This window comes from Coffea arabica, chromosome 10e (assembly GCF_036785885.1).
Source record: "Coffea arabica cultivar ET-39 chromosome 10e, Coffea Arabica ET-39 HiFi, whole genome shotgun sequence".
Taxonomy (NCBI): Eukaryota; Viridiplantae; Streptophyta; class Magnoliopsida; order Gentianales; family Rubiaceae; genus Coffea; species Coffea arabica.
In genome coordinates, this window is record NC_092328.1 from 12,131,503 (window position 1) to 12,203,017 (window position 71,515).

Consider the following 71,515-nt stretch of genomic DNA (forward strand, 5'->3'; position numbering starts at 1 on the left):
GATCGACCCGATATATACCCTAAACTACTAGTTGACTTGTAAACTTGCAGTGAAACTAGTGTATTTCAGATTTTTTAACTTGTACGTATATCAAAAAGCCCGTCAGAAATCTTCAAACTCTTCACTTGCATCTTCAATGTGAATACAACTCCAAATAAGTCAATAATTTTGGCTCCAAGTTATATCACATCATTGTGGAAGAAATGAGTCAACAATTGTAGCTAGAATATTCCTTTTTACAGCTGCAAATCTTGTACAATTTGTACTTCAAAAGGTGAGAAAGAATGGAGGTGAAAACAAGATGCGCAAGTTGGAGCTGCAAAGTTTGACCAGAATCCCTCCAAACAATCCCTCTAAGTTTCGACCGGATTGCTAGGAGGGATTCGTCCCCTGCTTCACCAAAAATTCTCTGCCTCGAATCCCTCCAAGCAATTCCTCCAAAAACTAGCCAGAGTGTCCAGAGGGATTCAAGTCGACTTCCGTTTCGACAAGTTTCTTTGTTTTCTTCTTCTAGCGACTCGAACCACTTTTGAAACTCATCATCCTTGCAAACTTTAGGACTTTAATCATCATATTGTAAGCCTATTTCTTGTCCAAAATGAAGTCCATTTTCAACTTCTACAAAAATAACCAAAAATATGCAAGTAAAAGGGACAAATTCTCATTTAAGCTTTGGATTGCACTTAGAACCAATTCTAACCAATATTGACCATTTTTAGGAAGGGCTCAAGGCTGTGCAAACTGCACATACTCAAGTTGTTCAAGTACCAAGTGGTTCAATCATGAGGTCTCACGCAAGAAAGCTTAGAGATTTGTTACAAACACTTGTTTGTGCTATTCAAGATTGCATTGGTGAAGATATGTGAACCATCGAAGGCTTTCAACTTGAAGAGTTTCAATGTGTTACTTTGCTCTAGCTTGTTGTCTTAAATGAAGAGTAGTTTAGTTAGTTATTTTTCTTAATTAGTTGAGTCATTTGAGCAAGGGTTTAAATGTCAATTCTCTTGCTAATTTTAGTCATTTATTTAGAGCTTAAATTCGGCCAAAATTTGTCTTGTTTTAGCCAAATTAATTAGTCATTAGTTTAGTGAATAAGTGAATCCAATTCACATTAGGGTTTCTGATCATATTAGTGAATAAGTGAACCCATTGTATGGAAAATACTTCAGGAAGTTATGCAGGGGCGAACGAGAATTTTTCAGAATTATTGTGAGCTTTATTCACTTTCTCTTGTCCAAGAGAACCTTTCTTGAATACTTGAGAGTTCCTTGAGAGTATTCAATTTGAACTTATCAATCAATTAATTACCCTTGGTTGTGGTGTTCTTCTACAAACAACTTTGGTTCGCTAAGTTATTAAGTTGTGGGTTAAGAATTTTTCTTAGTTCATAGCTTCGTGGCTTAGAAGGGTCAAGAATTTTCGTAACCTAACTTGATTCTTCATCTAGGTCCAGGTCTTTGTGGGATACAAATTCATACCATTGGGCAGGTTCGTATTATCTTGGTAATCAGAGCTAGATTGACAATATCAAGTATATCTTGTTTGTGTCTTCTTAAGTTTTCGCTGTTTCAATTCTATCCATCTTTAATCCTTATAGAATTCTAGGGTTTCTTGTTCTTCGTTGTTGTTTGCGTGATTTATTCGCTGTTCAAACTTCCATTCTTGTTTGCATCGTGTTTCTCATCTTGTTGGAGTCTTGTTGTCTTGTTTCTTGAAGTCGCTTAGAGTAAAAAAAAAAAATACTGATCATTAGCACTATTCATTGATACTGTTCATCGACTATAGCATACTGTTCACCGTTACTGTTCATCAGAAAAAAAAAAATTTTCTGGTCAGTGGTTGTTCTTGTTGAATCCGTGACTGATTTATTGAAGTTAATTCATGGCTGCCTTTGTATTTTAGTGTCAAACGATGGCTGATCAATCTTGTTCTTAAAAGTGCTTGAAGTTCTTTAAATTTCTTAATAAGAATCTTGAATTTCTAGAATTATTTTGGGTACTTTATTGACAAATCTTGAAGTTCTTGGGGAAAATATTAGGGTTTCTTGAATTCTTGAATCAAAAGTGCACAAATCTTGAACTTTGAAAAAACCCTAGTTCATACTTCTTATACCAAGTTGCGGCTGTTGGAAATTCTTGTTCTTGTTGCGGCTGTTAATCTTGTTCCTCAAGCATTGATCCAAATTGAAAAGCAAGGAAAGAAAAGAGCTGTTTGGTGAAAAAAACACAGAGAGAGAGAGAGAGAAGAAAAGAAAGCAAGAATCGGATCACTCTTGGATTGAAACAAGAAAGCAAATCTGATTTGGAAACCAAGTTGACTTGGGATTGTTAACAACCCTAGTCACAACATACTAGCCAATTCGGACTTGCTAGCTGCTTGCACACATGAAAACCCTCAAAATCAGTAGCTTTTCTCTTCCAAAATAAATCCAAGAACCAATTGGATTGAGCTTCTAAAGTTCCAGCCCAAGGGACAATCAAGTAGAGTGAAATTTTCTAGGGTTTAAAATTTCTGCCAAGTTGTTTCTTGTCTAGCTCTATATACTTGTGTTTTTGTGTCTTTTTTCCAGCTTATACTCGAGTCTTGAAGTCAAGAAAGAACCCAAATATGTTTAGGTTTTTACATGGTCCATAGTTTCCTAAATTGAGTCTTGAGTCGAAGTGACAAACTTCGAAAATCTGGTGTAGTATTTCAGCCATAAATCTAGAAATTTTCAGCGTGCCTTTAGTGTCCTTTTGAGTCATTATAGCGGACCATCCCACTCTAAATTTCCAGCATTTTAACCGCACATACTTGCTAATTTCTTGGTGATAGTTTGATTGAATCTCATTGAGAAAATTCTGATTTCTTCAAGAGAGGTAATCAAATAACTTGAGAAGTAATTGGTGAGATCATTAGAGTGTTAAAACACTTGAGTGATACACGAGTACGAGTGCATACGTGTGAGGGTGTGTTGTGAGGAAACTTTCCTTTATTTTATTTATTTTTTTTTGCTAACCTTTTTGTAGATTAAGGATGTCTACCAAAGGGAGTTCACACCACTTTGATCCTACATGTATGATGGAATCCATATTGAGGGAAGTTGAAAGGGAGTTTAACAAGTCAATCGAACTCATGTATAAGGGACTTGATAGAATTGAGAATGAATCACTCAAAAGGAGTGGCTCCATACAATCTACCTCTTTAAAGCTGATTTATACAATAACTGATAAGAACGCTCAATCAACATTGTAGACACCAAATTTTTGTCAAATTTTAATGTTTTCTTGAAATTTTTTCTATTTAATGAGTTATTTATTTTCTTGCAATTTACTGTGCATTTTTCTTATATTTGCATGTTTGTTTTAAAAAAAATAAACAAAAGAAAAAAATTAGTTTTGTATTTAAAAAAAAAAAAAGGAAGTCATCATGAGCCATTATGAGCCTTCATGATGACTCATGATGGCCATCACCTCTTTGACCAAAGCACACGAGAGAAAGGAAGGAAGCAACGGAAAGAAAAAAGAGGCGACGGATCCAAGAGAAAAAATTGCAAAGAAGGGCTCCTAAGATTGCCTTTAAGACCTCTCTCTCGGCCTTTTCTTTCGGGACCCTCGACAGACAAGCAAAAAGGAAGCAAGAAAAAAAAAAGACTCCACCCTTGCTCCAGCATATACCAAGCTCTCGGCTCTCTCCCTAAAAAGATGAGACAGGACACCGAACAAAAAAAAAAAAAAAAAAAAAAACCTCTCCCCTTCGGCTTTCCTTGAGATTTCAACGGACAGAAAAAGCCAGACAAAAGAAATTTTGGGTGCCCGAGGCTCCTGACTCTCCATTTTTCTCCGGCTACCAACACATTCTCTCCTTCATTGAGGTACTTATTTATTTTTTATTTTTTTTTCTTTTTCCAGCTTTCCTTTCCTCAATTAATCAGATTAAATTCATGCTGCCGTTTATTTGTCCCTTGCTTTCGTTTGTTGTTGTTGCTACTGATGTTGTTGAAGTTTTGGGGTAAAGCCATGAATAAACATTAAGAAAAAGATGATTTATGTGAATGCATGTTAGGTGTTTGTAAAAATGCAAAAATGGAAAACGAATTAAAAGCTGAATATTGTGCATGTTTTTCTTGTCAAAATAGATAACCGTTTGCTAGTGTAGGTCTGAAAATGTTGGAATTATCTAAATATTTTGGAGTTTTTGAGCTTTAAAGGCATTGAAGTAGTTTTCTTCATTTAAGGGCTGGTTTTGCTTTAATTTAGCCATTTTATGTTGTTTTCTTGTCAAATTAAAATCATAATTGTATTATAGAAGTTGTAAGAGTGTTGTAGTATAATTTTTATGATTTTTGGTGAAAGATAGGGTGATTTGAAAAATAAAAACCGCGGCTGTTTATTGGCATTTTGGCCACCTTCAGGTCATCTTTTGTAAAAATTAACTCCAGAAATGGAATCTACGCGAAAAATGGAGTGAGGGAGTGTATTTTGACAATTTTTTGCGACCGGAAAATTCGCCGGTGGCCAGCGGCGGCACCGCCGGCAATTGCCATGGCCGCCAGCTGAAGAAGGCCTTCTTCAACTGGCCGAAGAAGAAGAGAAAGAAACGGCTGTGAAGTGGAGAAAGAAGGAAGAAAAGAAAAGAAGGAAAGATAAGAAAGAAAAAGGATGGGTTGGGCTAATTTTTATTTGTTTTGTGGGCTTGTTTCTTATTTTCGGTTGGGCTAGAAGGTCAGACCCATATTTTATTTTGGTTGGATTTGAGTGATAAAAGACGGGCTGGCCTGTGTGTTTTGGCTTGGACTTTTGGCTGGGCTTAGGTAGTATCTGGCCCAAGCGCCTGTTGGGTTAGGAAGACCAGAAATGAATATGCTCTTTCGTCCCTTACTTTTACTTTATTGTATTGTGATCATAAATACTTTAAGTTTCTTTCAATTAGGTCCTTAATTAATTACAAATAGGTCCCTAAACTTTATTTTCCTTTAATTGGACCCCAAATTTTTTTAGTAATTATAATTTAACCCTAAAACTTTATTAATCTTTGCAATTAGGTCCCTGACAGATTTGATTTCTTAAATAGAAGTTGCTTTTCTTCTTAGATTATTAATTATATTCCATTTGAATGATTCAATTGATTGATTTCATATTTATTTTCATTTTTTATGATTTATTTGTTAATTAAATTGGTGTCTTGATGATTCTGTTAATTTTGGAGTTAAATAGGGCAAATCTCATTCCCCATTAGCTACTATGTCAAGGGAGGTATCTTTTTGTGTCATTTTAAATTCTCCTATGTGCTCCTATGTGATTTTATGTGTGTAATTGCATGTTTTTGAATGTTTTATTTTATCTTATTTTATTTTATTTAGTTAGTCATTTTATTTGTTTTTTTAATTTTGTATATTTACTTTAATTTAATTTTTTATTATTTGAGAGGCATTTAAATGCCAAATTGTAATAGTTAGGTTATTATTTTATTCTTCGCCCTTTTAGATTGTAGTTAGAACCCCCGAATGTAATAGTTAGGTCTCTATTTGTCTTTATTTGTTTGTGTGCTTGCATGCTTGTGTGATTACGTGTTTACTCGCTCCTTTAGGATATTTGCATCTAGATATTATGCTCACGTGTTATGTGCTACGTGCTCTTATATGTTTATTTGTTTTAATTTATGTATTATTTATTTTACTATGTATTATTAATGCATGGCGTCACCACACTAGTCCAACGCTAGTTGTGGCTTCTCCCTCCGTATGCTTGCTAGTCCAACGCTAGTAAGGTTCTTTAGAAGTGGGTTAGTCCAACGCTAGACCCTTATATTGTTCATGTATTAGATTCATTTGTGTGATATTCATTACATTTTCATGCATATTTTTATTCTAGAATCTTTTCTCATTTGCATGATATTTTCTATTATATTACCATCTATCCCCTACCCTCTACATGTGTTAATCATATCATTTAGAATTGCATTTCATTTAAGAAATTGTGGAATAAGTTAGTTCATTTGCTTGTTCATATTAGGAGAATTATTCTTTGAACATGGATATGGGTGATTATAACTCTTTAATTTAAATACCCCATTAATCTTTGTATAAGAAAATTATGTCACGAGTTTTCGCCTCCCGTACCCATTATGTTGCATTCCCTATTCTTTGATCACTTATATCTATGTATACAATTTAATTTTCTTTTCTTTTTCATTAAATTTCATCATTCGCATATTCGTGATCCCTTCAAGGAATTATTTTGACCTTCGCAATTAATACGATTGGTATCAATTAAACCCTTGAATGGACATTTTGTCCCTCTCGATATTTTTATTTGCATCCATGTAGGAAACATCCAAATGTGATAAATTTAAGGGTTAGATTAAGAAAATTTTGACTAAACCACGCAACTAGCTTAGACTAGGTTGAAAGGGTGCCTTAGATTTGAGATAATCGAACCTTTGCCTTCCCTTTCTTCAACCGTGACTCCCGAACTCATTTTCTCTGTTTTCAAAGACCTGGAGTTGTCGAAAAGGGTTTTATTTTATTTTATTTAAAAATATTTTTAGGTAACTTGGTACACCAAAACTAAATACCAATTGGCGACTCCTATTTTTTCTTAAAAACCCTTTTTAGACTAAATTTTGGACCCAAACTGTCGCATTCTTTAAAGTCTCATTTTAGGTCCTTTTTCACTTATTTTTAAATAAAATTACATTTTTATAAACACCACCTCTTATTTTCCCATCGCGAAAAATGGGACGCAACAGTTTGGCGACTCCACTGGGGAAGCTAGAGAGTCCAAGCACTTGGTTTAGTTGTCTTTTCTCTTTTTAACCCTTTTATTTATCATATTTGGATGTTTTAGGTTGCATTTTTCTTTTTTTGGGATATTTTGCATATCACACTCGTATTCGTACATCGTTCCTCGTGTATGTGATGAATAATTATTTATTTACTTTTGTTTATTTACTTATTCATTTCGCGCTTTGCATTTGGTGTGGGGAATATTACCTTAGAGCCTTCACGTGCATTTAATGTTAATCCCTCCCCTCAGAGGAGCACTTCATACGTGCATATGTTATTACTTTTAACCCTTTATCTTATTTTCTTTTAGTGGTTGTCACACCACTCCTCCCTATTAGAATTAGAATCGATCCAGTTAAACATGTGACCGTGGCACGACATGCACGTAGCAATGTCTGGAGGATCACTCGAGCCACCGACCAAAGGCCTTGGGATTGATGACCCTTCGCCTCTTGGTCTGAAGGCTTGGGAGCCTGAAGTTTATCGAGTCTAGATGCATTAGTAAGCCAAACCTCATGCATCCATATTAGAAATTACCTAAAATAGAGTCATCCTTACCAAATTAGTAACACTAGACACGAGGGGAGGGATTTCACCCTTATTTCTTTGTTGTTCCATTCTTGTATCATCTATTGTCCCAACGTGTTATGTGTTATATATTGAACTAACCACTTCTTATTTTTTCTTTTTCTGCATACACGAACCTTAGAAATAAGGGTCCTAACATGGTAATCGTTAAGGACAGACCACCTTTTGTAAATAGCACGTTTAAATTTCAATCCATCGCATGTATACATATATGCATGTCATTTTAGGCTTATCCCGACATCTAAATGGGGCACCCTTAGATCATGTTTCAATTATCGTATTGCATATGTATTCGTTTAATAAATTGTCATCATGCATTAACCCTAGAAGAAATGCCATTTAGGAAATCCTATTTTAGGAATGTACCAATCTTGTTTTCCCTGGGTAACTAACTCTCTATGGGATATTCATGTTTAAATTTTTGTAAAACTAAAGAAGTGAGGCCTATAGGTAAGGTATTTAATCAAGGCTACGTGCTTCAGATGGACAAACTTCAATGAACCAGTCAGCTGTTAGCGGTTCCAATGGGAGTTCGAAGATGGCCAGGGCTTCTCTCATTTAGCAAGATCAATCAGGTTGCCTCTCACCTCGGGCCAATTGGAGATTTCAAAGACATTGAATCAATGGGTATTTGGTAGAATCTTTAATTCAACTGTGGGATCCAAACAGTTCAACATTTAGGATAGGAAACAAGGAGCTGACTCTGACAATTGAAGAGGTAGCCGGCCTTCTGAATTTGCCAGTAAAGGGTACAACAGTGATATTTCCGATTGCTTCTGGCAAGATCAAATTCTGTCATTTTACTGGATTAAAAGAGTTTGTAGTACGAGGATCAGATCAAAGCATAGATGTAAAATTTTTGTTTGATAGATTTTCAATAAAAGACGGATTTGATAAGCATTCGAAGGATTTTTCATTTACATCTAAGGCAACATGGGAATGTAAGAGGCCACTGGTGTATGGACTTGTAATGGCAATGATTTATTTGTTTCCTAGAAAAGATAAGAAAATTGGTTTCAAAATCACTAAGCTCCTATCTGACTTATTTTTTGGGATTAAGGATCGACAAGCCTCTATAATACCGACTGTGTTGGCTGATATTCTTGTTGCATGTACTAATTGTCAAAAAAGGTCAAAGTTCTTTTATGGGTCAAATCGAATTTTACATATATGGGCCATGGAACACTTTCGGAGGCAGTTACCTGCTCCTGATGGTTTACCATTGATTGGGTATAATTGGATAGTTACCCATCATAAGAGGGTTGACAAAAGCAATTTGCCCAGAAATGCATCGAAATGGTTAGATTTTCTGAGGATATTGTCAGATCAAAAGATTAGATGGGTACTAGATTGGACCGACTGTTACAAACCCGCTCTGTGTGCCAAGTCAACAGATTTTATACCGCTATTGGGAACTCAAGGCATCATAGCATACACTCCAAAAAGATTTCTCAAACAGTTAGGACGCGTTCAAGGAATACCACTTACACCTGATTTGATCGATTTCATCATCAGTTTTGACAAAGGGATCTGTTCGAATAAAATTCCGATGAAAATGTCAATTGTCGAAGCCTGGGGAACATTGTCCAATGATGAGGAGATCGCTTATACTCCACAACTTAAGCAGATGGCCTTAGTTACTCCTCAATACGAGGAGTGGCTCAGAGAATCTAATGCCGAGCGACCACTGATGGAACAATCCGAGGAAGTCAAGAAATTAATGGCTATCATTGAGGCGAAAGACAGAGAAAATGCGCAATTAAGGCAATCTGTGGAAGTGAATAAATGGCTGGCAGAGAAGAATAAGAGACTGTGTGAAGAAATGCAAGAAAGACATCAAGAGTTGAAAAGAAAGTGTGGTAAGTTGTATGATCAAGCTGAACACATGCAGAATCCCTATTCCAGAGAGTCAAAAGACACTGTGATAAATAGATTGAAAAAGTTTAATGATCTTGCACGAAATCAACTTCGAGAAATGATGTAGATGATGTATGAGATTTTGAAGTTCATCAATGAAACGATCCTTATCTTCTGCAAGGTTATTTTCGAAACACAGGTTTGGTGAACAGGCCTCACTTCAAAGGTGTTGCATCATATTAGACCTACCCTTGGCAGAAAAGGGCTTTCCCATAGGACATGCATCCGAATTATTTAAATATCTACTAATTCATGTTTTTTTTTCTTTTTTTTCTTGAATAAATTACAGCAATTTGACAGAAAATCCACTCCTAAATCAATTTCTTTTCTCCACTATCAGATATTTCTCACAATAGCTACCCGAAGAAGCCCCATCATCACCAGATCTCGAAGTAGAGCCTTGAGACAGCCTGTAAACATGAGTTTAGTACCAGAAACTTCGGAAAGATCTGCTATGGTTACATCACCGGACTTCACAGCATTGGGAGCTCAGTTAAGTGAGGTACTTGGCAAGTTTAATGAGTTAAGTACTGAAATAGCCGCACAAAGGCGTGTAATTGATCAGTTGATCGCAAGCAGTAGTGGTGGTGTCCTGAACGACCAAAAATCTGTCGATAATCATCCATCTGCACAAGACCATCAACCACCCCACACATCCAATGCCCAAACAACTTTCCTTCCTCCCTTCGCTAATCCTCTTGAAAATACCTTTACCCGACTAAACTCAGACCTTTACTATATGCATTTGAATTATATATTGATTAACTCAACCAATAACCAAATCCCTCAAACTCATCCACAAACCAATCTGAACGTTCCCCCTAACCCTCAGGAACCCCACCACCACATTGCAGAACCTTTTGTGTTGGATACTGCATCTCAAGGGAAGGCGGCGATAGAAGAACAACCCGCACCTATTGACAAGGATCTGTTGAGAAAGTTGGATCGATTCGATGATTTTATGAAGAAGAATCAAGGATTGAGCAGACATGGTGGGTTGGACTACTATGAATTGTGTCTTTTCCCAAATATTCAGCTACCATTGAGATTCAAAACTCCCAAATTCAGTAAGTATGATGGAACTGGAATTCCTAAGACGCATCTCAAGATGTTTGCCAACAAGTTGGGTAAGCCCATGGATGATGAAAATCTGCCTATGCGTCTATTTTCGGAAAGTTTAGAGGGAGATGCTCTAGATTAGTATTCAAATTTGAAGTTTGGAGAGGTCAAAATCTGGTTGGATTTGTCAATAGCTTTTGTGAAGCAATATGAGTTTAACTGTGAGTTAGCACCGACACGAATAACACTGGAGGGTACAAAAAGAAAGCCATTGGAAGATCATAAGACCTACGCAAAGCGGTGGAGAAAGTTAGCTGCCAAAGTGGAACCTCCTATTACTGAGGACGAGATTGTTCGTACTTTCATCAAGACTCATGATCCACCCTACTTTGAAGAGATCTTTTGCATGACTGAAAGTTCATTTACTGCTATTATTAACAAGCTGGAGGAATACGATGAGTTTGTCAAAACAAGGAAGATTGTTAATGTATCGGCATTAAAGTTGCAATTGGACGCTCTACAGAATCAAAGTAACATTGGAAAAAAGCCCCAATTCAAGAAGAAAGAAGGAGACACTACTTTTATATGGGATCAATGCCCGTCTTTTAGACCCAAAATCCGAAACCCTCCCACATATTCGGTTCCTTATCCATATTATCCTAACCCTCAACCAGTCTACCAAACTACTACCCAATTTCATCATTCCCGACCAAGTCACTTGAATACTTCACCGTTTCCTCCAACCCCACAACCTATCTTTCAAAATCACTCCCATCCCGTTTACCATTCTAGACCAACCCTGCAAAACAATAACCCCACTCAAAATTCTTTTCAAACCAGTGGAGTTCAAATTCAAAGGCAATTTTGAACATTTACCACCTTGGGCCGACCTATTGATCAATTGTATGAGCAGTTAAAAGCAACTGGAAAAATTGGCACCGTTCCTCCTAAACTTTATCCCAAAGGCATTCCTCCAAGTTATAATGCGCAAGCAATTTGTGCTAATCACTCTGGAAGTCCAGGTCATACCACTGGCAATTATTGGGCTCTAAAACATAAGATCCAGAATATGATTGTTTCTGGAGACATTCTTCTTAGAAGAAAGGGAGAACAAAGACCCAATGTCAGTAAGAATCTTTTACCTGAGCATGGAAGCACTGTAGGAGTTATCATCACTGATGAAAATTTTATCGATCCCACTCAGTACATTGTAGATGAAACTGAGGTGTTTGGTGTAATAGAAACTGACCACACGAGAATGAGAAAATCGCTGTCTGCTGAGAAGTTCATGACTAATGATGATGTTGAGGAAAATTTGAAATCTCTTGTATTTGAAAAAGAGGAACCATTTATAGTGGAAAGAGGAGTTTCTGAGGTTGACAAATCTCTTTTTATTCTGGATCTACCATCTTTTGAATGGGATATATCAGAGCCTGTCATTCTTGAATTTTCGGAACAAATGCCTATCAATAACTTGCAAGAGGTGCCATGGAACTACAAAGAGTCTATTCTATTGGTTGGAGATAAAAAATGCTTAAAGGAAGAGGTATCTACTATTGCCACGTCAGGGAGAATTGTGAAAAACTCCGATATTGATGTTCAGTCCAGGGCCAAGGTTAAATCTCCGACGCCCAAGCCTCGTGTGTCTGAAAATGAAGCTGTAGATTTTCTGAAGATGTTGAAGAGAAGTGAATACAAAATAGTGGAGCAGTTGGATAGGATGCCTAGTCAGATTTCTTTTCTGAATCTTCTCTTGACCTCCGAGCTACACAAAGAAGCATTGCTCAAAATTCTGAACGAAACTCAAATCCCTAAAGATATTCCGGTGGATAAATTATCTAACATTGTGGGGAATATACTTGCTGCTAATCATATTACCTTCTTCGATGATGATCTGACTGTAGAAGGGATCGGGCATAACAGAGTCTTGTATATATCAGTCCGCTGCAATGAAAAGCTGTTGCCGAGGGTTTTAGTGGATAATGGGTCAGCGTTGAATATCTGTTCATGGAACACTCTCACCAAACTTGGATTTCTTGACATTAAACTCCGTCCATCTGTAACTGTAGTTCGAGGATTTGATGGCTCAAGGAGGGAATCTATGGGTGAAGCAGATCTGGTATTGGAGATAGGTCCTGCTCAATTCCAAGTTACTTGCCAAGTCATGGATTTCTCCAGCGTTTACAATATTTTGTTTGGAAGACCTTGGATACTTGTTTCCAATTCAGTGTCATCTTCTTTGCATCAAATGTTGAGGTTTATTGTGAATTATCAGCTCATTACTGTGTTTGCTGAGAATGACTGTACCATGATTGTTGATGCAAAATTCAAAAGTGAAAACAGAAAAAGGACTCCAATTTCATCTCATCACATTGCTGACATCGTCTCTGTGGGATGGGTATCCAGAGATAAGTCGCTAACTAAATCAGACTTACCAGAGGCCAGTATCATGATGGCTAAGGAGATGGTCAGAGGCGGATATGAAATAGGAAAAGGTCTTGGGCGGGAATTGCAAGGAATTTTGGAACCAATAGAGATCCCGATGCAAATTGATACATTTGGACTGAGATTTCATCCAACTGCTAAGGATAGAAAGGAAATGCAAGCTCGAAAACAAGCTGAAAAAAAGGGTAAGCAAATTGTCTTAAATGTCCCACCGCTATATCACACTTTTTCTCGGCCATCAGAAGTGATCATGCCAGAAATAAAAAATCCTGTGGAGGAGATTGAAGTGGACCTATCTCAATTATTTGTCGGGGCAACTTGTGAGGAGGAGCCATCAGAGAATTCAGAATTTTTGCCAATTACCGAAGGAGCCATTCAAAATTGGACTGTTGATTATCTTCCCTCTCGAAGAGAATTTCGGTAAATTTAAGGGGATTGTCTTTTGTCTAGATTCATATCTATATTGGACGGTAGTCTGGATCTTTTGTTAAAATAAATTATTTTTACTTTCTGAAGCTTTATTCTCATTTCAGTTAATATAGCCTGTTTTGTTCAAAAAAAATTGTTGAAACGGAAGTAAAGGTTTAAGTTAGATATGTCTTTAAATGGCAATCGTGTCTGTGTATTTGTCTTTTTGTGAAGTCTCGATGCATTTTAAATTTAATAAAATGGAAGATCTCTCATGAATTTTCTATTTATTTTTTACGTATGTTCTATTTTATTTACAGATGGCCACAAATAAAATCTTTTGACCATTTGGATGTCACCATTTTGGAATTCAATGGCTGCAACCTCGATATCTCTCATGAACTTGAAATTATGCAATCTGAAATTCAAAACGAAAGCGATATCGAGGAAGAATTTGAGTCTATTTCAAGGAATTTAAAACAGTATGAAGAGAAACCCAAACCGAATTTAGAAGAAACAGAAATCATCAATATTGACACTAAGACGGAGGATAAAAAAGTTAAAGTCAGCATTTATTTGAATAAGAAACAGAAGGAAGAAATGATTGAATTCTTAATGTTATTTCAAGATGTGTTTGCATGGTCATACGATGATATGCCAGGGATCTCTACAGATATAGTGGTTCACAGGTTGCCAACTGATCCAAATTTTTTATCTGTAAGCAGAAGCCCCGTAAATTCAAACCAGAAATGAGCCTTAAGATAAAAGAACAAATTGTGAAACAGCTCAATGCCAAGATAATCGTGGTATCTCATTACCCCATCTGGCTCTCGAATCCTGTGCCAGTGCTTAAGAAATCTGGGGAGGTGCGAGTATGTGTTGATTATAGAGATCTGAATAAGGCCAGTCCGAAAGATGATTTTTCTTTGCCAAATATTCATATTCTTTTGGACAAAACTGCTGGACACGAAATTGAATCTTTTGGTGATTGTTTTGCTGAGTATCATCAAATCTTAATGGTAGAAGAAGACAGAGAGAAGACTTCTTTTATCACCCCATAGGGAACATTTTGTTATTGAGTGATGCCTTTCGGGTTGAAAAATGCTGGAGCCACTTATCAGAGGACCATGACTACCCTGTTCCATGACATGATTCACAAAGAGATGGAGGTTTATGTGGATGATATCATAATTAAATCCAAGAAGGTCGAGGACCATTTGGTTGATTTAAAGAAGCTGTTTGAAAGATTGAGAAGATATAATTTGAAGTTGAATCCTGCGAAATGTGCTTTTGGAGCCCCAGCTGGCAAATTATTGGGTTTTATTGTCAGCAAACAGGGTATAGAAATAGATCCTGCGAAAATAAAAGTAATTCGAGATATGCTGCCCATTCCAAAAACTCAAAAAGATGTGAAGAATTTTCTTGAAAAAATCAATTTTTTTAGCCGATTCATTGCACAGTTAACCTCTACCTGTGAGTCTTTGTTAAAATTGTTGAAAAAGAATGCGCCAATGGATTGGAATGAAGATTGTCAGCAAGCTTTTAATAAGATCAAAAATTGCTTGTTAAATCCTCGGTCTTAGTGCCACCTCAGCCAGGAAGACCTCTGATTATGTATTTGTCTGTTCTTGATGAGGCTGTCAGATGCATTCTGGGACAGCATGACGAATCTGGGAGAAAGGAACAAGCATCTACTATCTGAGTAAGAAATTTACAACATATGAGGCTAACTATTCTTTCCTTGAAAAGAGTTGTTGTGCTTTAGTATGGGCAGCTCAGAAGTTGAGACATTATTTGCTCGGTTATACCACTTACTTGATTTCTCATTCTGATTTTCTAAAATACCTGTTGGAAAAGTCTATGCCCAAGGGACGTATGGCTAAGTGGCAAATGATCCTTTCCGAGTTCGACATTATCTTCACAACACAAAAGGCAGTCAAGGGTCAAGCCATAGCAGATCATTTGGCAGAAAATCCAAGAGATGATGATTACCAGTCATTGCATACCTACTTTCCTGATAAAGAAATTCTGTTCATTGAAGCAGTTGAGAACATGAGTGAGCAGTATCTTGGGTGGAGGTTATTTTTCGACGGTGCGTCAAATTCTTTTGGAGCTGGAATTGGAGCAATTTTAGTGTCGCCTGAGAGGAAACACTATCCTGCTACTGCCAAATTACGATTTTCTTGTACCAACAACATGGCCGAGTATGAAACTTATATTTTTGGATTAAAAATGGCATTGGACATGGAGATTAAGGACCTGATAGCATTCAGTGATTCCGATCTACTTGTGCACCAGACGCTTAAACTATGGGTAACTCGGAATTCAAAAATTATGTTGTATCATTATAATTTGCTGAGTTTGGCCAACAAATTTAGGATTTTGGAACTCAGACATATTCCCCGCACTCGTAACGCCTTTGCTGATGCTTTAGCTATTTTGTTTTCGATGATCCAACATCCAGATGAGCTGGTGGTTGAACCCATACAGATTCAACTTCAAGATAGACCAGCGCATTGTCTAGTTACAGAAAGGGTCTCTGATACAGCGCATTGTCTTGGTATAATGACATTAAGGAATTCATAAAAATGAGATCCTACCCTCCTGATGCTGATTCTGTTGCAAAAAGTTTTTACGCAGAATGTCCTCGAGATTCTTCTTAAACGCGGAAGTGTTATACAAGAAAACATCTGATTTGGGCCTTCTGAGATGTATTGATGTAGAGGAAGCTGATTATATGATGAAGGAAGTGCATAGTGGGGTTTACGGGCCATACATGAATAGGCATCTACTGGCTAAGAAAATCATGAGATCAGGGTATTTTTTGGTTTACTATGGAGCATGATTGTACAGATTTTGTCAGAAAGTGTGTCAAGTGTCAAATGCATGGTGATGTCATACGTGCTCCCCCTACAGAATTGCATAGCATGACTGCTCCATGGCCATGTTCGATCTGGGGAATGGATGTGATCGGAACTATTGATCCTCCTGCTTTGAATGGGCATCGATTCATTTTAGTGGCGATTGAATATTTCACCAAATGGATTGAGGCCGCATCCTATAAGCATGTGACTAAGAAAGTGGTGTCGGATTTCTTGAGAAATAATATTATCTGTCGTTTTGGAGTACCAGAGACATTGATCACCGACAATGCCAAGAACATCAATAATGATATGGTGGATGGATTGTGTGAACAACTCAAGATTAGGCATCGAAATTCGGCTATTTACAGGCCTCAGATGAATGGAGCCGTTGAAGCCACAAATAAGAATTTGAAAAAGATCATCCGCAAGATGACTGAAACACACAGGGATTAGCATGAGAAACTACCTTTTACACTGATGGCATACAGAACTGCGATCAGGACTTCTACTGGTGCAACTCCTTACTCTCTTATGTATGGAATGGAAACAGTATTGCCTGCAGAAGTTGAAATCCCTTCCTTACGCATTCTGATGGAAGCTCAGATAGAAGAAACTGAATGGGTCAGAGAACGTCAGGAGCAGTTGTCTTTAATTGATGAAAAGATGTTGAATGCTGTCTGTCATGAACAGTGTTATCAGCAACGAATGGCTCGGGCTTACAACCAAAAAAGTCAAGCCCCGTTTGTTTGAAGTTGGAGATAAGGTCTTGAAACGGATTCTTCCAATGCAAGATGAGGCTAAAGGGAAATTTGCTCCCAATTGACAAGGACCATTCATTGTTAAGAAAGTGCTATCCGGAGGAGTGTTTATCCTTATGAAAATTGACGGTCAAGTTTTTCTCCAATCAATCAATGCAGATAAGTGCAAAAAGTTTTTCATTTGATTATAAAAAATTTTCTTTAAAAATACAGCAAGAAACGGATTTAAGGCATACTTCCTCTTATTTTTTTTCATTTCGATATTCTATCCCTAATTTTTTTTTCTTCTTCCTTTTGACTTTTCATAACCACCTTCCTTTTTTTTCGCTTGGCAGTCCCTTAAGATCACTAACCCCATACTGGGGCAATTTTGTATCTTAAAAAAAATAAAAAAAAAGATAAAAAAAAAAGAGAAGAAAAAGAAAAAAAATAGAAAAAGAAAAAAAATAGAGGAAAAAAAATAGAGAAATTCGGTGAGAATTAAATTGGGGCAAATTTTATCTCTTTCTCACCCTAGATCGGAGCAAGTTTTGAAAGAATGCTATCTTAAATGATTGCAAACCCATCATATGATCCACTGTCAAGCCTTTCAAGCCTTAACCTTTCCTTTATTACTCTATCCGATCCTAATCACAAGAGCCAAAATTGCCGACTTTCATTTTTTGAAGTATTTTGGAAAGAAATTTTTCTTAATCAACTAGCAAATGATGTAAATACAAACTTTTATAAAACATGTCAGAGAAGATTGTCTCACTGATGCTACTCATTATCAGAGTATGACTGAATTGATACAGTTTGGGTTAAAATTGTCTTGTCTATGTCTCTAGGTGAAAATCTGAAATGGTACCTTCTAAAAAAAAAGAAAATAGAAAAAAAAAGAGAGAAAAATAAAAAATAGAAAAAAATAAAAAACAAAGAAAGAAAAAAAAAGAAGAAAAACAAAAACAAAAACAAACAAAAAAAAGAGAAAAGAGGTGAGGATAACCTTAGTGAAAACCCGAAAGGGCGTTGAGGTAGGATTTTAAAATACAAGAGGATCAACAACAAAGAAGAAGATGCTGAGATCTGAAAGCTGGTGACTATGTTGATTTGGGTCTCTTTCATACTGTTGTTCTTTTGCCGATAATGAATTCCAAAATGGATGACATCGAAGGGGTCAAATGGAGCATTTTTCCTCATCAAAGGCCGTCCTCTAAATATGAATCCAACTTTTGATCCTTGGACCAATATTCAAAAAATTCAACAATTTTGTTTTATTGTTCTATTTACTATTTTATTTATTTATTCTGTATCATTATTTATTTCATATTAGCATTATTGCATGATGAATAATATTTTTTTTTTGTTTATGTTTCTCATTTATTGGGTCTCATTCAAAAGACAATCCCCTATAATTTATCCCAAAGGAGTCATGAAATTGAAAGTCCTATGATAATAAAGTATGGTCAATTGACATTGTGCAGTTGCAAAGATTCTGAAAGGGTTGTCGACTGAACGTAAGGGAGCGATTTGTCGATATTGAAACTCATGTTTACACGGCTCTCAAGGCAAAGGGATCACATGGTGGTGGCAGTGTTTCTGTCACGGTTGTTTCTTTTCCTTTTTCTTTTTTGCAGAAAAATTATGTGACACAATACTAGGTTAGTTGAGCATGATTTACACTGGGGCAAACGGTAGAAGGATTGAGCTCCAAGTTTCGTTGTACATTTCCGAAGAAAAAAAAGCAAATCATTATTCTCTTTCTTTTAAAGTTCGAAAAATCAAAAGAGTTGTAAGTCCAACAGGTAAGTTTTCTTGATTTATTACCTTTTGAGCAACATGCATTCTGATCTTGTAGTTCGATAGCATAGAACTTGTGTTTTTCATTTCTTTCGTTTTTATATTCGTTGGACTTGGATTTTATCCCACCAACCTCAGCAGGCTCGGGTTTCATCCCACTGACTGTTTTTATTTTCGTTGGGTTTGGATTTTATCCCATCAACCTCGACAGGTTTGGGTTTTATCCCACTGACCGTTTTTATTTTCGTTGGGTTTGGGTTGTATCCCACCAACATCGGCAGGCTCGGGTTTTATCCCACTGATCGCTTTTATTCCGTTGGGCTTGGGTTTTATCCCACCAATCTCGGCAGGCTCAGGTTTTATCCCACTGACCATTTTTATTCCGTTGGGTTTGGGTTTTATCCTACTAACATCGGCAAACTTGAGTTTTATCCCACTGATCGCTTTATTTCGTTGGATTTGGGTTGTATCCCACCAATTTCGGCAGGTTCGGGTTTTATCCCACTGACCATTTTTATATTCATTGGGTTTAGATTTTATCCCACCAACCTCGGCAGGCTTGGGTTTTATCCCACTGACTGTTTTTATTTTCGTTGAGCTTGGCTTTTATCCCACCAACCTCGGCAGGCTCGAGTTTTATCCCACTGACCGTTTTATTTTATTGGGCTCGGGTCTTATCCTACCAATTTGTTATTTCCTGACAATCAAATTTAATTTCTTGTTGGCGAATCTCAGCGACCGCCGTGCACTCTTCTAACTCCCTTCTTGGAGTGTAACTGCATCTCTCCGTACATCTTTTTCTAGTTATGACAATTTACTTCTTTTGACTGTTTTAATTAACAATTGTGTTTTTTCATTCATTTTGTGTTTCATGTTTAGAAGTTCTGAGAGCTCAGACTTCTTATACTTTGCAAAGATCATATATGGTCAATGCACTTGTTTCATTTGTGGTTCACTGGTATTCGAACTACGTTTGACCTGATTCCCATGGTGGGATACGTAGGCAACTCTATACGAGTTCGGTCACGTCTTTTGCAACCTTATTGCATCATTTTTTATCCAATAATTTTAACCAAATGTTGGCTTGTTATTTCAGCCCCGATGCAGTTAGAAGAAACATGTAAGTAATTTGGTGTCTACGTCTTTGTCTTGAATTTCTTCGAAATTTTAGACAAAGAGGGGCAAGTTGTAGACATCAAATTTTTGTCAAATTTTAATGTTTTTTTGAATTTTTTTCTATTTAACGAGCTATTTATTTTCTTGCAATTTACTATGCATTTTTCTTATATTTGCAGGTTTGTTTTAAAAAAAATAAAAAATAAAAAAATAAACAACAGAAAAAAAATTAGTTTTTGTATTTTTTTTTAAAAAAAAGGAAGTCATCATGAGCCATCATGAGCCTTCATGATGACTCATGATGGCCATCACCTCTTTGACCAAAGCACACGAGAGAAAGGAAGGAAGCAACGGAAAGAAAAAAGAGGCAACGGATCCAAGAGAAAAAATTGCAAAGAAGGGCTCCTAAGATTGCCTTTAAGACCTCTCTCTCGGCCTTTTCTTTCTGGACTCTCGATAGACAAGCAAAAAGGAAGCAAGAAAAAAAAAGACTCCACCCTTGCTCCAGCATATACCAAGCTCTCAGCTCTCTCCCTAAAAAGAGGAGACAAGACACAGAACAAAAAAAAAAAAAAAAAAGGTCTCCCTTTCGGCTTTCCTTGAGCTTTCAACGGACAGAAAAAGCCAGACAAAAGAAATTTTGGGTGCCCGAGGCTCCTGACTCTCCATTTTTCTTCGGCTACCAACACATTCTCTCCTTCATTAAGGTACTTATTTATTTTTTATTTTTTTTTTCTTTTTCCAGCTTTCCTTTCCTCAATTAATCAGATTAAATTCATGCTGCCGTTTATTTATCCCTTGCTTTCGTTTGTTGTTGTTACTACTGATATTGTTGAAGTTTTGGGGTAAAGCCATGAATAAACATTAAGAAAAAGATGATTTCTGTGAATGCATGTTAGATGTTTGTAAAAATGCAAAAAATGGAAAACGAATTAAAAGCTGAATATTGTGCATGTTTTTCTTGTCAAAATAGATAACCGTTTGATAGTGTAGGTCTGAAAATATTGGAATTATCTAAAAATTTTGGAGTTTTTGAGCTTTAAAGGCATTGAAGTAGTTTTCTTCGTTTAGGGGCTGCTTTTGCTTTAATTTAGCCATTTTATGTTGTTTTCTTGTCAAATTAAAATCATAATTATATTATAGAAGTTGTAAGAGTCTGTAGTATAATTTTTATGATTTTTGGTGAAAGATAAGGTGATTTGAAAAATAAAAACCGCGGCTGTTTTTTGGCATTTTGGCCACATTCAGGTCATCTTTTGTAAAAATTAACTCCAGAAATGGAATCTACGCGAAAAATGAAGTGAGGGGGTGTATTTTAGCAATTTTTGGCGACCGGAAAATTCGCCGGTGGCCAGCGGCGGCACCGTCGGCAGCTACCATGGCCACCAGCTGAAGAAGGCTTCCGAAGAAGAAGAGAAAGAAATGGTTGTGAAGTGGAGGAAGAAGGAAGAAAAGAAAAAAAGGAAAGAAAAGAAAGAAAAATGATAGGTTGGGCTAATTTTTATTTATTTTGTGGGCTTGTTTCTTATTTTCGGTTGGGCTAGAAGGTCAAACCCAAGTTTTATTTTGGTTGGATTTGAGTGATAAAAGACGGGTTGGCCTGTGTGTTTTGGCTTGGACTTTTGGCTGGGCTTAGGTAGTATCTGGCCCAAGCGCCTGTTGGGTTAGGAAAACCAGAAATGAATATGCTCTTTCGTCCCTGTACTTTTACTTTATTGTATTGTGACCCTAAATACTTTAAATTTCTTTCAATTAGGTCCTTAATTAATTACAAATAGGTCCTTAAACTTTATTTTCCTTTAATTTGGACCCCTAATTTTTGTAGTAATTATAATTTAACCCTGAAACTTTATTAATCTTTGTAATTAGGTCCCTGATAGATTTGATTTCTTAAATAGAAGTTGCTTTTCTTCTTAGATTATTAATTATATTCCATTTGAATGATTTAATTGATTGATTTCATATTTATTTTCATTTTTTATGATTTATTTGTTAATTAAATTGGTGCCTTAATGATTCTGTTAATTTTGGAGTTAAATAGGGCAAATCCCATTCCTCATTAGCTACTACGTCAAGGGAGGTTTCTTCTTGTGTCATTTTAAATTCTCCTATGTGCTCCTATGTGATTTTATGTGTGTAATTGCATGTTTTTGAATGTTTTTATTTTATTTTATTTAGTTATTCATTTTATTTGTTTTTTTAATTTTGTATATTTATTTTAATTTAATTTTTTATTATTTGAGAGGCATTTAAATGCCAAATTGTAATCGTTAGATTATTATTTTATTTTTCGCCCTTTTAGATTGTAGTTAGGACCCCCGAATATAATAGTTAGGTTTCTATTTACTTTTATTTATTTGTGTGCTTGCATGCTTGTGTGATTACGTGTTTACTCGCTCCTTTAGGATATTTGCATCTAGATATTATGCTCACGTGTTATGTGCTACGTGCTCTTATATGTTTATTTGTTTTAATTTATGTATTATTTATTTTACTATATATTATTAATGCATGGCGTCACCACACTAGTCCAACGCTAGTTGTAGTTTCTCCCTCCGTATGCTTGCTAGTTCAACGCTAGTAAGGTTCTTTAGAAATGGGTTAGTCCAACGCTAGACCCTTATATTGTTCATGTATTAGATTCATTTGTGTGATATTCATTACATTTTCATGCATATTTTTATTCTAGGATCTTTTCTCATTTGCATGATATTTTCTATTATATTATCCTCTATCCCCTACCCTCTACATGTGTTAATCATATCATTTAGAATTGCATTTCATTTAAGAAATTGTGGAATAAGTTAGTTCATTTGCTTGTTCATATTAGGAGAATTATTCTTTAAATATGGATATGGGTGATTATAACTATTTAGTTTAAATACCCCATTAATCTTTGTATAAGAAAATTATGTCACGAGTTTTCGCCTCCCGTACCCATTATGTTGCATTCCCTATTCTTTGATCACTTATATCTATGTATACAATTTAATTTTCTTTTCTTTTTCATTAAATTTCATCATTCGTATATTCGTGACCCCTTCAAGGAATTATTTTTGACATTCGCAATTAATACGATTGGTATCAATTAAACCCTTGAATGGACATTTTGTCCCTCTCGATATTTTTATTTGCATCCATGTAGGAAACATCCAAATGTGATAAATTTAAGGGTTAGATTAAGAAAATTTTGACTAAACCACGCAACTAGCTTAGACTAGGTTGAAAGGGTGCCTTAGATTTGAGATAATCAAACCTTTGCATTCCCTTTTTTCAACTGACTCCCGAACTCATTTTCTCTGTTTTCAAAGACCTGGAGTTGTCGAAAAGAGTTTTATTTTATTTTATTTAAAAATATTTTTGGGTGACTTGGTACACCAAAACTCAATACCAAGTGGCGACTCCTATTTTTTCTTAAAAACACTTTTTAGACTAAATTTTGGACCCAAACTGTCGCATTCTTTAAAGTCCCATTTTAGGTCCTTTTTCACTTATTTTTGAATAAAATCACATTTTTATAAACACCACCTCTTATTTTCTCATCGCGAAAAATGGGATGCGACAAACATCTCCTAGGCCTAAACCTAGAGTTGAACCATCTCATGAGTCATTTTGAGAAGTATATCAACGTCTATTATGCCAAAAACAAATGGAATCAAATAAATGCCATCAAAGTGAGTCTTCTAAGGAGGAAGTAATTGAATCCATTCCTAACGAAGGAGTATCTCATTCCATTGGACCATTTGTTGAGGAGGTTGACAAAGAGTTGAAGCCGAGCAACGAACAAGCGCTTGAAAATCTTGGAGTTACATCGACATTAGAGTCTAGTCATGAACTCGTTGGGAAAGTTTGTGAGAAAATTGTTGTAACCCATGAGAGTGAGAATAGTGTTGTAGAGCTTGAATATGAGGTAACAACCGAGGGCATTAAGCTAGAAAACAAGATGGGAGAATCTGATGAGAGGATGAAAATAGCTCTTATGTGTTCGGCCAAGGGAATAAGCAAAGCTAGGAAACATGGCTTGTTTACTAACTTATTTGCTCCTAATTTCCTTCCTTTTTCTCAGGTTAAGCAAGGCCAAATGGAGATAACCATACAATGTTCTATCCCAAAGTCGCTTGTACAATTTACTGGGTTCCATGGAGTTTGTCTTCTAGGAGTTAAATCAATATGGTATCCTTTCATGGAATTGGTTAAGTTCAAATCTGTTAGTACCTTCGGTGAGTCAATCTATGTTCATCATGACGGGAAGACTCCAAATTCTAGTTCTAGTTTTTTAACTATGGTTCATTCATCATCTTTACCTTGTTTTGAGCATGTTTCTAGTCATAATTTTTGCTTTTCTTTTGCCAATTTTCAAGGGAAGTTTGATGAGCCAGCTATGAATAATCTAGTGGAATTTGATGCCTATGTTTTTGCACCTTGTCTTTGTGACAAAGTGTAGCTGAATTTTGTGATCATTCAAGTCGTTTCTAAGGGTTTATTTGCAGTTGAAATTCATGAGTTTTCGTGTTTGTTTCAGCCTATTGAATCTCATTTTTAGGAATATACATTCCATCGCTATGAAGATCCCTATCTAATGGGTGCTAATGGTAAGTATTCAGGTGGTTTTATATCTAAGCTTGCTGATAAAAAATTTTCTTGTGTAGGTTCTTCCTTGGTAGCTAATTTTGAGCCAAGGAGTATGCTGTCAATTAGATCATGCTTCGCGTTGTTGCTCGTATGGATTTTGCAGTTATCTGAGAGACACATTGCTTGGATCTTTTTCGTGAAGATTGACATTGTGTTGTCTCTTTCTTCCCATACCTTCGATTTGAGACAAATCACCTTCAAAAGGAGGAGAATGATAAAGGGCTCAAGGTTGTGCAAACTCCACATGCTCAAGTTGTTCAAGTTCCAAGTGGTCCGATCATGAGGTCTCGTGCAAGAAAGCTTAGAGATTCATTACAAGCACTTGTTTGTTCTATTAAAGATTGCATTGGTGAAGATATGCGAACCATCGAAGACTTTCAACTTAAAGAGTTTCTATGTGTTACTTTGCTCCAGTTTGTTGTCTCAAATGAAGAGTAGTTTAGTTAGTTATTTTTTTTACTTAGTTGAGTCATTTGAGCAAGGGTTTAAATGTCAATTCCGTTGATGATTTTAGTCATTTATTTAGAGCTCAAATTCAGCCAGAATTTGTCTTCTTTTAGCCGAATTAATTAGTCATTAGTTTAGTGAATTAGTGAATCCAATTCACATTAGGGTTTATAGTCATGTATGGCAATAAATAGCCTATTTTTTTCCAAGGGTGAATGAGAATTTTCCAGAATTATTGTGAGCTTTATTCACTTTCTCGTCCAAGAGAACCTTTCTTGAATATTTGAGAGTTCCGTGAGAGTATTCAATTCGAACTTATCAATCGAGTAATCGCCCTTGGTTGTTGCGTTCTTCTACAAACAACATTGGTTCACTAAGTTATTAAGTTGTGGGTTAAGAATTTTTCCTAGTTCATAGCTTCGTGGCTTTAGAAGGGTCAAAAGTTTCCGCAATCCAACTTGATTCTTCGTTTAGGTCCAGGGCTTTGTGGGATACGAGTTCATGCCATTCGTTGTGGGTTCGTGCCAATTTTCTTCCTATAATATTGCCAAATTGACTAAAAGTGGAAAAATATCATCCAAATATAGCACAAAATAGTCACTTATCAACTTCCATACACTTAAAATCATTGCTTGTCTTCAAACAATTAAACACACAATCAATTACAATGATTCAAGAGGTGAAACACTATATGCACTTTTTCAAATTTAGTTCCTCATGACTTGACAAACACTCATTATACAATCATTCAAATTACACTAAATACTCATAATATCAAGTAAAGGAAGGATAATTAGCCTCTAATTTTAACAAGTTAAACTTAACCTCTCATCCTAACCTAATTTCACAAGTAAGCAAATCACATAGCCAATTCATGGCTATCATTCTCCTTCAATCATCTTTTTCTTAAATTTCACAACTAAGAGGGATTATTCATAAATTTTTTTACTCAAATAGTGAAAATGCCTTTTGATGTGAAGATCGATACTTTTAGGTGAAAATTTCCGGTTACTCAACATTTCACTTATTCAATTTGTTATGCATACTCTTAATTCAAGCACTTTTTTACGTAAGTGTCAACATTTGTAGATGCCAACCCCAGGTTACTTGATACAAGAATCATTGGAGTAGAACAAAAACTCTTATTCTCTCTCTCTCTCTCTCTTAAGTAAAAGATAATAAATAGACATTCCCTCTTAGCAAATACATAAGAATAATCAAAGGAAGACTATAACTTTTATTGACTATATCAATTACTTACTTGTAAAATTAAATAGAAAGGAGAAATCTCATTAAACATGCAAAATTATAGGCATAATTCTCCCTACTTTACAGGATATACTTTCTAAAATGCAAAAATCTCAATTGCATAATAACCATTTCCAAGTCAAATGAGAATTAAATCTTCCAAAATACATATAAAGTTTCAACAAATAGGAGAATGGCAATACTTCCAGTTGGAACAATTTGGCCCGCTTTGTTTAAAACGAAATTGCAAGACTTGGAAGAATTTTTGGGTCATAGTGAAATTTTGAAAAGATTTTTAAAAAATTTTGACAGAGTTTCCCCTAGATGAAACTCCTGCCAACAAACCCAAATTTAAGTTCCACATGGCAAGTTTTTCAAATACAATTCGAACATTTCTAATGAATTTAAATCCATAAAATATCATCACATGGCATAAAATAGCAAGCCATTTATTCTCCTCCCCCACACTTAAATTTCACATTGTCCTCAATGTGAGAAAAAGTAATTAACTAAAGAGTAAGAGATAATATTCCTCTCATTAACTTGTGCTATCCAAGTGCAATACCTTGTGATGTTGTTCCAATCCCAATAAGTCTTCAGCACTATGACATAAGTGAAGAAAACTTGGATGAGTTCATACAAAAAGAATTAATAAAACACTAAAACCACTAAAAAGGAAAACTAGAGGCAATGATAAAGTAAATACGCAAATTTGAGAAAATGAATGGAGGTGATGGTGATGAGCACTCCCTCAAGTAGCCACTTGGTCAGGTGAGAAAGATAGAGTCAGTGGAGTCTTAATGCCAAGGGTAGCCTCAATGCGACGAGGACGCTCGGAGTTTCATTTATGCTCTTTTTCACTCTTCTTCACTTTGACCTCAATATAAAACAGCTTATCCATCATCTTTTGGAGAAAATATCGATTGTCTTGAGGTGACGAAGGAGGACGTGAAAAGAAGGGATCGGTTGAGACTGGTTGGGCAGTTGTCTCAACACTTTGACCTTCTTCAAGACATGCAATTTCAGCTTCTTCCTCTTGCCGAACATCACCTTGAGCATCTTCTTGAGTTGAAAGATCACCCATATTTTTTATTTTCAAAAGAAACTTGCAAAAATTCAATGTAAAGATATTCTTCTTCTTGAGACGTGTAGGAGTAGCATTAGAGAAATCAACTCCAGGCCTTTGAAATATCAAGGTTGAAAAGCAAGCATATGGGAAAACGTGTTTGACAGCGTTACTACGAACCACAGTCCACATGTAGTTGGTGATAATGCTTCCCATTGGAATACTTGGAGGTTGCCTAATCTATGCTCTATTTTGTTTAAGAAATAAATGTCACTTGTGCGCGCCTCATTAGTACCACTTGCTCTTGGAATTACATTGGAGGCAAGCAGGTAGATGAGAAGACGATGAGACTCTAGAAATGAGGAAGTTAACACGGAATATCGCCCACTTTTACGAGTGGCCTTGTACTCAACTCCCAAGCGTACAAGTGCCTCTAGCATGTTCCATGAGTCTAAATCATGAGGTTTAAATGCTTTCTTCAAATCAACCTTATATCCAAAGTCGGAAACTTGAAGAAAGATTTGCAAATAAGGTCTAAGGATTCGGACGCTGGTTCCTCATACTGTACTTGTAATTTCTTCTGTGTCAAAGTGAAAAGACTGCTTGCCCTTTACATTTGCATAAAATCCATGGACAAACTCTTCATAATAAAAGTTTAGGAGGTTAAAAAAAATTTTCCATCCCAATTTGGTAAAGTAGGCCTTGTGATGGTAAACTTACTCGGCATCAGAAGTGACATCCTTCTCCACCAATACCTTAGCTCCCCTACGAGAATTATACCAAGTTTTATTTTCAGCGGAGGTGAAGCGCGACTTATCATATGAAATTTTCTCCTCTTATTCCCCTTGTGTTTCTTCTTCTTCTACTTGTTGTTGAATCTCCTCTTCTAATAATGGTTCATCTTCAAGCACAAGTCATCTATTTGCTTTTCTTTTCATTCGTGGTGGTCTAGAAGTAGACATTGAAACTCCTCTTTTTCTCTTGGAAGGTGGAGATTTTACCCCAACTTTCTTAGAGTGAGCCATTGTACCTAAATAAAATTGTACCTAAATAAAATTACTGGTTAGTATCGATCAACACCATAAGTAAGTACCAAGTTTCACTATCGACAACAAATGCTCTTGTAATTTCCCAAATGACACATATGAATGCAATGAGAAATAATGTCCAAATAATTAGAGAAAATAAATAGGTGAACACACTACTCACTCACTTTTTAATGACCTAAGTAAGCATAATTAAATTCTAAATAGCAGTTAAAACATGAGATTTAGGCTTAAAAGGTCATCAATTTATTATTCACCAAAAATCCTAGAATAAACATGCAAAAATCAAGAGATAAGCAAATGAAGCCTAAATTTAGCATGTTAGTATCCTAGGGCAAATCACCTATCTTACAAAATTTTCTCCAATCTAATTAACTCAAGAAATTAGATAATAATTATCAAGTCACATTAACCCTCAAAATCAGCTAAAATTTGCTAAATTCACCAAATAATCACAAACCCATGAGTTGATCATCACCAATAATCATCAATAACCTCAACAAGTACAATGGAAAATACCAAACATCACAAAATTAAGAAATTCGAAATTGCCGAAAAATTAGAAAAAAAAAGTGAAAAATGGCAAAATTCAAAAGACAAAATTTGGTGAAATTTTTTTATCTCAAACTTGTTTGTTGATAATTATGGATGCAAATGGTGAAGAAACCCCCTAAAATCTCACTCCAATTCGGCCTCAAATAGAGAGTTCAAGAAATTGAAACCCTTATTCTTGTGATACTAGAATCTGAATTAAAACTTGTTTTTGAAGAAGTTCTTGTTATGAAATCTTCTCTAGAGGTGAGGGGAATGTTTTGGTGAAATTAATTGGAAGATTTGATGGTGAAAAGAGAGATTTAGTAAGTAGTGTGTGTTTTAGGTGTGAGTGCATGCGTGGGGTTGAAGAAGAAGGGAAGAAAAAAATGAGGAATTTGTGAATCCGGTCGCTTGCTAGTGATCCGCCAGAATTCCTTTCTTTTGCTAGTGATCTGCCAGAATCCAGTCACTTTCTAGCTGGATATCTGGCCAGATTTTTTGTCGGATACGAATTAGAGAGCCAAAAAAAATTTTCAGCCTCCCCTGTTAATCCGACCGGAAATCTAGCCGAATCTTGGCCTAATTTCTGGCCGGATTTACTGTAAAAATTTTCTTATTTCTGCAGTTTTTCCTCTAGTTTTTTATGTAGCCAAATTTTCGCACTCACCCGATTTTCAACTGTTTTCATGTTCCTAAAGAAAATCAACCTTTAACCTTAAAAATGCACTTTTCTCAATGAAATACACCAAGAAACTCAAGATCATGCATCACTATATCACAAACATGAATCACACTAAATGCACGAATTGAACATGATAACTCCCTTTTTGCCTCCTTATCAGCTTTTTTGCACTTGAAACAATTTGCATCAACCCTTGCCATTGCTACCTACAAAACAGACAAAAATATTAATCAAACCACTAAAACCTACTAAAAACAAGAAATCATTGGGTTGCCTCCCAACATGTGCTTCTTTATAGTCATTAGATTGAGTATATCATCTCATTTTTCAAGAAGGTTTTGTTAACGAATAATTCACCATTAAAGGATGTGGTGGATCAACAAATTGTGGCTCGATAGCAAAAGCCACATAATCAAATGATGTGAGAGATGAAAGAGGCTTACCTATCTCAAGTGATTCATAAAGATTACCTTGAATGTGTATTAATTGAGAATTAACCAAAGGAATGTCCATATAACTTTCTTGGGCAATTATGACCTTAGAACCTTTATTTGCAACACACTCCTCAAGAGGGGTTGTATATACATCATTCAAGTTTGTCTTTTGAGATTCAAACTTCATGCTAGGGTCATTTTTCATATCATTAGAAGAAATAACTTCACACAATGCATGTAATTGATCTTGAATTCTACCAAAGTGAGAAATTAATTCATCTAACATTTTCTCAATCCGACCAAAACGATCGGATGTTGCATTAGCTAACTTTTATATAGCTAAATCAAATTGATTAGAAGATTTTTCTATGGCTAGCTCCCAAGGTGGTTTAGAATCATTAGCTAATGTTTCACTTTCTAATTCCCAAGATAAAGATGCATTAGTTAACCTTTCTATTGCCAATTCTCAAGATGGCTCAGATGCATATTGGACAAATTCGGATTCGTAATCATACAAACATGAATAAGCACTATAATTACCTTGATTACCCCAACCATAAGCACAAGAATTACCCCAATTAGAACCATTTTGATCAAAACAAGGATTATAATGCCCCAATTCATCATAATAATCCACATTTTGTACTTGTCTACATGTATGAGTTGCATGATAATCTCCACACAATTCACAAATCACATGATAAGAATTGAAAACATTAATATTCCTCTTTTGCTCAAGCATATGTCTAATGGTGTTCAATTGAACTTTTAACATTATAAAATAAAGTTTAACATTTCAACCCCTTATGTCATTTTCGAATAACATACCTACGGTAATTTCTTGGTTACCTCTATTCATAGAGCTTTGCACGTGGTGATCATACTACTCTTCTTGAGTTCCTAAACATGCTTTCAAAGTAACTCAAAAACAAATTTAGTCAAGAAAAATAGGTGACTCAACACATACAAAAACACACAAATACAAACTCAACAAACATACAAGATACAACAAAAATAATAAGTAAAATGTCTAAACTAATAAAGTTACTCTTTACGCCGATATTGCCATAATCTTTCCCGGCAACATCGTCAAAAACTTGACAAGCACGGGGTATATATATAATAATTAACTCATTCTACAGTCAAGTTTTACATTTATAACATTCTAAATACCCCACACGCGATTTTTCACAAATATACGAGTCGAGAGCGAGTATGGGGTATTAAGGGTCGAACCCACAAGGAAAATTGTCAATTATCGGCACTACTAAAATTTCTCTATTATTTAAACGACTAACAAATTAAAAAAAAATAAAAATATGCTAAACTTACGCAGGAAAATAGAAAATAAAAGCTCTTAGGCTATGGTATTCTAACTACTGATGCAAGTGCTATTTTTGGATCATTGAGTACTACTATCTTGGTTAGTTATGGCGTAATTTTCTTATGTATGTGAAACCTACTCTCGTAGTGAATCAACTATACTTATAACTAATCCATACCTACTCTCGTGGTTATGAAATTAGCTACAAGTTAATTACATCTATGAAATTACATGAAATGAATCACTAAATCCACAAACGTATACCTCTACTATCGTGAGTATACTCCCTAGGATTTTGAATTAGTGTTAAATCCCAATTTTCATTGAAAAAACAGCACCTTTAGATAATCACAATTAATGGTACCAAGTTAATCATGATTTAAGGAGTACAAGTGTTAAATAAATTGCTCAAAATAAAAGTATCAAATAACTAAGAAATTAACACAATATAATCATAGAAAGTTCAACCAAAACCTAAGGCATAAACTTTAGAAAGACATAATAAATATAAAATCAAAACTTGTGTAATAACTAAACAATAGAATCAAGTACAAAAGATAAAGAGTTTGGAAAGAAATGTAATCCTTGTCACATAAGTTCATCTCGTCCATCTTCATCTCCTTCTTCATCTTTGTCTACCTAATAAACAAGAAGGATAAACTCCTTCTTCATCTTTGTCTAACTAATAAACAAGAAAGATAAACTATCCTATGCCATACTAACCTAACACTAAGAAAATGTAAGAGCTACATTTTAGTAGTATTTCTTGTACTCTCTTTCCAAACTCTTCAAAATGAAGACACAAGCTCCTATTTATAGAGAAATCTTCAAGCTCTTCACTTGCATCTTCAATGTGAATACAACTCCAAATAACTCAATAATTTTGGCTCCAAATTATATCACTTCATTATGGAAGAAATGAGTCAACAATTATAGCTAGAATATCCCTTTTTACAACTACATATATTGTACAATTTGTCCTTCAAAAAGGTGAGAAAGAATGGAGGTGAAAATAAGTTGCACAAGTTGGAGTCACAAAGTTTGATCAGAATCCCTCCAAGCAATCCCTCCAAGTTTCAGCCGGATTCCTTGGAGGGATTCGTCCCCTATTTCACCAAAAATTCTATGCCTTGAATCCCTCCAAGCAATTCCTTCAAAAACTAGCCCGATTGTTCGGAGGGATTCGAGTCCACTTCCGTTTCGATAAATTTCTTTTTTTTCTTCTTCTAGCGACTCGAACCACTTTTGAAACTCATCATCCTTGCGAACTTTAGAATTTCAATCATCATATTGTAAGCCTATTTCTTGTCCAAAATGAAGTCCACTTTCAACTCCTACAAAAATAACCAAAAATATGCAAGTAAAAGGGACAAATTCTCATTTAAGTTTTGGATTGCACTTAGAACCAATTCTAACCAATATTGACCATTTTCTTCCTATAATATTGCCAAAGTGACAAAAAGTGGAATAAAAATCATCCAAATATAGCATAAAATAGTCATTTATCAGTAACGTTATGCTAAATAGTTCAGATTTTGGAGTTGCATGACAATATGTGGGTTTTTCATTTCATTACAAGTTTAGCTTACAAGAATTGCAGATAAATAGGCTATTCAACATCAAATTGTAATTAATAATTTTTCAATTTGTGCTTCACATGTTTTTTTAAAAAAATAACCCTAATCCAATACCAAATCCCAAGGTGAACACTAAATAAATGCGAACTTTTAATAAAATGCTAAAAAGTTATTAATAAAAATTGCAACTTTTTGAACAACCAAACAAGAAAGTTAGGTCCCCACTAGTAAACCCCACATTTAGGACCACCACCACATCATTTTGAGGACCCATACAACCAAAATATCAAACCCCACAAAAGCCTACCCATATTTAACAATAATTTCTACCCATCCAACCCCTAAGTAAGACAGATATTTCACTTTTAAAGATACAAAAGTGACATATATAAGCAAGGGCCGGATCAAAGTGTTCATTTTGCGGCCTAATTTTCCACTCCATTGTTGCTTCAATGATGATGACAGCCATATATTTTCATACCTAAAGTGCAAATCATGTCTTGCTCATCTCTGTTAACTAAGATCGTCAAAGAAATATGAAAAAGGGTGTTAGTTCAAGGGCTTAGTTTAGGGCGCTAGGTTTTAAGTATCTTTGTTCATTTTTTGCTTGCTTTTTGTTTGTGTGAGGACAAAAAGGCCCTTCTACAAAGCGTGGTGCCTATCTCATGATTGGTCTTTCCAGTTGCAAAACCGGATAAACTGACCAAAAAGAGCCACGAGTTCACTATTTTATCAGGTTGCGGGCTAAAAGTTGACTCTTAAAGTTGAAAGGCTAAATTTTACCTATATTAAAAGTTCAAGGGCCAAATAGATAATTTGTCCAACTCTATAAAGCATCGGGTTATTTGTAACCAACAATTACAATGATAGATTGTAGTTATTACTTTCTTTTACTAAGAAGTGTTATGTATATAACTAATTACTTCTCTTTGGTGTCAGGTTTAGGCCTCGAATTCTAAATGTGGCAGTTGGGATGGAAAGGGCGTAACGGAAAATATATATATGTGTGTGTGTGTGTGTATGCGTGTGCGTGTGTGTATACATATACACTAGTTGAGCTACCCTATGCTACGCATAGCCAATGCCCACTGAAAAGTATTCACCGTATCAATTGATCAAGTAATATATTCGTGGTAGTTGCAATCATATATTTTGGAAAAAGTAACAAAACATATAAGTGTTTTCATAATTTAGAGGTAACAACGTAGTTGATGTTTAATAATAAAAAGAAAAATTTGTATATTTTTTTCACGAAAAACATTTTTTTTGTCACCTTTTAGTAGTATAAAGGAAAATGTGCATAGTTAAAAAATATACCAATTTTGTTAAACTCTAAAAAGTATTTATTTTAAACTCTTTATTTTTTATAGTATAGAAACCATTCAATTATATATGAAAAATTAGTTTTTTATTTCTGTTAGCTTGGAATAGTATAGTCCTGTTATTTTTTTATTTTTTTATTTTGCATGAGGTTGCACTATTGAATTATATTGTGAAGAAAACAAATAATTAGAAGACTGGAAGCTCATTATTTGGAAATTTTCTTGGCTCATGGACATTATATGATAGAAATCTCTTTGATTTTCATCTCAAATAAGCTTGCCGCCTATATATCTAAAAATCAGGGACAATATCTAAAAAAATAATGGTCAAAGGTTTTAAACTCTAACAAAGTGTATCACAAAGTTAACAATCCAACAGTAACTATGAGGAGAACAATTGATAAATTCAAATCCAACAGCTCAAAATTGACAATAAAAAGGAATTCATTTAATAAAATAAAATAAAAATAAAAGAGTTTTGTTTCTCTTATACTTTTTTTGGAGCCATAGTATAAGTTTTGGTAGATTTGTTTCCTCTAAATCCCAAACAAATAGAAAAAACCTAAAATATAAATTCAAACGCATGATATAGTTATATTTACTTTCTAAATAAATAAGCTTGCATTTACACTTACTGTTTGTAGGCTTTTTCTTTGATTTTAATACCATAAAATAGATTGTTTAGATCATTTTCCATTTTTTTTCTTCATAGCAAGTGGCTAGACTACCCTTCTCTTACCATACTTCATATCATATCATTATTTCATGACCCAATTTTTGCAGCTCGTTTGGATTCTTATAATGGTAGAATAAATGTCAAGGCAGTAAAAGAAATGCAAACTTTACCTCCCATCATGCCACATGGTAGAAGGAGTTATAGTAGAACCAACTGATTCTTATATTATATACTAATTGAGATTGGTTGTGCTACGCACAGCAATTCCACCCTGCCTGGGCGAAAGCATTTAATTGCAATCATATTTTTGGAAAAATATAATAAATTGTTCATGCCCTTTTACTTTTACATTTATCGTATAAATAGTTTTATAATTTTGGAGTTGATAATATAGTCAGTGTTTAAAAGTAAAAAGAACAATGTGTATATCTATACATAAATGTTCTATTTTTGTTAGTTTTTAGTAGTCAAAATGAAAAATGTACATGGTTGTTTAAAATTTTTAACTATTTTATTAATTTTTGATGAAGTACTTAATGATTGTTAAGCTATGTATTTTTTATTGTATAAAACTATTCAATTATACGATGAATTTTTGCTGTTAATTTGGAATAATATATTCCTTTTTTTAATGAGGTTGCACTGTTGGATTATATTGTAAAGAAATGAAATAATCAGAAGGTTATAACTTTAATAGATTAATGCAGTCACATGAAGAAAAAAGATAAAATCATCAAAATGATTTTTTACTGTTTATTTATATATATATAGGTAATTGTAGAATTATTAAATTGTGAGTAATATATAAATTTATAAATTTGCTTTGTGCTAAAGTTTTTATAAGCTGGTAAAAAAATCTTTACATTTCTTGCTAGTGTTTTTGTATATATATGATAGTAGGAAATAAATTATCTTTAATTTTCCAGTGTTTTTTTTTCTCTAAATCCCAAACAGCAGGAAAATCTAAAAGAAAAAATAAAGCATAAAATCTCATAATGCTACACTCATATGATGACCAGCCTACGTGAGGAACTTTGCTGCCCATAGCCGAAGTCATTCTCATTACACTCCATGATCCAAAAATCATTCAAGCGTGCCACGTGGTAGCACTGTCGTTTGAAGGTAGAACAAAACATTGAAGTTCTCCTTCTAGCGTGCCACGTGGTAGCATCGGAGTAGCTACAGTAACAATGAATTGATTCTTATATTATAGTTACTAGCTTGGATCTAGCCGTGCTACGCACTGGCCTACCCACTGATAATTTTTGCTGTTTATTTAGTCCTTTTTTTTGTCCTATGCAAAATCCAGATAATTTTGTGGATATTGATAATATATCTGTGGATTTGATAGGCTAATTGTGTTTAAAAGAAAGAGATATAAAATATAGGGAAAAATGCACTTTTCATCCTCAAAGTTTGGGGGGTTGACCAATTTCATCCTCAAAGTTTAACCCCAAATACATTTCATCCTCAAAATTCCGTAATTTTGACCAATTAAGGACAATTGAAGGGAATTGGAGGACAAATCAAATATTGGGACGGAACTTTGCGCGTGAGAAGCACAATTCGTCAGATCCAACTTTATACCCAACATAACCGGGTCAAACCGAATGGAGCCACTTTTTCTAACGGACAAAAATGCACAAAATAGCAAAAGGAAAAAAACTCCTGTCTTCTCCGTTCTCAGCCCTAAAAATTTTTTTGGCCAATCGTTTCATCCACTTTTCAAGCATCTGCTGGCAAGAAGGAGGGCATAGACGGCATCCGTGGAGCATTTTAGGCAAAGAAAAAAATGACATTGTGGAAGAAAGAGCTTCACATTTGTCCACCCCCAAATTACGGTATTTATACCCAAAATCAACAACTACATTGCATAAAGATATGTGTTTTTTTGGAGAAGGAAACCTGATATGTGGTCCCTTGTGTTTGTACTTTTTCCCCATTACAATTTATGGCTATTTTTTTTTCCAGATCTGGCCATTTGCATGAGGTATAAATAAATCAAAAAATTTGTCTTGGTTTGATTATTATAGTGTGAATGTGGTCCCTTATGTCTGATGATAGTTGCCGCTTGACTATAAATTTGTGGTGAGAGTGATTAATAAACAATAATACTTGGCATATTTTGCTGGCCATGTGTATGGAAAAAGTGTTAAAGTGGTCCTTGTTTGGTAGTTTTTGTGTGGGTCAACAGTTTATTGTGCTGAAATGATGAAGTTTTTTTTTTCCTGAAAAGTCTTATCTATATTATTTTCTTTAACCAGAAACGGGCAGCACATTTATTACATTAAGATGTCACCATGGAGGCCTCATTTCATATACTCCTGATCCCCATTACGAAGGTGGAGATTTGTGTGTTTTTTACTATGTTGAGAGTATAGGTCTAAGTGTTTTCGAAGTGGATAGATTAACTGAGAGTGCTGGTGTATATGGTCATAAGGTGTACTATGGTTGGGAAAATAACACCTTTAGAAGGATAGACAGCAGTAGGGAGTTGAATGGTTATGTTAAGGGGGAGGTTCGACCAACTAAGGAAGTTAACTTATATCTTGAAGTATCTTTTCATGAAATTCTAGTGCAACAACTTGGTTATGATCCGTATGAGATAGATGAGACAGAAAATGAACTCCAAAATGGTGATGGTAACAATAATATTAGGGATGAAGGTCAAGGAAGGTGTGCTGCTAATAATTGTGATAATGATTCTAACGCAAGTGATGAGATTTTTTTTTCAGCTATTGATTCAGATTATGAAATAGGTTATGATGCTGATGATGGTATATTTCATGATAATGTTGACAAAAATGCTAAATGGTTGGGAGTAGACAATCACAGGAAAGAAAATGTGGTTCCTGATCCTTTAATGAAACAGAGAAGGTTCCTGATTCTGATGAAACAGAACAGGTTCCTGATTCTGAATCTGATTTTGAAAGCATTCATGAGTCTGATGATGAAGAGTCTAAATTGAGGTCTCGTACTTTTGATCCTAAGCATATTGACAATCCAAAATTAGAGCTGTACATGTCCTTTACAAGTCTGAAACTTTTCAAGACTGCTGTACATAATTATAGTGCGAAACAAGGCAGGCCTTGTAAGTTTGTGAAACAAGATAGAGTGAGGGTGAGGGCTAGATGCAGAAATAGTGAATGTAATTGGGTTATATATGCTAGAAAATTAAGTGGGGATGGAACTATTCAAATAAGAATATTTGAAGATAATCACACATGTGATTTTACATATGATAACCCTCTTATGCATTCTGGATGGGTAGCTAAGAAGTACTGTGAAGAGTTTAGGTGTAATCCTAAATTAGATTTGGAGCATTTTAGGAAGACAGTAATGAAAGAAAATAGGTGCTCCTTTACAAAAAATCAAACATATAGGACAAGGAGAAAAGCAATGAAAATTGTTCAGGGCAGTGAAAAAGACCAGTACAGCAAATTAGGAGTTTATATGCATGAAATTCTAAGATCTAACCCTGGTAGCATTATTATAATGAAAACTGTTGATGGCTTTAGAGACTCAAAAACAGGGAAAGGCAGATTTGAGAGGCTGTACATCTGTTTTGCTGGAGTGAAGCATGGTTTCCTAACTGGATGTAGGCAATTAATTGGAGTAGATGGTACTTTTTTTAAAGGATCAGTAGGAGGAGTTTTGCTAGCAGCTGTTGGAGTTGATGCCAATAATGGCATTTTTCCAATAGCATATGCTGCAGCAGAGGGTGAAAGTAAGAACTCATGGTGCTGGTTCTTCAAACTATTGAAAGAAGATTTGAAAATTGAAAAGGATTATGAGTGGACAATAATGAGTGACAAACAAAAAGGTCTAATTGAAGCATGTGATATGATTTTTCCAAATGTAGCCCACAGATTTTGTGTGAAACACTTGCACAATAACTTGTATCTGCTGGTTTCAAAGGAGAAGGTTTGAGGAGAGCGTTATGGACTGTTGCCAAAGCAACAACACCAACCCAATTCATTAGCAGAATGGAAGCAATGGCTGAAATTGATATAGAGGCAGCCAAGTGATTTGATGACAAACCACCAAATCAATGGAGCAGAGCTTATTTTAGCACTCATCCTAAATGTGCTATGTTATTGAATAATATCTGTGAGTGTTTCAACAGCAAAATTCTTGATGCTAGGGAGAAGCCAATAATTGAAATGTTTGAAGCAATACGGCTGTACATGATGCAGAGAATGCAAAAAAATAGGGATCTGGCCAAAGAGAAGTGGCAGACTTATCCTTACTGCCCCAGAATTCTTCACATTATGCAGAAAAATATAGATAGAACACCTGACTGTTTTCCATTCAAGTCAAATGATGATCTTTATGAAGTCAGTTGCCCCTATGGTGACCAATATGCAGTGAACATCAAGGAGCATACATGCTCTTGCAGAAAATAGGAACTAACAGGTATTCCCTGTCCCCATGCCATTGTTGCATTGTGGATGGCTAGAAAGGATCATCTGCTATATGTTTCAAAATGGTATACAGTGGAGACATATATGAAGTGCTATGAAGGATCAATGTATCCCATGAATGGAGAAAGTGAATGGGGACTTACTGATGTTGGTTAAGGTCCTTTGCCACCCTTATATAGGAGAGCACCTGGAAGGCCTAAGAAGCTGAGAAAGAGAAGTGCAGAGGAGGTTCAACAAGCCAAGGAAAAAACTAAGAAGAAGGTGACAAGAGTGGGACAGATTAACAAGTGTAGATATTGTCATCAAAGGGGACATAATATGAGGTCCTGCAAGCTTCTCAAAGATGCTCAAGATCCTGCAGTTGCAAAAACTGATATTAGTTCAAGCCAAATTGCTGCTTCTACCAACAATCCAACTAGCCAAGATGAAAAAAAAGTTGTAAGTTGTTTTGATGACTTGTTACAGCTATCTTTGCTATTTGGTATATAAATGACATGTTTTCCTTTTAAACTGTAGGGAACAAAGAAAACCAAGAAGCCTGCTGCTGAGTCTTCAAATAAAAGGGTAGAAAAACTTGCTACATCTTTTGATTTTTGTCTTTATGCAATTTGACTTTTGCTACCTCACTGTTTTGTGCAGAAGAGACATAGACGTACAAGAAGAGTTGCAGCTGCAGTTTGTAATGATGATTCAAACACTGAACATCAACAGGATGATGAGTCACTGATTGAGATTGACATAACATCCTCTGCTCCAGATCAAGTAGACCAGGATATGTACAAAGTGTTTGGGTTGTCAAGGTCTCAAGTGAAATATAGCACCAAGGAAGCCAGAACACAAACTAAAGAACAAGTACAGATGCCCTTCAGGATTAGAGATGTTCATATGCATGTTGCTGCTGCTGCCAAGGCAGATTTAAGTGTTCCTAGTTCATCTAGATCGAAGGGAAAGGAGAAACTACTGTGATAGGAGAAACAACATGCTGAATTTTCTTCAAGCCAAGCTGCTTTTGTTCAAGCCAAGTTGTTGCTTTTGTAATTAGTGAATGACTTTTGTTGTTTCAACTTTTGCCTTGCCTAGTAATTATGGAAGTGCAGGCTGTAATGTGATAGCTGGCTTTATTTCATTTATGGACCCATGTTCAACAACAGTCATGTCGTTTGCTTTATTTCAATTGAATGCACTTTAATTGTATTGAATTTATGATATACATATATGGCAGCTGTTTTCATGTTCATCTGTTTGTATTATTTGCATTTATTTTCCAACTTGGTTTATCAGTACATGTGGGACAATCTTGGTTTATCAGCTTAGTTGCCAGCTTGGTTTATTTGCATTTGTTTTCCAGCGTGGTTTATTTGCATCTGTTTCTATTATCAATACATGTGGTTTATCAGTTCATGGCCATTTTATATATATGATATGAACAACACCTTGACAAGGACCATTTTCTTACACTCAACGCATAGCTTTACAAACAAAATAAATTACAGAGTTCATAAATTGCATTTTTGCCAAATACATTTCCCTTCCTAAATCCCACCTTTTACATAAATTACAGAGTTCATTTGGAACCTTTGTACAAACAAAATAAGTCCCTTTCTATACCCTGCAATTGGATATTACTTCATAGGGAAAAATGCAACTCTCGTTCCAACAACAAACACAGCCAGCTTCAAAATGTTCTTCTACAATTTTAGCAAAATCACTCCAGTGTTAGCAGCAACTTGCCTCCCTTTACTTTTCCCTCGCCTTTACTGCTCCAACTCAGTACTAGCAAAACCACCAAAAGCACAATTATCGTAATAAAAAATTTCTCCCTCTTACGCATTCTTTCAACTTGTTCTTCCATTTTGTTAATCTTTTTCAGCAAACCAGGAATGAGAACTCTCCCTCTTGGACAAATTGGCTCATCAACCAATTCAAAGTACCTGCATCTCTCGGGTCTCTACCATAACAATAATGACATTTCTCAGAAATTAGTTAGCTAAATTAACACATTGAAGGACCAACATTTTTAGACAAATATTTCTTACCGGCCACAGAGAGCAACCAAGGAATCTTCTTCCCGGATTCTCGCCGCGCCAACAGGTGCTCATTTTTGTTCTTAACCCACAGTTGCATAATGGAGTTGATGAACCACTGGAGACTTCAGAACTTCTACTCCTCATTTAGGCAAAAATGAGAGCACAGGGAGCTCCACTGCCAGATGCTCTGAGGATGAAATGTTTAAGGCTGCAAAGATTGGAAAAAAAATTTTGGGGTTGAAAGGCAGAGGGAATAAGGACAACAATGGAGCTTTTCGTCCGTCCGTTGCATTTGGTCCTTTAAAGTTAGCTCCATTCAGTTTTACCCATTTTTTGTTAGGTAAAACCGTTGGTTGTAACTGTCAATTGGATATTTCCCGTCAATTGTCCTTAATTGGTCAAAATTACGGAACTTTGAGGATGAAATTGGTCAACCCCCCAAACTTTGAGGATGAAAAGTGCATTTTTCCCTAAAATATATTTAAAACAGCGGCAAAGATTATATAAACAAAATCATTCACTTTTGACAGTGTAAGCACAAATTTTGTTGCCTAAAATAAAAGACAAGAAAACTTGCACAAATATCAAATTTATTAAATCAAATAATAAGCGGGTTACAATCTCTGAAAGTTCTTGAATCAAAGAAATTAATCCCCTGATTCTTTTCTTCGAATAGCTTCAATTGAAGGGCTGAAAAGACTTGTTCTCCAATCGAAAGGGTGTTTCCTACAATTTCGACGTAGAAAACGATTGATTTGATGATGGCGTCAAACACTTGGAACTTCGAGTCTTCAACACCGATAGCAGGAGGATTTGTTTGACTTGATTTGGATTTGGATTTGAGGAAGAAAGCTCTTGAGGGAATTTGACAGAGTTTCTCCGAATGTTAGGGATTTTTCTATGTCTTTGCCTTGAGGGAAGACCTCTATTTATAGCCAAAATATGTAGGCTAGGTCTTCAAGAAAACCCTCAGAATCTTCCTGCATTTTGGACCACTTGTTACCCAAGAAATCCATTTAACTTGGGCTTAAATATTGGGCCAACCCAAATAGTCCACTGTGAATTAATAAAGCAATCAATTCACTCTAACTTAAATGGACACTATGAATTTAATTTGATTTAATAGCCCATATAATATTGGCCCAATTTGCCAGTCCAAAACATAATGGACTTCCATAATTTAATTTAATTTAGTCAAGATCGATTTAATTTAAATAAATCTTAACTAAAATGAATTAAATAAATTTTCTTTGTCTACAAATGCCCCCACTTCAAGGCTCAATTGAAGCTTGCTTGTCAAGGATTGCAATTGAGACTTGAAGTACTTGATTTTTTTTTTTTTTATATATAAAAGAAAGCCAATTCATTTGCCAATTTGAGCTTGGATCAATACATGCAATTCAAGATCATATTTATGATCAAAAGTCCCCACGGACCATGTGTCATATGAGGTCTATGGCGAGGTGCAATGCATAGGATCATTCCCTATACCATCACAATGAATTTTGTTGCTTCAATTGCAATTAGTCTCGGACATGTACTTGGGAATTGTCAAAACCAATTGTATTGCTCGAATTGCTGCTCTGTTGGTCTTTGGAATTCCATTGGAGACTAGTCCAAGTGACTACCATTAACTTAAAGCTGCAATACATTCAAACGTTCCAATCGGTTTTATTCCGACAAGAATGGTCCCATGTCCCTTGAAGACTTTGCTCCATAGACATTCTTCACCTGGAAGTTCCAATAGGCGCCATTAATTTAATTTCACTTTCAGCAACTTCAATGTAGCCTTATTTGCACTAGGAATCCTTCTATGACCATTGCACCGCCTAAACATTTAATAATCAAAGCATGGCTACCAATTTGTTCGGTGGAAACTTCCCATTCAATACTTATCATGAAACTTCCATTTTAGAGAGCCGAAACGTGGTGCAAAGATTAGGAAATGTCTTCACACTTTGGCACTCAAAATTACATGCGGCAGACTTGCTAAATCATATTGATAATCTCCAATTTGCATCTCAAGCTGCTGACTACCAAATCTTGTCTGTGGCACCTGGCAATATGGAATTTGCTAAGTTTCAACACTTCCTAAATCGCAAATGTATTCCCAAAACCAATGTTGGTAACTTCTGAATGCCGAATTTCGAGAGCTTCCCAAAGGGACTTCCAGCTTTTGAAATTATTCTTGGGAACCAAATTCATGTGATTCCAAAAAATTAAATGATAATCACTGAATTTAGTAGCTGCCCAAAACTTAAAACTTCCTAAACTGATTCATTTGAGCGCCTTGTAGAGCTCCACAAGACATTCTTTCTCTTTTTTTTTCTTGAAGCTGAGCAATTTGGAATTCCTTTGGCATTGCTTCTTTTGGAAATTGGATCCAAGTTGCTAAAATTCTCGTGGTGTGGCTTTGTACTCAAGTTGATTTGGGCATAGAATAATGATTCCCGTGGCTTCAACTTTTAAGGAATCATAAGACCACTTCCCTTTTGGCTTGCAGTTGATTCCATGAAACTAAGAAAACCACTTTCAATCATTTCCATCTTCCATGATGCAACAAACCAGTAATCGTCCAAATCGAGGCTTGTGAGGAAACGGTACCAAAACCCAAATTAGGCAATACAGGTTCAAACCATTTGATCTTTTGAAGTTGATATGTAACTTCCACATTAGCTACTGGACCCGTATTTCCAAGTTGCATGATTTCTAAGATAACCAGAACTTGCCAAATCTTGAATGAAGCATCAGTAGGAAGCTTGCTTAATACTCCAATTACTATAAGCAATCACATGCACGAGCTTCCTCATATTTTAAGCGTAGCCCTTTTTTTGGAAATCAAACCCAAGCTTTTGCAATTCCACTGGACGACTTCGGAGATGGAGCAAAAGAAGTAATGCTCCACTTTCTCAAATCGCTCAAACGTTTAAAGGAACCAGCCATGTTTGGAAATAAGGAAAGGAAACATCCAATTGAGTGTCAAAAAAAAAATTATATTTTTTTCAAAAGTGGAATCGATTTCCCCTGCTCCTTAGCTCCCAAAACCTTTATATACAGAACCTCTGCGTGCCCAAGATTTTCAAAACTAATAGTAATCTCCGGCCTTTCCCAGAGAGAACGATCGGCCAGTTCAGGTAACAATCAATCTTGCCTTCACTTTAATTTGTCTTCAACCTTGCTGAAATTTGTATGTTGCCATGCTACCTTTAGTTGCTTGTCGACTAAAGTCAGTGAAGCTAAGCACAAAGGATTGCATGTGTTACAACTATTTGGCCAGTGGTTTCTTCATGTTGCAATTTATTAACAATTGATCCAATCCCAAGGCCACTCAAGCTTTTGTTTGTTGTTTTACATGCAATACACGTTTCTTTTGTTTCAAGCCACGACACTTACAAGCGGGCCAAGTCCATAGTGCCACTTTTTTTTTTTTTTTTTTTTTTTTTTTTTTGCTTTTCATGCCAACTTAATTGACAGTTGACACGAAGTGCTCACCAACATATGCCATGCATCACGACTTTCTTTTGAATGTCACTTTTTGCGAAGCAAAGGCAAAATTTTCGTTGTTAATGGACTTCCTTTTTTTTTTTTTTTTTTTTTTGCAGCTGACGTTGACACTTCTTGCTGGAGCAAATTGACGTTCCAATTGTGTCCACAAGTTTAGGATCATAGCTCTTGGAATTCAAAACGCCAAGGTAATTCACATATTTTATGGCTTATATTTCTTGTCAATACCTTTTTTTTTTTTTTTTTTTTTTTTTTTGCCACGAAGGGAGGATCCCTCGTTACAACATACACGGTGGACACTCAATTTGAAGAAGGTGCAACCGCAAACTCCCACGAGAGCCATAATATGGCTTGAGGAGTATATGAAGGAGGTAGACCACTTAATTTGAAGAAGGTGCAACCCAAACTCCCACGAGAGCCATATTATGGCTTGAGGAGTACATGAAGACGGTGCGACCAAGATTTGAAGAAGGTGCAACCGCAAACTCCCACGAGAGCCATATTATGGCTTGAGGAGTACATGAAGACGGTGCGACCAAAATTTGAAGAAGGTGCAACCGCAAACTCCCACGAGAGCTATATTATGGCTTGAGGAGTACATGAAAAAGGTGCAACCAAGAAATTTGAAGGAGGTGCAACCGCAAACTCCCACGAGAGCTATATTATGGCTTGAGGAGTACCAAGGAGATGGCGCAACCAAAATTTGAAAATGGCGCAACCGCAAACTCCCACGAGAGCCATATTATGGCTTGAGGAGTACCAAGGAGATGCAATTACCCACTTCAATAAAACTCACCCAAAATTCAAGAAGTCTTTTACTACTTTCAATCCTGCTATTTTAACCAAACTTTCTTTTTCCTTCCTTTTGCTGCAGGTTAGTCTTGATGCAATGGTGGTGTTCAAGGAAGTCGCTTCTTCAAACGAAAAGTATCTCCTTATCACTGACAGCGATGGTGACTCTGGTGACAAAGGAACGAAATTATTGGTGCATTCCCCTATACAAGGAAGTTACTCGGGTAAGTGGCCTTCTCACCAGTACCCAGAGTTGAAGGATTGGTCATTCGAACTTCCTCAAGATGATGGCACGAAGGTTCACTCCTTGAAATCCCTTATTCACGATAAGGAACCAAGGACAACTCTTTTTCAAACCCTTGGCAGGCGGATCATGGATGGAGATGCACACTGGGGTCCTTCCTTGAGACTCAGTGGTGCATTCAGTTACATCGAGAATTACTGGGAGTGGTTGGAGGATATCCTCGGCAGGAGCAAACAAGTGCTCCGTGAAAATTGCTTGTTCGATGCCTTATATGCTTCGCTTTTCACATATGACAGGAATCCCCATGTACTTAGAGCATTCTGCGAGGCATGGTGTCCAGATACTAATACCTTGCATACATCTGTTGGAGAACTGTCTCTCTCACTTTGGGACTTGCACAAGTTAGGGGGACTTCCAATCATCGGGGGTATTTATGAAGAGGTAATCCCATGCGCGGAGGAGCTAACTGGGGTTAATGAAAAGAAATTAAGGCATATTCCACAAAGTTGTGAGTATCTGTTCGCAGCCTTACATCATCTCCAACGTGGGGAATCCAACAAAGCTGGAGTTTCTGCTGACCAATGGATTAATTTCTGGTTTAAAGGCAAAACCAGGTACTCAAAGCCAAAGCAGAGAAGGATAAAGAGGGCATCTCGTGCTCAAGCAACCCAAAATCCGGATGGCGAAATTGGACACTCGCGCAAATTTTCAAGTCAAGACAATGGTGTATTTAATACCATCGGAGTTAAACTTCATTTGCGGGAAGAGAGTTATCTTGCAGCATTTATATCTTGCTGGCTCTGTGTCTTTGTTTTACCAGATGAGGACCCCCATTATATTAGACCATCTACTTTCAAAATGGCTAGTATGATGGCTGCCGGTCGTAAGACTTGCCTTGCTGTTCCTGTCCTGCTAAACATATACCGTGGGCTTGATAAAATTTCAAATTCAGCTACCCCAGGGTGTGCACGTGCGGCTTTTCCGGTGCACTACGTATATGCTTGGTTAGCGAGTTATTTCTCTACCCATTATTTGACTCCAAATACCATGCCTGGACCCACCATGACCAACTATTCTGGAGAGGGTGGCGCACGATACTTTGATGAAAATAGTGCTCGCGACCTCATTCATCAGGGTGATAAAGTAACTTGGGGAATCACTTCTCTTGTGAAGAATCGTAATGAACTCTTTATTGACGATGGCAAACTAGCAAATCTCGAACTAAGTTATTTTGTAAGCGCCTGCTCAAATTACTTAGTTTTGCATGCTGAAGGGGATTTCCTTGTTGAGCCATATAGTCCATATAGATTCGCGCGGCAATTCGGGTTTTATCAAGTTCCTCCACAGGAACTCGGGGCAGATGTGCGTTCCACAAATTATGACTTGAGTCGAATACTCTGGCGCACTGCCATTCGTAGTAAAACAGAGTCAAAGATACTTTTTCCTAGCTATCCCTTGAATGCTAGCAAGCACACATCTTCAGACTTTCAAACATGGTGGTCTGCGGTACATGATGATTACCTCCTCAAAGGGCGTGATACTTTGATTAAGAGTGTCCAATCAAGTGGGGAGCAGAAGAGGTCAAAAGGGAAGGAACTTGCAAACCTGAACAATCTCTCCAAAGTTGATAACAGTCTTGAGATGAAGCAAAAGACTGTGAGAAAAGAGAAGGAAGTTTTGAAGAGTTCAAACAACAAGGTTGCTACCCTTGAGGACCTTACCCCTAATGAACAATTTTCGAAGGGTACTTCAGTTCGTCTTCCCTCAAAAATTGTGAAAGCCATTGATCATGATTCTTGCAATTCACATGAGAAGAAGAGGAGCGAGCCTTTTGATGAGGAGGATGAGCAATCCACTAGCACGGACCAGCATTGGAAGCGCAAGAAGTCCAAGGTAATGACTTTCCCTTTGGATGATATTGGTTTAGATCCTAAGGAACTCTTTAAAGACATTGCGGATATATCTGTGCCTGGTATAAGCCGTGTCAATATTGTAAGGACCCCCTTGCCTTCTTTAATTTAGCATTTGAAATCTACTTGTCAATTTCATATTCATGATTTGTCTCATAACGTTTTTCCTTACAGTTGGATGATCAAGACTTGCTCTTCATTGATGATGGAGAACCAAGTCAAGTATCAGTTGAAGGACCTACTGCATTTGAACTTTTGGCCAAACAAGTGATCAGTTCTACCCAACAAATGGGTGCTAGTGAGAATTCCAAAAAGGCAGTAGATGATGAAAATGTGACTCAGCAAATCATGGCACAGAAGGCGGAGCACATGACTCCATCGGCCAAGAGGAAACTCAAAGTCTTTGATCCACCATCGTGGCCAAGGGCACCTCGAGTATCTGAATTTTGCCCCCAAAATGTGATCTCAACATGCCGTCGAGACTACATCCAAATGTTGTGGAATAACTTGAGGGTGATGATATCTCAAACAGCCTTGGAGCGCATGCCAGCTCTTGAAATAAAAGCCAACGAGATCATGGAGGAAATGCAAAGCTTCAATGCCACGGATATCTCAAATTTGCAAGGCCTTTTAAAGGCTTTCTTTGCAAATGCAGCTCGTTACGTTGCAGTGAAATCTTCTCTCTCAAATAAAATTCCAGCCGAATCATATGATGAGTTGCTTTCTACGGCCACCCAACATCTTAGAGATGCTCAGAGTAAGGAGAGACAACAGGCGGAGAAGATCTCAACACACATGTTGAAGCTTAAGGAACTCGATCGCGAGGAAGTAGAGTTGAGGAATCGACTTGAGTTCTTGGGTGCTCACAGGAAGGAGACGCTTTCACTGTTACGAGAAGAGCAAGATGATCTTACCCGAGTGCAAGGCGTGATGGTCGACTTACAAAACGAAGTTCGAAAGATTGAGAATTCCCCGCCCCTACTTGCTGAGGAGAGTCAAACTTTGGACAAGATGCAAGCGTTACTTGAAAGCAACCGAAAGGAGCTGTCGTCATTTGAATTCTAGGAATAGTTGCAATTTTTTTTTTTTACTTTGTTTCAAATTTCATCTTTTGTTACCTGCTCAAAGCGTGTAGCTATGAGTACAAACATTTCATAATGAAGCTTGCTCTCTCTTTTTCACATTCTTGCAGACGACCTCGTCTTTACTTGCTTTTTCGATAGCCACCATTTTAGACTATCAACCGTAGTATGAACAATTCTATCTTTGCATAATTTTGATCACACTTGAAAAGGTAATTATCCAAATAATTTAGTAATCTGAATAATACACTTTCAAGTATATGTCACAAAATAATTCGAACTGTCTTAAAGAGAACCGCTCTCTTTTTTTTTTTTTTTTTTTGCAACAAAAGAATCATCCGGACAAAGAATTTAGTTTTATATGATTGTAACTGAACTTAGAAGTTGCCATCTAAGCTGCCTACGTATCCCAACAGGGAATCAAGTCACACGTAGTTCCTACCATTCACAGTTTAAACTCTTGCGGGTCAGGAGTATCCTTTTGTTTACCACCTTAGATTTGGTGGAGTGTTTCAGCAGTTTAACCACGTGCTACACTATTGGTGGTTGTCGTCCACAGTTTTACCTCATGCGGGTTTGGAGCAACATGCAGTTTAGACTCATGCGTCATGGAGTACTTCACTTTTTTTTTTTTATGGCATGTATAGCTTCACGAATTTTCCATTTATAGGACCAACTTTCACGCCATCTTTGTCCACCAATTTGTACGCACCATTCGTGTAGACTTCTCGAACAATGTACGGCCCATCCCATTTAGAGACGAATTTGTCTTTAGTGCGATGAGTCATAACTATTGGCTTTCGAACGGCAAGTACCATGTCCCCGACTTGAAAGGAGCGACGTCGAACTTTCTTATTAAAAGCTCTAGAGAGACGGGCTTGATAGCACTCCAGATTTTGTTGGGCCTCCAATCTCTTTTCATCCAAAGCTTCCAATTCTTCAAGGCGCAGGCGAACATTTTCTTCCTCCGTGAGCCCTTCTTGGATAGCAATTCTCAAAGAAGGAATTTGTTGCTCAAGGGGGAGAACAACTTCTACACCATAGACCAAGGCATATGGTGTGGCTTGCGTCGGAGTTCGGTATGTGGTGCGATAGGCCCAAAGAGTTTCGCCTATCCTTTCGTGCCAATCCTTCTTTGACTTTGCCACTACTTTCTTCAACAAGTTACATAAAGTTTTGTTGAATGCCTCTGCGAGACCATTGGCGGGGGCATTATACATGGAGGACTTGCGTTGCTTGAGATTAAATTTCTCACATAACTTATCCATCAAGCCATTGGAGAAGGATTTTCCATTATCAGTGATAATGTACCGGGGAACTCCATAACGGTAAATAATATTCACACGAATAAAATTCATCACATCTTCCTTTCTAACTTGCTTGAGCGGTATGGCTTCAGCCCACTTAGAAAAGTAGTCGGTCGCAGCCAATATATATAAGTGTTGATCGGATGACTTTGGTAATGGCCCCACAACATCAAGGCCCCAAGCATCAAAAGGCCAAGAAGCAACGGTCGGGTGTAACGGCTCAGGTGGTTGATGAATGTAATTTGCATGAAACTGGCAAGCTTGACATCTTTGAGCATATTCTATGCAATCTTTGACCATAGTAGGCCAATAGTAGCCCATCCTTTTAATCCGAAAATGTAACTTGGGACCGGATTGATGTGCTCCACATATTCCAGAATGTGCTTCGTGCATCGCCCGATATGCCTCGTCTTCGTTTAGACAGCGCAACAGTACACCTTCAAATGATCTTCGGTACAGCGTATCCTTGTACAAGATAAAACGAGGGGCTCGACGACGGATGTCAATTCTTCTACGTTGCTCCTCAGGTAATTTTTGATACTTGAGATAATCAACGAGGGGTTGTCTCCAATCTTCTTTGTCAATTTCATAGGTTGAGACCACATGAGCGTCGCCTCCTTCAATATTTTCATCATCAATCAGTGATGGAACTACCCACTTTCGGCACACACGGACTTGTATCTCATGATCCGGCATGGTAAGTGAAGAGGCTAGCGCAGCTAATGCATCAGCTTGCTTATTTTCCCTTCTAGGAACATGCTTAATACTTGCACCTCCAAGCCGCCTCATTAGTTGCGTTGCATATTTGTGATACGGAATTAACTCGGACTTTTTGACTTCATAACTTCCCAAGAGTTGGTTAACCACTAATTGAGAGTCACCATAGATTTGAATGTCCAACTGTTCCATATCAACAGCTATTTCAAGTCCGAGTATGAGAGCTTGGTACTCAGCGACATTGTTTGAACAATGATGACTTAGAGTAAAAGAGTATAGCAATATCCCTCCATCAGGAGTTACGAATACAATCCCTGCTCCAGCTCCATGACGATGAGCCGCACCATCAAAATACATCTTCAATGGTGGACGAATCTCGATAAGGAGTACATCCTCATCCGGTAAGTCATCACTTAGTTCCCATTCAGCAGGTATCGGGTGATCAGCAAGAAAATCTGCCAGAACTTGTCCCTTCACAACTTTTTGAGGCACATAAATAATTTCAAACTGTTGTAGTTGAAGATACCATCTAGCTAGACGGTCGGACAGCACTGGTCTGCTCATCACATATTTTATGGGATTCGCCCTGGAAATGAGCCTCACACTATGCGCTTGAAAGTAGTGCTTTAACTTCTGTATTGCAAAAATAAGGGCTAAGCACAACTTTTCAATTGGCGAGTAATTTAGTTCGTTGGGGGTCATCATTCTGCTTAAATAATAAAGGGCAACCTCCTTTCCTTCATTATTTTCTTGAGCGAGCAATGCCCCCATCGATCGTTCTTGGGCAGCAATATAAAGGAGTAGTGGCTTTCCATGAATAGGTGCAGCCAACACAGGTGCTTTCATAAGATAAGACTTAATGCTATTGAATGCATTACTACATGCCTCATCCCATTGAAATGGCACATCTTTCTTCATCAAGCGACTAAATGGTTGACACCTTCCTGCTAAATTTGAGATAAATCTCCGCAGATAAGCTAATCGCCCTTGAAGACTTTTCAATTCATGAATGTCACGAGGTTCAGGCATCCTCAATATAGCATCAATTTTGGCCTGATCAATTTCAATGCCTCGATGGCGAACCACAAAACCAAGAAATTTCCCCGACGTGACTCCAAATGCACACTTGAGAGGGTTCATTTTGAGTTGATACCTTCTCAACCGATCGAAAACTTGTCTCAAATCCTCCAAGTGATTATTTCTTTTCTTTGATTTCACAACTAAATCATCCACATAACACTCGATATTCTTATGAAGCATGTCGTCAAAGATACTTTGCATTGCTCTTTGATATGTGGCACCAGCATTTTTGAGACCAAAGGGCATCACTTTATAACAATAAATACCCTTAGGAGTACGAAATGCAGTGAGCTCCTCATCCTCTGGTGCCAATCGAATTTGATTATATCCAGAAGAGTCATCCATAAACGACAGAACTTCATGCCCAGTAGTTGCATCAATCATGAGTATAGTGATTGGTAAAGGGAAGTCATCTTTGGGACAAGCATTGTTAACATCCCTGAAATCGACACAAATGCGGATTTATCCATTCTTCTTTCGCACAGGCACGATACTCGAAATCCATGTGGGATATTTAACTTCATGAATAAACCCGGCTTCAATGAGTTTATTGACTTCAATTTCGATCAACGGAATCAAATCGGGTCTAAATCGCCGTTGTGCTTGTTTCACAGGTCGAACTCCCTTTTTAACAGCCAAATGGTGGACGGCCACTTTTGGGTTTAAACCCGACATTTCTTTATAAGTCCATGCAAAAATATCTTGATACTCCCACAAGAGTTCAATATATGCCTTCTCTTCGTCAGGACTCAATGAAGCACTTACATATATTGGACGTGGGTTCTCTGAAGTACCAAGATTGACCTCCTTTAGATCATCCACAGTGGCCTTAACACCTTCCTCCAATTCAGGTGGAGCCTCTTCAGCATCTTCTTCTTCTTCAGGCGAGTCACCGTCAATTATAGTTATATGATTGCATGAAGCAACACTCTCTTCATCATTCTCTTTTGGTCTTGTGTACACCACGGTATGCTCCCTGACCCTCAATTCAGTCCCACACTTTATTACAAGATCTGTGCATCTTCTCATTCTCGAAGGAATGCTACTACCAAATTTATGAGAACCATTAGAAGGTTTTTCAAGATTTTGCAATGACTTTGCCATTTTTCCTTTACTCTTATGAGAGTTTTGAGGCTTTTGTCTTCTTTGTGGTCCTAATCTCTTAAAAACAGATACCCATGGAGTTTTATTCTCCTTTTCATGAAAAGCTTGAAATTTACCAACTATTTGAGAAGACTCATCCTCCACAGCAATATATTGGCTACTAACTCTATTGATCTTGATACGGATTGGTGTAGGAGAGGAGTAGCCAAGGCCAAATTTGGGATTTTCAACAGCGTATCCCTTTTCCTTCAACATCTTTTGGGTAGAATTCAACCCATGAATCATGTCACTCGTAGATTGACGAGATGGAACATTTAACACCGCAGATTCTTTGAGATCGTATCCAGCCTTAGCGAGAAGCTTATAAGCGATAGGATCAAAACCTTCAACGGTTCTTGACTTTGGTATGGTGTCTTGTTCAACTTCAGATTCTTTGCTTAAAAGATTAGCCCTTTTAAGTTGAGAAGATGACGCCTTTTTTATATCAAGATGAACTATCGGAAGAGTCAAATCTTTTAGAGTTTCATGCTGAATTGCAGGTGACTGTCCCTGTTCCATTCTTGATTTGGGAGGGCAACGAAAGACAACTGATTCATTGTGTGGCAATGAAACATCAGTTTCTTCACGAACTTCCTCCTTTGATTTCAAAATCATCACTTTCTCCCCTTTTGCATTTGGAGATTCGGGGTTCTGGATTTTATCCCCAGATAGAGGTTGCTCAGATTTATCCTTCGCAATGTGCCTTTTGATGTAAAATTTGGCATCGGCGATATATGCTTCCGCCTCAGTGAAAGGATTATCATCAGCTTTCATACTTCTTGCCATCCCGTTTTAACAGTACTTGAAGCATTGATGAAGAGTTGAAGGTACAACTCCATTTTCATGAATCCAGGGCCTTCCCAACAATACATTGTATGTTGTTTTAGCATCTATCACATATAATAGTGCTCTGGACATCATGTCATCAATGACTATCTCCAAATTTAGTGACCCAAGAGCTCTTTGCCCTCCTTGATTGAAGCCTTGAATCATCAGTCGGCTATTGGAGAGTTCATCAACCGGGATACCAAGCTCCTTCAGAGTTTTTAAAGGGAGAATATTGACTGCGGAACCTCCATCTATCAACATTCTATTCACTTTTTGCTCTTTTGCATAACCAGTCACAAACAAAGGACGGTTATGCGGTGTTGACCCAAGCAACAAGTCTTCACTAGTAAAAGTAATACTTGTGACGTTCACCTCTTCATTGCTGGTAGGCACACGACCTTCTTCATTGCCGGTGGACGCACGGGCCATCTCACAGAGAGATTCGCAAGTATTATCTTTTTGTTCCTCGATATGATCTACTCGCGTTGTGTGACTTGCGACCACATCAACATCAAAGAATTCCTTTGGCAAAAATTCTTTTAAAGTGATAGGAGTTCGCGACTTTTGCTTGAAGATTCGGCCTCCTCGAAGATTATGACAATCATTAGTTTTCTTTACGTCTTTCTCTTTCCCCTTCCAAATCACCATACTTCTTGTTAAGACCTTGCTCGCCCTACTAGATGGACAAGACTTCCGCCTCCTTCTTCGCGTGACTAGAGTCCATCCTTCATCATCCACATCAGACTGTAGCGCCTTTTCATCTTCATATACATGTTCCTGAAGAGTTGAAGGAGCACCTTCTTGTTTGATTTCTATAGGATCAAGTGATCCAAATTGAATTATTGGCAATACAGGCGCCATGACCCTTTTATCCTCCATGGACTGCAGGGAACCAATGGACGTTTGATTCACACTCGCCTTGTCTTCCTCAAGGAGAATTTTTCCCTGTCTTGCCAACTCCATTACTTTATCTTTGAAGACAAAGCATTTTTGAATGGGATGCCCGACCAATCGGTGATACTTACAGTAATTTGGATCGTCAGTGTTCCTGGCCTTATCAGGTCGCTTCATCTCAGGAAGCGTGATCAAGTTTATACTTAACAGATCGTCAAACATACCAGGGACATCAGAATCAAGGAAAGGGTACTCCTTATCCTGCATCTCCTTGAGAGTTGGTTTCCTCTTTCCTTGTTCTTGATGTGCATTGATCTTGCTGTCTTCTCTCCTGACAGTTTTGGGAACAACCTTAAAGGGCGTTACACTTGTAGCCATAGCCTCCTTCTTTTCATTTTTAAATGGTGGCTTGCCCCCTTTCCTCGCTTCTTGTCTCTCTTTAGCCTTGTAAGGGTCAGGAACTGGCGGTTCTTGTCCATCAAGATTAATCTCCAACTTATGGGCTTTTGTGGACAATTCATCAAATATTTCTGGTTGTACACCTTGTAAGATGTATCTGAGTCCCCAGTGCATGCCTTGAATGCACATCTCGATCGCGGAAGATTCAGAAATTCGATCTTTGCAATTTAAGCTTAGATTCCTCCAACGGTCGATAAAATCAATGACAGGTTCACTTTTCCATTGACGTGTATTAGAGAGTTCAGTCATGCTGACAGTTCTCTTTGTGCTATAGAAGCGACTAAGGAATTCATGCTCTAGCTGTTCCCAACTGTCAATGGCTCCAGACTCCAGATCCGTGTACCAATCGAAGGCATTACCCTTCAGCGAGCGAACAAACTGCTTAACGAGCAAGTCACCATCAGTGCCCGCATTGTTACAAGTTTCCACGAAGTGTGCTATATGTTGCTTAGGGTTGCCCTTGCCATCAAATTGTTGAAATTTTGGAGGTTGATATCCTACAGGCATCTTCAAACCTTCCACTCTAGCGGTGTAAGGTTTAGTGTAACCGCTATATGATTTGGCGCTTCCACCAATCTTATCCTTGATTGTGCCTTCGATAAATTCCTTTAGATTGTCAACATGAATGGTGCCATCAGGGGAAATTGAAAATTCCTTCGCGGCTTGTGACTTCGCATCCTCTTTTTCCTTTTCCCTTGATGACGAGTCCTCTTCATCTTGCATTTTGAATTTCTGTTTGGACATACTAAGGCTATTTTCGCCTATATTTTCCACCATATCCATTAACTTGACTATCTTGGCATCTTGACTTTGCGCATGCACTACTAGCCCTTCGACAATTTTGGCTAGATTCGAGATCTGGTCTTCCACAGTTGTGGTATTGGTCATCATGACGGGCATCACCACGGAGGCAGCCGAATCACTTGGGCTACCAATAGATTCATCATGGGCTCCTTTCTTGCTGGGAAGCATCTCGAGATTTGCTTCTTCAGTCACAACGTTCGCCTTAGCCTTCTCTGCTAACTTCTTGGCCTTACTCCTTGTCAGAGGTGCAGTATACTGCGTCCCTTGAGTGGTTGAGACATCAGCAACTAAACCTTCAAGAGAAAAGTTCACCTTCTTGAACTCCATTGAATTTTGGAACTGATAAGTTGTTGGAAGAAAAGAGATGAGAGGCAGAGATGGTCCCACTGGGCGTGCCAGAAATTTGTAAGCACAAATTTTGTTGCCTAAAATAAAAGACAAGAAAACTTGCACAAATATCAAATTTATTAAATCAAATAATAAGCGGGTTACAATCTCTGAAAGTTCTTGAATCAAAGAAATTAATCCCCTGATTCTTTTCTTCGAATAGCTTCAATTGAAGGGCTGAAAAGACTTGTTCTCCAATCGAAAGGGTGTTTCCTACAATTTCGGCGTAGAAAACGATTGATTTGATGATGGCGTCAAACACTTGGAACTTCGAGTCTTCAACACCGATAGCAGGAGGATTTGTTTGACTTGATTTGGATTTGGATTTGAGGAAGAAAGCTCTTGAGGGAATTTGACAGAGTTTCTCCGAATGTTAGGGATTTTTCTATGTCTTTGCCTTGAGGGAAGACCTCTATTTATAGCCAAAATATGTAGGCTAGGTCTTCAAGAAAACCCTCAGAATCTTCCTGCATTTTGGACCACTTGTTACCCAAGAAATCCATTTAACTTGGGCTTAAATATTGGGCCAAGCCAAATAGTCCACTGTGAATTAATAAAGCAATCAATTCACTCTAACTTAAATGGACACTATGAATTTAATTTGATTTAATAGCCCATATAATATTGGCCCAATTTGCCAGTCCAAAACATAATGGACTTCCATAATTTAATTTAATTTAGTCAAGATCGATTTAATTTAAATAAATCTTAACTAAAATGAATTAAATAAATTTTCTTTGTCTACAGACAGCACATGTGCTTTAATACTGGATCTTCATACATATTAGCACCTGCAATTAAGTTTCATGATCTATGCAAGTCCAAGATAACAAACTAAACTATTAATAGCTATCTCATGATCCCTTATTTGTCAAGGACTGAAGCAGTTCCAAAGAAAGTATCAAAGCAATGGACCTAATCATTTAGCTAGCTAACAAAGATTTAATAAAAGTAACATAATTAAAGCAGTTCAGGCCTACTTGGCCTTAAGCTTCTTTGCTGGACTTATCTTCAATATTCTCAGGCGGATTGCTGTCTTCTGGACCTTCTTTAGTACACTGCTCAGAAATATTGGATGGCTCTTTGGATAGTGTTTCTACTGGTGTAGCTTCATTTTCAGATAGCCCTTTTGGAAAATCAAGGCCCCTGTTTACTCCACTGCTCCCATATGCATCATCTTTCGTGGAACAATTGCCTCCAGCAATTTCTTCAAGCACCAACTTAGTGGTTGGTGTGAACATTTCTTCCTTTCTTTGTTGTTTTTTGTTGATATCTTGGTGAGGAAGTGCCCACTGCAGAAGAAACTTCGGTGCGATCTGGAAATGTTACAGTAACAAATCATCTGCAGTGTAAGCTTTAGACACAACAGTTTTAATCTGTCCCTGGTCTTAAAAGTGAGTCTCATAAGCCTTGAGAAAGTAGACAATTATATATTTCTTCAAGGAACCATTAAGTTCAGTGTCTACTTCAAAGTGCTGCAGCAAAAATTATTTTTTGAGTTGTAGTCAGCTGTTGTTATCTTTTTTGTTATGTATGGATATAAAATAGAACGTTATCACTTACATTTTCTTGTGCTAGTTTATGCCGAAGTGAAGTGAATAGAATCATTTTTTCTGCATCTTCTCCAGATATAGTGCAATTGATTGATCCCGAATCATCAGTTAAAATGATGGGAATTCGAGCCCTCAAATTCAACAACAGAAAGTAACAACAATTTAAATGCAGAAAGAGGATTAAATTGTAATTAAAGAGCATGAATTGGTAACTTTACCTCATATCAACTTCACTTTGTTGCTTGCAAGAAGGACAACTGATAATCCAATCAATGTTTGCATTCACTGTTCCTGTATTTAGTGTATCCAAAGGCAAGTTTCACAGTTGCTTGAAGCCAACCTATTTTCTGCGAATCAAGTAGATATGAAAGATATCTGAAGCAAAAATCATAGTTAACAGTAAAAAAGGCAAGATCTAATCATACCTAAGTTTTTCATCCTTGGCTCAATATGATGAAAGAAAGAACCAACATCTAAAGGGTTTCTCCTTTCCCTTCTCCCTTTTGTATATATGGTAGGTTTTAGAAACCGTACCATAGATAATTAAAAATTGTTTCCTAAAAGAAAACATCACTTCGTAGCAGAAAAAAGGAAGAATTCACTGGTAAATTCAAACCAAGTACAATCCCTAAAAGAAGCTGATTCTTGGGGCAAGTGCAATCACGTGCATGTGGAGGGTTTTTGTGGTTCTAACCAAAAGAAAGTACAATGCTTTGTACAGAAAATTGGTAGAACAGTAGCATCTTTTGCAGGTTCATATTCGGCTATCTGAGCGGAAGAAACAGAGAAGAAGAGATTTTCGATCTCTTGAAGCTACAAGAAGACTCTTTAGAAGCATAAAATTAATAGTCAGGGCCGCGTGATACCAACAATGCAAATGGCTTATTAGTGAGAGGCCTAAAACTGACCCATATGTTTTGGTCAACCGACAAACAGTATCAAACTATTTGCATCGAAACAAAAAAATAAGAAGGAAATATTTTCAAACGTACAAATATAACCCTAAATAATTAGTAACTATTCACACAACCACCATTCACGAAAGGACGCAACTGACTTTTAACACTTATTAAAACACAAACAAAATTAAAAAATAAATATATTTAATCCATTATTACCAATTGACCCCTAAATAGGAAGCTACTATTGGAATTATCAATTGTAAGACCAAGTCCCAAATAGACATTTACCATTCTTTAAGATCCAAATAAATAAAACAAAGTTCCTTCCTCCAATAAGAGCTTGACACTTGCCAATACATGGACAACTTAAGTTGTTCTTTTATATAATAGGTAGACTAGAGGTTGCACAGCCAGGGTCCTCTAGAACATTAGTTAAATACATAGTAACAAATGTTTTAGTACATAATGAATAGAAACATAGGAAAAAAATTAAGTATAAAAATAATTAAAATTTGCTGTGAAAAGAAATTTCATATATAAAGTTAACCCCAATTTATTGTGATTTGGAAAAAGAAATTTTAACCAATATTATGTGTACGTAATGATACCAAAAAAGAAAAGAAAGCAAATCCATTATAAGTGCATTATCGGTTTAATAGCAGCATAGTTTTAGTTGTAATTAAATAAAGAGTAGTCATAATGTTTCTAACATTTTAATAATTAGAAAAAATATAGAAAGCCACAAAAACCTGTCACTATCTTCAACATCAATAAAAAAAAAATACAAACTTGCATATTTTTCTTTCTTTTTTGAGAGAAAGAGCGAGTTAATCTATCCATTTAAATCATGTCTAATAGCATTACAAATAGATGAAAACATTATCTAACCAAATAGTTATAGAATACGTATAGCAAGTTTAAATAAAAACATGAATTGCCATATTTGTAAATCTACATATGCAAATTCAAATCCAACAATTTGTTTGATTGCAAATATGTCTTCTTAATCAAAATAGAATTTTCTAATAATATTTTGTAGAGTGACACTCTAAGCTAAAAGCCTCAATGCTAACTTCCCACCAAATGCATTCCTTTGAAAACTGCAATTGTTTTAGATAGTCAAATCAACAAAATATTATTAACTTCTTTAGCCAAATAGTAATGATATGTCCAGTTCTATGCCTAACAATCATCTCAAACTCTAATTACATTATCTATCATTATGGGCAATAAAAAGGGATAAGAGTACAAAGTCATATAGAACCAGTTTAAGTAAAAGATTCTGAAATCTAATTTTGCACTTCTTTTATTTCCAAGCTATCATTTGCTAAAATTAAAACCATGAAAATAAACTACCTATTATGGATACAAGCTAGTCATTCAAAATGTTGAATGAAGAGATATAAAATATTATCTTCACATTCTAAATTGCTAGCCCCAACAATTATTTTACCCGTCATCCACCTTATCCAGTTTATAAGCACTTTTCACAATTAATAAACTTTATATAAATTAAAATATAATTACCTATCCATAAATTAAGAGATTCTGGTTAATTTTTAATTTAATAGGCATCATTTTTTTCTTCCTGATCATCGTTTACCTTGGATTTTCATTTATTAGATTTGTTTCTCCTCTACTATAGTACTATCACCCTATTATCAAATAACAATTTTAATAAATAAAAAATTAGAATTAGAATGAATCTGCATAATGGTGTTATTTATTTTATGAGGGAAAAGTAGTTACAATTCTTTCATTGTTAGCCTAAAAATTCTTCATGTAATCACCACCCGTCTTGTTGTTAGCCTTTTCCAAAAATAAAAAGATCAAAAAGTAGTTTCAGAATAAATAAAATATAAAAAACTAAAAAAAATGTTTCTTTAGATTTGGGGAAAAATATTCACAGCATCACATACCTATTTTGGGCAGAAAAGAAAGTCAGATGAAGAAGAAATAGGTGAGAAAAGCAATAAGCAAAGGTTGCTGATCAAGACGCAAAAAATGACAAAAAAAAATATCAAATAGTATATACCAAAAAGAGACATTAAAAGTAGAAGATCATGAATCATAATTATTGGACTATGGAAGAATGGAAATATCAAACCCATTCTTGATCTCCGATAATGAAATCATTCATTTAGTTAATTATGGACAAAAATGAAAGAAAATGCATCAACTAATCCAATAGAGAAAAAATAGAATAAATGATTAATTAGGATGATAGGGGAAAAAAATGGAGTACAAAGTGGAAACTAAATAACAAACCTACAGTGTACATGAGGATTTGTTTAATTATCTTTAATCAAAAAAGAGAAAGGAAATAAAGTGAATAAAAGAAAAAACAAAGCAAAATGAAAAAAAGAAAAAGAATGGGCCATGTGTCAAAATGAGAGGGATCCACTTAGCAATCATTGGAGTTGCTATAGTAACTCTACTCTCTTCTTATATAATAGGTATATTAGATATATATATATATATATATATATAAAGATATAAAAAACCAATTATTCAGGATAAAAGAATTTTCGTAAAGATCAATTCCTAATATGAACAATTTTCTTTGATTAGTGGTGACACAATTAGAAATTAGCAGGGTCAAAATAAATTTCTCAAAAACTCTTTTTCCTAAAACTAGAATTTTCATTTTTAAGGAGCTTGCACCTGCCCTAAGTAGACATAGTGTAGCCCCGCCTCCGCAGAAACGCTTTTCGCTGGTCCATTGTTCTTGTTCTTCTTTGTTTTGCTGCCTGCAACAGCCGATTTGTGTAAGATATGGCGTTGAACAACGGGATGAGATCATGCGCCTCCAAGCTCCTCACCTCCACCGAATCACTGCTTTCCAAGTCCAGTAAGCTTCTACTGCATCTTGTTTTCCTTTCTCCTTTTCTAAGAGAAGAAATGTTTTATCTGCAACATGTCATGTAAAATTGCAATCCTTGTTTCTGTATGTGATTTCTTCAGATCTGCTTAATGGGTTTCTGATTTTATCTATGGATTTTTATGGGTTTTCTGTATTCCAGGGAGTGTTTTGTCTATAGCTAGGATTTTTATCTTTTCTCGAGTTACCCGGAAAAAAAAAGAAGAAAAGATTGAATCTTTTGTTATGTTGTCTGTGCTTTTGTGCTATAATGGATGGAATGGACAAAGAAAGCCTGATATGAACTGGGAATTTTTAGGAAAAAGAAGTGGAATGGTTAAACTTTGCTTGAGTTTGGGAACAATTGCAGCAGCGCCTTAGGCCGAGCGCTTTCCTCATGAAAGAAGGGGGGTGGCGTGGTATTCCACGGAGAGAGGTTACTAGACTTGGCACATTTTCAATGCGATTGGTGCAAATTTGGTGTTTATCACGGGGTTTCCATTACTGCCTTGATGCTTAGTTATGCTACCAAAGCGAGGGGATTGCCCTACATTTTGAAGTGAAATATAGCATATTTTTAATGGAATTGAGCGTATCACTAAATTATCAATGAAATGGTTTGCTTGAGAGATTAAGAGTTTTTTACGTTTACTGAGGTTGTCAAGTTTGATGTCTTCTCTTCAATTTGTTTTCTGAATATCTTAAGGAGGATGGTGTGTGAAGCTTTTTGGATTCTGGCAGATGGAGCGTGAACTTGGTTGCTATTCAGCCCATTGAAGTCTACTGAATGATTTTGGTTTTGAGCTATGTGCTAAATTTGAAGTTACGGGGATGTGGTTACAACCTGGACTTTTATTTTTTGACTTGGATAGGGAGCATATTTTGGTTAAATCAAATACTTTTGTGCTACTGCAAAGGTGTGTGATTCTTGAGATATATTTCCTGTTCTGTCATTTTCATGTACTGGTAACATTCAGAAAGCAAACAAGGTCTCATGTCTGCCACTTCAAAACTACAGGAACTTTTGGCTAGTTTTTATGGTTAATTGAGATTCTAAGGGGAAATTTCATTGTGATTCTGTTTGAGAATGTTATGAAATTTTTAATGCAATTTTGTAATACTTCGATTGATGTTGTTGTTGAGGATGGTTTAGACTCTGTATGACAGTATGATATTCTTGAATTGGTGCTGTTTCCATTATTTTGAAGTTTATGATTAGATGTAGAGTTTCCTGTGGTTTGCTAAATCTTTGTTACACTTCAGCTTTTGTGAAAACTTGTATGATACCCCATTTGTTTTAAGGTGTTTTTTTGCACCTTTTTAATGAGTGAAAATATTTTGCTAAACTTTTTTTATTTTTCAAATGGTAGATACTTTTATTGGTTTATTACAACGATGAAGAAGTTTATTAAGTGACATCAGTTGATCTTTTGATGCTTAGAAAATTTAGGAGCAAAAAAAAGTCAGTTTTTTTTCTGGGGTAAAGAAATTATTCCAGCGCCTTAGGCCGAGCGCTTCCCTCGTAAAAGAAGGGGTGGCGTGGTATTCCACGGAGAGAGGTTATTAAACGTGGCGCATTTTCAATGCGATGGGCGCAAATTAAGTGTTCTATCACGGGGGTTCCATGGCCGCTTTGCTGCTTAGCTATGCAACCAAAGCGAGGGGATTGCCCTACATTTAAAAAGGTTTCACAATATAACTGGAGTGGTAGGATAGAATATCCTTGATGAATTGGTTTGCTCAATTGGTTACCTTAATGTTCATGTTTTGTTGGGTATACAAGTTTATGCCTATTCTTATGAAAACTTGGAAGGGAAAGAGTATGTGGAATTTTTTATTTCTGGCATATTTTCATTTCAATTTGTGTTGCTGGTAAACCAGTTTATTCTCCATTTGATTCTGACCACTCAATTCACATACACTACATAGCTCTGAATGGGAACTAGCTGCATGCTAAAGTCAAAGTCAAAAGTAAAGGGCAAAACCTGGTATTATTTCACTTGACCTTCTTCTTCCTCTTCTTCTTCTTCTTCTTCTTCTTCTTCTTCTTCTTTCCTCCACTGTTTTGAAAGATATACTTTAAGATTCTAAGGAACATGGTTGGCTTGGACTCTCTGTTACACAGTGTTACGAACTTTCATATCTCGTTAATTGCACTGTTTCCTTGCATCTTGCACTTGAGTTTTGGATGACAAAGTTGATCTTTCGAGGTTTTTGTTCTGGCAAAAATATTGATAGAATATGATATTCTTACACTCCTCTTGATCTCCTAAATTACAAAGTTGACAAGTAGATGTAAATTTGTTGTGATCTGCTAAGTCTTGCTGCATCTATAATTTATGTGATGCTGATATGGCATTCCATTTGCTTTTAGTTGAAGTATCAAATGTTTTTAGTTTGTCAAAATAATAGCTTTTTTGAAAAAGTAGAAAGTATCATATATTAATTACTTCAGTTATGTAGGAAGTTCATTAAGTTCCATCAGTATTTCTGCAGTTGCTGCCATTTTTCTAGTTTATCATATATGTTTTTCTTTTTCTTTTTTCTGAATGTCTTTTGTTGAAAGTAAAATGAATTTGTGCTACATTGGAACTTTTACTTTCAATTTGCATCGGAGGAAAGGAGTGCAATAATCTGATTTTCTTACCGAATAAATTTTGAAATATAACCTGTATTTCCGTAATGGAACAAATTTGGGATAGACTGTTCCACAAGTTGATCTGGTTAGTTGAACTATGCACATTTTGAAGTAGATGTTTTGGGTGTGTCTGGCATTGTTATGTGACAAGTTTTCTTATTGGACCCACTCTGGTGATATAATCTTGGTGCAACTGTGCAAAACTTTTGTTAATGATCTTCTTACTCCTCTTTAGATAATCTGTGTGCAACTGTGCATAATACTGGTATCCTGGTGTTGTGATAGACTTGTCTTTGGAAACCGTTTAGTGCAATGTGAGTCATGGATCTTGAAGGTGGTGGTTAGACATGGAAATTAAGAAACTTGATGGCATATGGGTAAACAGTGATGTTGAATGAGGTTAAGGCTTCGTTCCTACCAAGCCTCAAACTCTGTCCCTCCCCTCCATGCCTACTCAGTCTTCGTTCCACCTCTTGCCCTTCCCTCACCTTCACCTCCTATCGAATTCATTCCTTCTGCCTCTATAGCCTCCTACGATGCCTTTTTGTCCCCACTTCCCCCTCTTTCTCCTTCCTCACCTAGACCTCCAATCTGAATCAGTTCCTTTTGCCTCTATTCAGGACATTGGCATGTAAGGCATTTTTTTGTCTACTGTTATGCAGTTTTGCTGATTTGTTGGAACTGCTCTACCGCCTCAGCAAGTTAAATGACTTTGCTTTGAAGTGATCTGACATCCTCCTTGTCTCGCTGACCTCCCTGTGTTATGTTTTATCATCCATCCTAACCCTCCTATTGGCTAGTTTGTAGGTGTTGTATGTTGTAGGAATAAGATAGGAGATGCGGATGTGGAGGAGGAGAAAATTGCAGAAAGAAATAGAACAGTTCAATTCCTCTAGAAAGAGGGTATCAGTTATATTTGTCTAGGCAGGGAAGAGAACAGTTCTATTCCTCCTGGAGTTTTCTTTTTTTTTTTTTTTTTTTTGAGGAAAAGCAATATATCCTTGCGTGATACCTTCTTTTTCATCTTAAATAGTAAGGTGTTTTGTGTTCGTGTTAGCGTCAATAGTTTATCTGAAAAGGAACTGGAACTTATCTTCTCGTTATCACAAGCAAAATCTCGAGAAGTTAAGCTATTAGTGATTACTGCTTTCTTTTTGGTCATACATCTTTGTTGTGATGATATGCCTGGTGACGTTTCTTTCCTTTGTTGTTTACTCATTTGTTGCTTGTGACGTTGAAGTTAATAACCACACCTTTTTGGGAAATGGATGCTATAAACTTTTCCTAGCAACCATGACAAACTACCATATTGGCAAAGCACTTTGTTTCTACCTATTTAGTGTCGTGATTCTATGTCATATGAGCATTCCGAGACAAAGTCCCTAGCAACTATGACAAACTTCAAAGCAAGCTAAGCACTTTGTTCTCTGTGTGAGTCCCAATTCTTCACGAAATTTGAGTATACCTTGAATCCTTAAGATCAGCATTATTTTACCTCTGTCACTTTGTAATCTGCATGAATTATGCTTGAAACTTGTATTTATGGAACTGTGAATTCCTTGATAAATTGTAGTCTTTGTACATCAGAACAATGAAATTCAATCTTGTGACAGCGAACAGAGGGTTCCACTCAAGTGGTGTTAAGAGAATGGGAGGAGGACATGCTCATGGTCATGATGAGCCATACTACCTTCATGCTAAGCACATGTACAACTTGGACAGGATGAAGAACCAGGGCTTGAAGATGTCACTTGGAGTTTTCACTGCATTCAGCATCGGTGTTGGTGTCCCAGTTTTTGCCGTCATATTCCAGCAAAAGAAGACTGCTTCTGGATAAATTTTTTTCGCCTTCTCCACCTTCTCTACCTATGAGGCAATAATAGAAGCTACTTTCGCCAATCCCTCCTTGTGCAGACAGTAGACATGAATCTATTGCTTTCAAGAACTTGACTGTATTCATGTTTGCTTTGATTTTGTCTTGCTTTTTGACATTGGTATAGTTCTCGCATCCTGATTTTGAAATAAATTTTCTGAAATTATGCTGCCTTAGACTTACAGATTGGTTAACCACAAGTGTTGTTAATTGGTAAAAAGAAGGTGTATTTTTGGGTGCAGCCATAGAAAAAAGTACAATTGAGAGCCTTATAGCACCCATATCTTTTGCTAGTCCTGCATTCTCTCGAGTCTTTCAGGGCCCAAGTTGTTACCCAGAGGAATTTTGGTAGACCATAAAGGGCTGTTGGTCCGAGCATTAATGTTAATAACAACTTTTATGACTGGAAAAAGAAAACTTTTTCATGTACAATGGAAACTGGAAATTTCTCTTCCTTATCCCTTTTTGTCTTTTGCTTAAAGAACAAAACATTGACTTGCTTTTATGAAAACGATTTGCATTAGAGAAAGGTAAGAGAGTCCTGGTAACGTATAAGCAATCCACCGGAAAAATGTTGCTCAGAGGTACACCTGGGTCAATCCACAGTGGACAATTTGTCCAAAATTGTAGAAACTCCTACGTTCAAGTGGGATTTAATTATTTATCCCAGAAGACAGGAAAAACAAAATTGAAAAATTTTATCCATGGTTTTTTATTTTATTTCTGCAGTAATATTTGTTTTACATACATACATACATACATACTTTTTTCCTCCCGCAGAGATGATGAAATCATAGATTATGTTTCACACACAGCATCTTCTACTTTTTGGAGACCTTATGTAACAGTGACCATTTGCTAAGGCTTTGTTTGGATTGTGATTTTTCACTAAAAAATTTTACGTTTTCGTAAATGCATTTTCTAATCACCTTTCTATCTCACATATATCAAATCGTTATACTTTTTTTTTTTTACAAAAACTCCTAAAAGCAAACCTTTCCGTATTTTCCAGTTTAAGGTATAAATAGATCAAAATTATCTGTCTTTCTGGATAAATTTTTGGGTGGTTTTTCCCTAGAAACATACATGACATTTTTTTCTACCAAAAAGAGACAAGACTATACTTTTTTAAGTATGACATACAAATTATGTGTCATTTTTGTGAAAGAATCAAGCAAACTGCAAAAATGTGGAAGAAATGTTGTCTAAATTGGGGTAAAAGGATGATCGACAACATAAGAAGCCCATACACACCTAATCCCTACCCTGAAAGAATATTGGCTGTGGCATATAATGGGCAAGTGGGAGGTCCAATTATTGAAGTGATACCGTGTTCTTCTTTCTGGAGAATCAAATACTTTAAAGATTGGTTGCGTGTGTTAGTGTGGGTTTCTGGAAGAGAAAATAGTGAATTTATAAAGGAATGGTGAGTAAATAAATGTCAATTTCTAATTGAAAGGGTGAAACAAACTTCTCTCTCTGTTTCATTGATTCTACCCCAGCACTCCACAATAAACACAAAATATCAGCTCAAGAAACTGCTCAGCCCACCAATACGAGGGACAGAATTTTCAAAGATAATTAATGTTGTTAGTAGAATAATTTGTACCTCACTTCATTCTTGTTTTTGGGCTGCAAAGAAATTACTATTAGCTTAATTTGAAAATCATTTTCATTTACTTAACCTAAGTGTTTATAGTAGGATGCCTTGTTGTTTAGCTTTGTCCTCTAATTTCCTCGTCTTAACTGAAAATTTTTGTTTGAATTGCAAATTTTTGTGAAAAAATTTCTTTATATTTTTTTATCACATTTTTATGTCGCATACATCATATCATATCGTTCCAGTATATAGTTTACAAAAACTCTAAAAATTTGCAATCTAAACTGGCAGGAACATCTTCCGCTGTCTAACATTTTTCGGACAACCATAGCTTAAATTCTACCAAAGCAATTATGGCAAAAATGTTATTTAAATGTAATTTTGAAAACTCAACTCCAACCATGTCTGTCCCACAGCCCATTAAGTAGCTATCCAAGCATCCATGGATCTTGGATAATTCAAGGTGTAGGACAGGTGTTAATTCACACAGAAGTATCAAGTCAACAACCGAAAAAAAAAAAAATCTTATGCTTGTAGCCTAGCTTGGATTGCTTCCTATGAAACAAACACAGAAATAAGAAAAGAAAAGGACCAGATTGTCAAGAATCAAATGCAACCAATCATTAATCCAATCTCCATTATGTACAAATATTTTGAAAGCAAAGGAGGTTGGGAATGACTTCACTCAATACAACTGTCTAGTGCACTATCAAGTGGACTTCTTGTTACTCCAAATTGAATGTAACCAAAGACCAATTCAACCAAATTCTTCTTTTCCAATTCAAAAGCAACAGCCCCCTTTCCTCCTACTACTCCCAGAACACACTAATTAGCTAAAAGAGCCTTGAAAAAAAAATTGCAGAATTTCAAACCTTTTGTTCCACAAAAAGAAAAAGGAAAAAAATAGGGACCAAAATAAAAATATACAATGAACATCATCCTCACCTAGTGACACTAAATTCTACAATCACTCAACTGAATCATAAAAAAAGAAGAGAAAGGGGATGTGCACACTCAAATTAAAAGGAAAAGGAAAAAGATAAAGCAAAAATAAAGGATCATGGTGAAATTATTGGGAATCTTTTGGATTTTCATCACCACTATCACTACCTTGAGGCTGGCTTTGATGGTGATGTTGCTCCAAATTCATGCCCAAGTCAACCCTACTACCTCCACCACCACTATAGGCATTCATAGAAGCCAACATTCCCATATTAGTCTCTGAGACACCTAGACCAAGCTGGTGAACCGGCTGTGATTGTTGCAATACCATCGACCCGAGTTGAACCGGAGTGAACCGGCCTCCGCCCGAAAAATCATAACCCCCAATTCTCTGCATAGCTGTTGGAGCCGCCTTATACTGCCACAACTGGTGGTCCTGCTGACTCCCACCTCCGCCGCCACCACTACCAGCAGCTGCCGACATGGTGGTACCTGCCGGTAGCATCCAGAAGGTGCTTCCCACGCTGGCAGCAGCAGCCGGTGCAACTGCCCACATGGCTTGAGCTGGAATAAACCCGGAAGGCTGAGCCAAACCGGTTTTTGCTTCTGAACCCGGTTCATGATCTTGTACTCCGGCTCTCTCCGGTTTAGCGGCTGATGGAGAGGTAGCGCCGGTTGTATCCTCCCTGAACCGCTTTTTCATGTAATTCTCATCTGGGTCTTGCCCAAAACCGGTGTTTCCGAGCTGGTGATGAAACCCCAGCATAGCGGTCGCGCTCCCGCCGTGTAGAAAAAGTGGTGCAGACTTAGAAGGTGGAGCTGAAATAGTGGTGCCACTACTCCTCAAAGAAACGTTAAGCGACGAGAAGTTCGCCGGAATTGTACCGGTTCCAGTTGCAGCAATAATCGCCGGTTCAGCTTGATGTAACAGCCATTCAATAGTTTCACCATCGGACTTATGGCCTAATTCTCTAGTCAGCTGGAAAACTCTAGCAGCACACAAGGCAGGCATCCGTATCCGCCGCCCGCGGCCGTCCACCTTGGTGTGCCGGTCTTTAGAGGGTTTCTTGGCGACTTTATTGCCACTCGAATTATTGTTATTGTTGGAGGCGGTGGAGGGAGCCGTGGTAGTGGTGGGAGTAGTGGTGGTTGAAGAAGGGGTGGAGGAAGAAGAGAGCAAGTTTCTTGAATGCATGGAAATGGAGCCCATGAAGGGACCATGCCCGCCAACTGGGGCCGCCTGACCCGACCCAGGTCCACCGGGTTCTTGTTGTTGTGGTGCATGATGGTGGTCTGAGGCACTAGTATTACTAGTATTGGCTTGGTTTTTGCTATGAGGTTCCATAAATTCCATCTTGGTTTTTGGTTTGTGGGGAAGGGAGGTTTGAATACGGAGTTTTTTTTTTTTTTTTTTTTTTGGGTTTTTGGGGTTGGTTGATTCTTTCAAAACATATGTGACCAATCCAATTGCCAAAAAAATTGGATGTGGAGCACAGCAGAGAAACAGAGAGAAAGAGAAAGGAGAGGAGAAAAAGCTTGGAGATCAAGTTGCTGTTGTTGTTCTCTTGTTTGTGCAAAGTCTTTTGAGCCAAAACTGAATTCCCAAGTGGAAGTAGTGGGGTTGTTTCCTACTTTCCTCCCCTTTCTTTTGTGGTTGACTGCTGTCTCCTCTGTCTTATTTCTTTGTGTGTGTGTGTGTGTGAGAGAGAGTGAAGGAAAAGAAAGGAAAGAAAAGAGTAGGTGTGGGAGCCTACACTGCAGCACAGAAGAAGGAAGGAGTTCATACTAATCATACTAAAAACTAGAGAGAATTATTGTTCGATTCGCACCTTATTTATACACCGGCTTATTTGTATGTTAACATATTTTTTAATTATTTTTTATTTTATAAATATTATATTAAAAAAATATTATAGTATTTTTGTAAAAAAAATTATTCAAAATAATCTCCTTTGAAAGCTTTGAATTAATTTTATGTTTAATTTAAACATATGGAGCTTATCTTTGTTTTGGTATCGTTTTTGGTAAACATACTTGAACTAAGGATGCCATTTTCCATCTGTTCTTAATCACCAATGAAATACACACTCTGTTATCATATAAATAAGGTAATTTTGTCACCGGTATGCATATATAATCGTACGAGATCAGTTTAATTTGTTATGTATTATTATATCGTATTCTTTTTTATTCGTAATTTTGATATGTCGATAATTCTTCTCAAGCAAAGCGTAATTTAGTAAAATCACAATAAATAAATACGATTTGTTTTGATAATAAAACATGAATAGTGAAAATTAGAGAATAATCTAAACACGAAACAAGAAAATTAAATTGAGATTAGTTGTATACAAAGTAGACAATGATGAAGATTGCCTCTCAAAAAGAATCAGTAGTGTGTGTGTGCTGTGTGTGTATCTGTGGGGTGCTGGGATGGGGTCCAAGTCCAACTGGTGGTTGCAGGTGGGGACCTGAAGCAATAAGTAAATGTACAGCAGAAGCTGGAAGCCCACTCGTGGGGTCCCTTTTGTAAGGAATGTTATAATTAGCTAATTAGCTGGCTCCAAGAATTGCGAATTGCGAATTGCGAATTGCAATCACCATAGCGACACATGACAAGCTGTTAATCCTCTTTTCTTCTACCTTTCTACTTTAAGAAATCTGCCTTCATGTCATAATTATTTGCAAACAAATTTTGAGTCTAAGTAGTCCGACAATGTCCCAAGTTTCATATATGTGTTGATTATCACAATGAGTCAAGAATTTTAAAATTTATACAAGAAATTTTAATTATTTATATTCGATTCCTCGACTATATAGACCAAAACTTTGAAACGGTTAAATATATAGTTTAAAA

The 71,515-nt window shown here is 36.6% G+C and overlaps 6 protein-coding genes and 2 long non-coding RNA genes across 8 annotated transcripts; 5 read left to right on the plus strand and 3 right to left on the minus strand.

Annotated features, from left to right (window-relative positions):
- The first annotated feature begins 3,485 nt into the window (after positions 1-3,485).
- On the plus strand, positions 3,486-8,252 carry LOC140015018 (uncharacterized). Its single transcript, XR_011821779.1, has 2 exons — positions 3,486-3,853; positions 7,837-8,252. It is a non-coding gene; the product is annotated as an uncharacterized lncRNA (long non-coding RNA).
- Positions 8,253-9,689: 1,437 nt separating this feature from the next.
- On the plus strand, positions 9,690-14,244 carry LOC140015102 (uncharacterized). The gene is made up of 5 exons (XM_072066986.1): positions 9,690-10,398; positions 10,525-10,817; positions 11,244-13,195; positions 13,504-13,900; positions 13,969-14,244. The coding sequence occupies exons 1-5, from the start codon at positions 9,690-9,692 to the stop codon at positions 14,242-14,244; spliced, it is 3,627 nt and encodes a 1,208-aa protein (XP_071923087.1).
- Positions 14,245-15,058: 814 nt separating this feature from the next.
- Positions 15,059-16,500, plus strand: LOC140015103 (uncharacterized). Its single transcript, XM_072066987.1, has 2 exons — positions 15,059-15,743; positions 16,037-16,500. The coding sequence occupies exons 1-2, from the start codon at positions 15,059-15,061 to the stop codon at positions 16,498-16,500; spliced, it is 1,149 nt and encodes a 382-aa protein (XP_071923088.1).
- Positions 16,501-20,026: 3,526 nt separating this feature from the next.
- Positions 20,027-25,026, plus strand: LOC140014974 (uncharacterized). The gene is made up of 2 exons (XM_072066712.1): positions 20,027-23,920; positions 24,350-25,026. Exons 1-2 carry the CDS (start codon positions 23,350-23,352, stop codon positions 24,613-24,615), a joined length of 837 nt encoding a protein of 278 aa, XP_071922813.1. The 5' UTR covers positions 20,027-23,349; the 3' UTR covers positions 24,616-25,026.
- A 28,684-nt stretch (positions 25,027-53,710) lies between these two features.
- LOC140015104 (uncharacterized) lies at positions 53,711-56,230 on the minus strand. Its single transcript, XM_072066988.1, has one exon. It carries the CDS (start codon positions 56,228-56,230, stop codon positions 53,711-53,713), a length of 2,520 nt encoding a protein of 839 aa, XP_071923089.1.
- An 887-nt stretch (positions 56,231-57,117) lies between these two features.
- LOC140015516 (uncharacterized) lies at positions 57,118-58,704 on the minus strand. The gene is made up of 3 exons (XR_011822156.1): positions 58,269-58,704; positions 57,854-58,190; positions 57,118-57,606 (listed from the first exon to the last, which is right to left on the minus strand). It is a non-coding gene; the product is annotated as an uncharacterized lncRNA (long non-coding RNA).
- A 2,550-nt stretch (positions 58,705-61,254) lies between these two features.
- LOC113712986 (uncharacterized) lies at positions 61,255-66,292 on the plus strand. Its single transcript, XM_027236674.2, has 2 exons — positions 61,255-61,596; positions 65,857-66,292. The coding sequence occupies exons 1-2, from the start codon at positions 61,521-61,523 to the stop codon at positions 66,078-66,080; spliced, it is 300 nt and encodes a 99-aa protein (XP_027092475.1). The 5' UTR covers positions 61,255-61,520; the 3' UTR covers positions 66,081-66,292.
- Positions 66,293-68,312: 2,020 nt separating this feature from the next.
- On the minus strand, positions 68,313-70,449 carry LOC113712753 (transcription factor TCP23-like). The gene has a single exon (XM_027236307.2). The coding sequence runs from the start codon at positions 70,010-70,012 to the stop codon at positions 68,786-68,788; it is 1,227 nt and encodes a 408-aa protein (XP_027092108.2). The 5' UTR covers positions 70,013-70,449; the 3' UTR covers positions 68,313-68,785.
- Between the last annotated feature and the right edge of the window lie 1,066 nt (positions 70,450-71,515).

Bases quoted from the DNA above. Each gene is read 5' to 3' on its own strand.
- LOC113712753 (XM_027236307.2), bottom strand. From the start codon at position 70,012: ATGGAATTTATGGAACCTCATAGCAAAAACCAAGCCAATACTAGTAAT.
- LOC140015103 (XM_072066987.1), top strand. From the start codon at position 15,059: ATGGCTAAGTGGCAAATGATCCTTTCCGAGTTCGACATTATCTTCACA. The intron at 15,744-16,036 runs GTATAATGACAT...ATGATTGTACAG, and splicing joins TGATACAGCGCATTGTCTTG to ATTTTGTCAGAAAGTGTGTC.
- LOC113712986 (XM_027236674.2), top strand. From the start codon at position 61,521: ATGGCGTTGAACAACGGGATGAGATCATGCGCCTCCAAGCTCCTCACC. The intron at 61,597-65,856 runs GTAAGCTTCTAC...ATCTTGTGACAG, and splicing joins ATCACTGCTTTCCAAGTCCA to CGAACAGAGGGTTCCACTCA.
- LOC140014974 (XM_072066712.1), top strand. From the start codon at position 23,350: ATGGAATCAAATAAATGCCATCAAAGTGAGTCTTCTAAGGAGGAAGTA. The intron at 23,921-24,349 runs GTGAGTCAATCT...TTTCTTGTGTAG, and splicing joins CAAATCTGTTAGTACCTTCG to GTTCTTCCTTGGTAGCTAAT.
- LOC140015102 (XM_072066986.1), top strand. From the start codon at position 9,690: ATGAGTTTAGTACCAGAAACTTCGGAAAGATCTGCTATGGTTACATCA. The intron at 10,818-11,243 runs GTATCGGCATTA...TTGTATGAGCAG, and splicing joins AAACAAGGAAGATTGTTAAT to TTAAAAGCAACTGGAAAAAT. The intron at 13,901-13,968 runs GTAAGCAGAAGC...ATTGTGAAACAG, and splicing joins CTGATCCAAATTTTTTATCT to CTCAATGCCAAGATAATCGT.
- LOC140015104 (XM_072066988.1), bottom strand. From the start codon at position 56,230: ATGGAGTTCAAGAAGGTGAACTTTTCTCTTGAAGGTTTAGTTGCTGAT.